Below are 72089 nucleotides of genomic sequence, written 5' to 3'. Positions count from 1 at the left end.
CATCTGGAGGTACGCCACCCCCTTAATAAAGCCCGGTTTTGAATGCAGAGGTTCCACCATTTCCCACCAGTGCCTGTGTCTCCAAATCCATCTGGTAAAAATTATCAATTCTGCGGTCTACAAACAAAGTGAACTGGCCCCTCACTTTGCTACATCACCACAAGAAATTGCCAGGTGTGGATCCATCCATCCAATTTTCCAAACGGATTACAAATTACCAAATCCAACAATTGGATCGGACTATCGTGACTGACCGAAGGGTGAATATAATTATCAGTGTCACTTTTTATCTTTATTTTATTGTCTTATTATATGTGAGAATTTTTAATAAATTGTACAACCCTTTTTTCATCATACACCTGACCTCTGTTCATCCATTGTGTATAGTTAAAATTCATGCTCACTTAGCGCAGTCGACCACCTTCTTTTTTGCCCACTAGTGTTCGTTCCCCTGCAGGGGAGCGCGAGGACCAGAATAAGGTCCAATGTATGTACTTGGTGATACAGTCTGGGACGGTGACCCGGCATTGGTACATACACAATTGTTGATGCCGGAGTGGAAGAGGACGATGGTGGGGGGAGCGCAGGCCATGCAGCATGTCCGTGGTTAACGAGGTTATGGGGGAGGGGGTCATTATGGATGTGCGGGAGCTGTACACACACTGGACGCGATGGTGATAAGGGACCTCCCTCTTACTTTCTCGTCTAGTGTGCATCTCTCACATGTGTGATGCATTGGGGTGGTGTGGTGGGGTGTCCCACGCCCTGGACCTAATGATTAGAATATTAGGGACCTACCAGATGAGGTTAGCTGGATGTGGTGGGTGGGCCTATAATTTCACCCAAAATTACACAAAGAACCTCACTTTTACTTAATGTTAAATTGCTAAATAATAACATATCTAATTAGTAACGTGCTTCCGTGTGTGGCACTACAAGTCTCAGCATGAGAGCACCTTTCATTACTTCTAGTTAGGTTTTTCAGTCTAGGCCCGGGCGTAGTTAATACCCTGGCTAAATCGCTGACTGGTCAGCTGGCAAAGGCTACAAGAACAGATACAGCATGGGAAGTTTTCAGGAACACCTGGAGGAAGAACAGGGATGAAAGCATGAGACTACAGGAGTAGCGGAGGGCAGGAGCTGGGAGAACGGAGGCAGAGTTACAGCCGGTGCCATCCCAGTATAGCAGTACCTGCTTCTGTGCCAGGCTATAGAACAGAACCTCCTTCTGTATCCCAAATCCTGTGTACACCACCGTGCCCGGCTGCCACGGGCAGAACGCTGCCAGGGTGGGAATGGGGGTCTCCGCTTCCTGTGTGACAAAACAAACTTTAGGCAACTGCATCAGATGTAAGGACGCAGGACTACAAACAACGGTAACATGTATCAGATAATGAGACGTACAGGCGACTCGCGTGACATCAGCACGTAACGCTACAGGCCATGTGTATAATACAGCAGCCTGATCGTACATGTGTAACTGCACCAGGTGTATATATACCATGCAATGCGGTCTCCAGCCGCAGTCTCACCACTCACCTTTTCACTGTCTGGAGCTGGGAAACTCAACCAATCCAAGAGTTCGCACTTGTCTTTTAGCCAATCAGAGGCCCAGATACTTACACGCCTGTCCAAACTGGCCGCCAACCAGATCTCTCCTCCCTGCAGGCCTAGTTCCTCAGGCTTTAAAAGACAGAAACATAAGTAACTGTCATATTCCATCGCCCCCTAGCTGTAACATCTGAGATGTGCACCAGGTAATACAAGGGTGCAAACATAGTACAGGCTGCAGTCTGACAGCCCATTTGGTACCTTTCTAGGTGAGCACTGGATGGTGGTGATGGGGGAACCCTTGTGGTCACTCAGTATCCGGATAGTCATTCCTGTACGCGGGCTGCTGATGGCCATCAGTCCATCCTTCCCGCCGGACAGCAGTACGTCACCTGTATAAAAGTATAGCCGTCACTGACACAAGAACCATAGCCAGAGACACGTGGATGGGCCCAGCAGTTACTAACCAGTCCGGGAGAAGGCAATGGCGGTCACGGCACAAGGGTGAGGATGAATCTTCATCTCCATCTCCGTCTTAGACACACTGAAGATACGGATTGTCCCATCGCTGTAACCGGCGGCGATCCTCTGCCCGGTGCTGGCATGGCGGCTCCAGTCCAGACACAAGCAGCTCTGTGGCATAAGGAGTATACCATGCTGTAATAGCAGTAAGCTTACACCGGGCACGGCAGATCCCCGAGCAGGAGATGTACAATGAGGCTGGTGGTACCTGGTTGAGGACTTGGAACTGAAGAAGCAGCTCGCAGCTATGGAGGGACCAGACCCGGACGCTGCCATCTTCCCCGCATGTCGCACAGTGCGTCTCCCCCGGACCCACCACCAAATCCGTCACCTACAGAGACAGACAATTCTCTGTTCTAAGAAGGGACCAAGTAGTTACCAAACTATGGGGCCATTTATCAACGAGTGATAAATCCCGCTGTGTACAGAACACCGTGCGTATGATAAATGGGGCTCCAGCCAATCAGCTCACAAATGTCATTTTTCAACCACATAACAGTTAGGAGCTGATTGGCTGGAACACAATGAGTCTGATCACTGGTTGATAAATGAGCCCCTATGGATGAATTTGCTCTCCCAGAATAATGTGTCTGTACCTTGTTCCTATGACCACTGATGAGTCGGATGCTGCTATTCTCCACCCAGTTGATGTACCATAACGTGCTAGCTGTGGTACCCACGATACCCATCTCCAGGGCATCATCAAAGGTCGCGCTGACAACGGTGCCATCTAGTGTCATCTCTTGTTCCATTAGGACAGACGAGGAGCTACAGAGGACAAGCAATAAATCACAGTCCAACCAGAAATAATGGAAAACATTTCCTCGCACAAAGCAACCAGGCGTATAGCACGGCAGATTGTACCATTCACGTGGGGGGGATCACTGGTGTGCAAAGTGCACCCATCACCATTACAGAGTGGCAGCAGTTACTCTCCTAAGAGTCACAGTAAATTCCTACAGAGAGATCCAGTTCATTGCCCTGTCCTGCATGCTCCAAGCCTTCCATCGCTGCGGTTGGTGGCGTGTCGGAGTCACACAATAAACCTAACTCCCGTACCTGGCCTCGGACCCTTTCTCTCTCAGCTCCTGCACGGCAGCCACAGACCACAGCCTTATCCTGCGAGTGTTACTACCAGTCACCAGCCTGTTGCCTCTGCACAGCAGAACACCTTGGGGCGGATAGAAATAAAATAATTATCCTCTAGTAAAATGAACGCAGTTCTTGCCGGACAGCTGAAGGAGCTGGCACTCACCGATCTCCCCCTGGTCCGCTTCCCACGTCATAAAGCATCGGTGAGTCTGGGCATCCCACACGCACACCTGCCCTGTGCTGCAGCCCGTATACAGCAGAGAGGTGGGGTTATAGGTGAGGGACGTCAGCTCTGCCGAGCCAACCTCATCCGGTACCGCGGCTCTGTATAACTGGGATAAGACAGGGAGGGGGACATGGATGCATCAATGGGTCTGTGGCTACACTTGGGACCGACACGATCTCCCAGTTCCACAGTGAGCAGACACAAGTAAGAGAGTTCATTACAGAGGCCCTTACTAGAGTAGACAGCAGGACTTCACCAATCACATATTCTGTAGCTTTTGCTGTCCAATGGGAAAGCTCGCTTACCTTCAGCTGAGATGATGTCCCATTTTCCTCTAGGCGACAGAAATTTACAGCAGCGGTGCCCACACAAGCCAAAGTGTTGGCATGTGTCGGGTTAAAGGCGACGGCGTGCACAGGCTGGATCATCTTACTACTGGCCAACAGCTCGTAGGTCCTGGTGCTCCACAGTGCAAGCTTCCCATCCCGGAAATCTCCTGCCAGACATAAACACTGATTTACGGGAGAACTCCACCGAGTGCCAACAAATGCTGCCCAGACCGCCACCGCCATTGATGGACCGGCCAGAAACAAAGGAGGGAAAGTCATTTTATTTTATTGTATTTATGTTTATTTGAAGGGACTTCAAATAAAAGGCGAAAGAGCAACCACTAAAGGCCTAATTCAAATCTGATCGCTAGGCTGGGTTAACTCACAGCCTAGTGACCAGGTCAGCGCCACCTGATCGGAAGATTCCTCCCCCCCTTCGGTAATAAAACTCAGTCAGAACTACGAGTGTGTTTGGCGTATATATCTAGTACGCTGAACAAAAACATCCATGTGGCGGTAATCGCTGGCCTGTCACATTTATATGGAACCCAGAGGTCAATAGTAGATTTCAGGAAATGCTGCGGATCCAGATCACAGAGAATAAACGCCATCTTCCCTTCCGCAGTTTTAGTGCTGACAATGGTGGGAGTCTAAACAATATATAGTACTTATGGTTCAGTAAGAACGTAATGCCTCATACAGATGGTTCCATGTAGTCTATTTTTCGATTTTATTCTGCTTATATAATCAAAACCGAATCGTAATCGAACGGAAATCAAAACACATGAGATTCCGATGTGTGGCCCCGCGACATCGATATCAAATAGAAAAATAACCTGTGCAGGCAAACCTATATAGTACAGATCTGTCCGATATAGTCCAAATCCAATGTGATTGCCTTGCTGTGCGAGTCGATCCAGATCGGATCGGGATCGAATAGCAAGGCAATCGCACCTTGTGTGAACCCATTAAGAAACATGTGACAGCTGGATGACCAATGACTAATCTCCAATGAGCTGCATACTGACCGACAGTGACGAGAAGCCGGTCATCCCGGGAGAAGCTCATGGCCTGCACCTCCGTCTGGTGATACTGCAGGATTTTCTTACAGACGCCTTCTTGTGTGTCCCAGATTCTAATCTGGCACAGAGAACACCCATCTCCCGAGCCCGATGAGGACGCCAGAATCTAGGCAGAAATAATACACAAGGCTACAGTGCTCGGAACATAATAATAATGTTATTTATACAGAGCTCTTTCTCAAATGGGGCTCAAGGCACTTAACAGATCGAATGAATGTAGTACAGTACAGGAACAATGAAGTACAGAAAAGCTTTTCATAAACTCCAGAGAGCATGGAGATTCGGTACTTATGTAGTATCTGGGCTGCCGATTTCTAAATCGGGTCGGATCGGGAGATCGCATCGCATCGCATGCGACCATGCGATTCGATGCGATGCGATGCGATGCGATGACCCGATTTTTCCATAGGAATCAATGTTAAAATGGACTGAGTCCATTTTAACATGGAATTCAATGGGAAAAATGGGTCCTTTTCATACCCCTACTATCCAAGTGGGCATGGAGTTGGATATAAACCTGTGGCGAGCGTAGCGAGCCACCGAGCCCGAAGCGTGGCGAGCGAAGCGAGCCCTGCGAGGGGCCGAATACCGTCCCCTCGCGGGGCTCGCTTCGCTCGCCACGCTTCGGGCTCGGTGGCTCGCTACGCTCGCCACAGGTTTATATCCAACTCCATGCCCACTTGGATAGTAGGGGTATGAAAAGGACCCATTTTTCCATAGGAATCATTTTAAATCTTGTGAGATTTACTGATGCACATAAATGAGAAGAAGGGAACAGTTGGGCCATACTCACCATGGCATCATGAGTCAGTGCCAGGGTAGAGATCTCCTCGGGGTGTCCCAACCAGTGTCGCTGCATCCCAGAATGCAGATCCTCCACCACAATCACACAGCCGCACGTGTACGCAAAGAACCCTGCACAGTACACGGCAATCACTGACAATCCCATTCACGTCCTATCACCGCCATTAACAATGATCACACCCTCGCACCCCTACGGACAGTCGGACCCCTCCATATTCTTAGGACAGCATCACAATGGAAATGTTATTCTTGCATCATATCCTTTTCTCTGAATGGGACACGGAGGGGTAGTAAATTTACTAAGATGGGAGTTCTATTGAAGATGGAATGTTGCCCGTAGCAACCAATCAGATTCTATCTCTGTGAGAGATGTGCAAAATATCCGCTAATAATGCCAGCGTCGCTCTCATTTGTTATATAAATGCAATAAGGTAACATTACCGGTCATTATGATGGATACAAATGTGCGCTTGGCAAATTTCCCACGATGTTGACAAATTCACTCAAAGGGGTTAAAATGTTAGTGTACTTTTAACTAGAGCAAAACCGGATAGGCACTCGGTGTTCCCGAATGGGTTCGGAGAAGGATACAATATAAGGATCCCATTTTCTCTCTCATGGGGGACATAGGACCATGGCAATATTCCCAAAGCTGCCTCTACATATGAAGTGTCAACGCTCAGCATGCCACGGTGGAAAGAAAGCAGAAATTTCAATTTAAAAAAGAGGAGACTGCAGTCATTTGAGCTACTGTGACATCACTATGCTTAAACTAGTGAGTGTCTTTGCAAAGCCTCGGGACACACTAGCAGTGCATGTTGGCCAGGTCTCACAGAATCGCAAGTAAAATAATCAGCACCACCTGTGGATCTTATAAAATGTGTCAGTCAGCAATGAATACACCTGTGCCTCGACATGGAGATATGGAAAACATGTACTGTCAGTTTTTCCTGAGGACTGGATTGGAGAAGCACAGCCCAGGTGTATGGAGCAACCATGGAGCATTTCTGCAGTGCAAGTCCAGCAAGCTGTCAGTCAGTGAGTGTGGCGCACGTCTCTCTGCCAGGGGGCAGTAACAGGAAGCATGCATATTATATATCCCAGTAACGCAGCCTTTCATATACACTGTCACACAGTGGCTGCAGCGTACAGTATAAGACATGTAGAGCCGAGGCTATGTATATATCATGTACCTGTATCTGGGTTCCACGCCATGTTCCCTCTGCCGTTACCATTGTACCCAATGACAGCTTTCAGCTGCAACATTTCCTGGCCGGGCGGAGGTGGGCACATTCCCTGTACAATACACAAGGTGCAATGACATCAATTCACCAGCCAATCAACGCCTGTCATTTTTCAAACGTAGCTGATTGGCTGGTGCATTACCACCTCCTACTCTGTCTTCACTTTATCCCTGCACCAGGCGTAATACATCTGCCCCATTGTGAGCTTCTTACCTTTGCCAAGCAGGGGGCTTTGAAACGAGGGTTGAAATGAGTGTAAGCATCAGGACGGGGCGTCTCCTGCCTCACATCTAATGAAGGAACACAGGAGATAAGATTATATAGAATGTGCGCACAAACTGGGGGTATGGAGGACAAGGACGCCCATAGTCCGCTCAGCAATCAGCCGTCTCTGACAGGTGCTTAGCGCGCACTCATCTCCGCATACAGGGAACATGCATTGCTCTGCACATCAGCACCGTTGGGTTACGGTGATTCTGTCTGACAATGTTGGGTTCATCATTACCTTCTCCCTGACTGCTGCTGATAGTCCTGGAACCCCAGGGCAGCTTGGACCTATTGGGCTGGCTCTCTATAATGATCAGAGATGACTGCCCATCACTTTTCAGTGGATCTCGCAATTCCACCTCTTCCACCACAGATTCTGCCTGCGCAGCTCCGGCCGCCACCGCGTCCCCATCATCGGACTCTGAAAGGAGCCCTGCAAGCAGCGAGATGGGAGGACAGCAATGAAAGAGTGCAAAGATGATATCTCACATGGGTTTTCTATACCGCACCATACCATATTACAGCGATAGTTCCTCTCACCTGCATAACCTGTATGCTGCACTGGGCTGATATCCAGGCGCGGAGGGGAGGAGATACAAGGACGAGGAGCTGTGCCCCTTGGCACTCCGCTAGAGATGAATGTGGAATCTCTCCTCTGATCTACGGGACCTGTTACGGGAGAACCAGATTAGGTTCATGGGGTGCGGCCTAATCACCTGCAGCCAGTAATGACCACTCTACTGATCCACTTACCAGTGCTGGAATGGATGGCAGAGGGTAAAGGACCATTTACACTCAACTGGCGGGCAAACGTTGAACCTCCACCAGGGATGAAGCTAGTAAAATAAAATAAAAATAAAAATTGTCTTTTAGTATATAAGTAAAGAAAAACTAGCAGGCTAATAACAATTAAAAGTTACCAAAAACAGACATACAAAATAAAAGGAGCACATAAATAAAAAAAATAAAAAAATATTACCTTCTAACTGGAACATCAGGGGCCGCTTCAAAGTCCCAAATAAAAATGGCATCCCCAGCAGTGATCACACTCTGCTGATCTGGGGAGAAGTCCGCTTGCTGCACAGGTTCCGAGTGTCCGATGAACACCTGAAAGGGGGGAGGAGCCAAGATACAGGGACGTGAATGCACAGATGCATGATGGGAGGACGATAAACCATAGCAACCACAGAATGACGCCACAAAGAGGAGAAACCAGACAGCGTTATTTGGTCACGTTACCTGTGGGCGGGTGATTCCAGCCAGACTATAGTTCCAGACTTTGATAATTCGGTCCCCAGCAGTCAGCAGGAAGCGGTTGTCGTCACTCACTGCCAGGGTGTAGCAGTGCTGTTTATGTACTTGTGTCACCTGAGGAAGATCAAAAATGTCACCTACATGTGGGACATCACCACAACAACAATGGTTTTACCAAACACCTGTAAATCTGGTTCTTCATTTACCCAACACTGACATGCGGATAGACAGATGTACCACTTGAGTCTGCTGCTTCTGAGATTTCCAAAATGTAAATGTGTATTTATTACGGTCATTTACCGTTCGTCTCCTGGCGAAACGCGTAAACTGCTGCAGTGTTTATGTAGACCAAAGTGCTAAATCTGGTGTTTTATGGTCTAGAACCCTCACCTCTCTGGTGAGACGTCCGGTCTTAGGATCCAGCCACAAGATCTTGTTGCCGGAAGTGGAGACCAGCAAGTGATAGGGGCGAAGCGGGCTGAATGCGAGGCTCAGGGCACAGTCCAGCTTAGTGCTGCCTAGATCCAGGATGCTGACATCAATGCGCAGGAGCTGAATTAACAAGAACAACAAGTACAACAAGTGACGAGGAGGCAGAGAGAACCGGCTCTTCCAAGAGAGCTCCTGCTACAGAAGAGGAGGACGAGGTGTACCGGGGTCAGAGGGCAGACACTAAACTGGGCTTAAGGCCAATGTTCTAGAAGTACCTCATCTAATGACCGGCCGTGCATGACAGTCACGGTGTATTCGATAGGTCCGACGAACGCCAGGAGACATCCGTCCATGCTCATCGACAGAGACTGGGGCCCCTGCTCGGAGTTCTTGCACACCACGTTACCTGCGCATTAGACAGTGTTTAGACCTTTGCGGTCCGACAGAAGAGAAGGGAACAGAAGGATATAGGGTACGTGAAGGAGAGGGGTGAAGAGAAGCATTTGGATGATCAAGAAGGATTCCGGCTTCACAGCACTGGGGCAATGTGACGGGTCACATGTATTGCGCTGTGTAATATGTGAGCGTCCATCTAGCTATGATGTCATCACTTACCAAGCACCCGCAGAACATGCTGTTCCTGGTGTCCGATGCTGTAGAGAGCCAGAGATCCCGCAGTGCAGGCACTGTACATCAGCCCACCATCAGGAGAGAAGAGAAGGCCAGTAATGGCACCTCGGTGCTGCCTGGTGTACAAACAGATCAATAGAAAATACTGTCATGATGGGAGTGACTGACAGCCGCCCGTCAACTGCTACAGGATGTAATTAAGGGTCTCCCGCTGAGCACCAGTGACAATACGGGGTCTTTTCGGGAAAGTACATTTCTATTAAACATAGGACAAATATTGGGGATGATTCTGGTCTACTCCCAATTGTGCGAGTTCGGCCCCGTCCCGGTGCTCTGGGGACCGCGCTTGTGCACGGTCTATTATGCGCATGTGCCGCCCCCTTTGCGAATGGATTCGGTGACTTACATAGTCGCCGAGCTGTATGCAAGCTCGCAAGTTTGCAGCTTACCAAGCCAACCTGAATGGGGCCCATTGTACCAGGGGCCACACTTCTTCATACATGGGGTAGAAGCAGTATCAGTGCACATAATGGTGCGGGTACCGCGTCCCCTCCATAACGAGCCTTCTTACATCCACCCCGTTGTCTCTTCCATCCAGCACAGCTACACCCCGGCCAGAGAACCGGCTAGGAGTGAGAAAGCCGCACTTACTTGTGTTCCTGCTGCATAGTGGTAGCCGTCACATCAAAGTATCCCACCACCCCGCTGCTGAAGCCGCAGGCCAGGGCCTGCCGGGCAGGGTGAAAGGTCACAGCGCACGGAGTCTCCTCATTGGCTGTGAAGTCATACAGCTGCAAACACACACAAGAGCAGAGAATAAAGTGTACACTTTGCGGATACATAGGAGAGACCTTTTATCAGAGACAATGGACCAAGGGGTAGAACGCTTTCTCCAGGGCGTTGTCACTTTAACCAATAGGATTGTGCTATTTGGGTGGAGAACCTGCTTTCTTTCAGTGTAACAGCACATTTTACTAGCATAATATTAGGGCAACATACATTGGGTCCACCACTAAAGGTCATGGATGGAAGGTTGACACAAGCATAAGACCGACAGTGTCTAGGACCACATGGGCTTTTCACAAATACCATCTACAAAGTTGCCGGCATGTTCTGTGAGCGCAATGATACAAACCGTCACACAATCCATTTTAATTCCAGGTTGTGAAGCAACAAAAATATAAAAAAAAATTCCAGGGGTGTGAACACTTTTGCAAGGCACTGTAGCAACTGAATTGGTGTATTTGGCATTAGAAAGATACAGTCATGTGACCCACTGTACAATTACCTACAGTCAGTTATTACTAATACTATATTATATGAGAAAACAGGCGCTGCCCATAAGCACACGGGCGCGGTCCATAAGCACACGGGCGCGGTCCATAAGCACACAGGCGCGGTCCATAAGCACACAGGCGCTGTCCATAAGCACACAGGCGCTGTCCATAAGCACACAGGCGCTGTCCATAAGCACACATGTGTCCGCCAAACACCCAATACTCAGTCAGTGCACCTTCAGTTTCTGTTACTACAATGCCAGTGGAAATAGCCATTGAGTCGCTATTATCTCAGCGTTTCATCCACAGACATGAATGATCTGCTGCTATCTCATAATAAAAGGGAAAACAATTCTAAATAAATAGGAGGAGAAGGCTAGGTTCATTACTGACGCTTACCTCCCAAAATGACCCATTCCAGGAGGTACAAAATGCTCTGTATCTGGACTTCCTAGCCAGCGACAGTTGCAGCCACAGCACAGCCCAAAGTGCCAAGAGGGGTGGCACACCAACTGTCAGTGAGTCCCTGGCTGTAGTCAGTGTTTGGAGTGACAGTTGATCTTGCTCCCCTATAGAATTTTGGACCGTGCTGCAGCTGCACATCTGCAGCTGGAAAGGAAGTCCAGGAACAGAGCATTTTGTCCCTTCTGAAATGGGTCATGTTGGAAGGTATGCTGACGGGAAATAGTTTTTTTTATTTGGTGAATTTCAACTAATTATAATCTCAGATTATTCAAATGTCCAATCTAATTTTCTATCTTTTAAAAGGATTATCTTCCTTATAGGGCTCTAAATAGGGTGATAATACATTCTATATTGCACTAATTTTAATCACTGTTTGAAATTACCTAGATATCATCAGTGGCATAAATAACACATAACAATCAGCCTGTGATGTCACAATCAGCCTGTGATGTCACAATGCCCAGTGTAAGCAGAGAACACCTCTGGCTACAATCTGCTGGACTCATTTGCTGCCTTGGACTGAACCAGGAAGCATCATATACAACGTGCTGGAAACAGACCCTTATTATTGGAGTATATTCAGCAATCAGAGCCACCACAGACCACAATCAGTGCTATAAAGAACATTACACTGAATAAGAATGTGGAATTGCTTGACATTCCCATGCTGCCACAAGGCAAGCACCCCTGGTGAAGACACATCAAGTGGGGCCAAGCCCATGGCTATCGAGAACAGTGAGATAGGAAGATCTGCCAAGAGACAGTCGCTCTTCGGCCGAATGAGGCGATGTATGACTAAAAGAAGGCCGCGCATAAATGGCCAGGTTGATGTTACCCATCTTGTTAATGAGAGCCTAAAGAAATCCATCTCCTGTGTTGACTTATCAATCTACACACAGGACTCACAAGATACTATTGCCAAGAAGCCTGTCTGTGAGCCTGCAGAAGAAAAGCCAGAGTTATCACCACCAGAATGCAAGAAGCCTGACTGTGAGCCTGCTGAAGAAAAGCAAGAGTTATCACCACCAGAATGCAAGAAGCCTGACTGTGAGCCTGCTGAAGAAAAGCAAGAGTTATCACCACCAGAATGCATGAAGCCTGACTGTGAGCCTGCTGAAGAAAAGCAAGAGTTATCACCACCAGAATGCAAGAAGGTGCAAGCATCCACCGGCGAGCTGCTGGCCTGTCTTTCGGTGTTCCTCTGTCGCAGGTGCAAGCAGCGGGTGTCACCAATACGCATTGCTGAATGGATGGTGTCTGTAGACAAATCTCTCACTGGAACCTGGCAGCCCTTTGGCTTCCTCACACCGACCAATTTAATGTTTCTGTACATGCTCTGCCGTGAAGTGATTGCATCAGAGCTGGACACCAAGCGGGAACTAATGGAAACACTGTCAACCTGTCTGTACATCTCATATTCATACATGGGCAGTGAACTAAACTGCCCAATGAGCAATTTCATAATTGACAGCTCGAGGGAAGCCTTCTGGAACCGTGTCCTCTCTATTCTCAACCTAATGAGTGCAAAAATGCTCCGCTTCCATATGGATCCCAAATATTTCATCCAGATCTTGGAGGATCTTAAAGGTGAAGGTGGAGAGCTGCTCATACAATCAGTTTAAGACAGTACAGCTCTGGCTTGGGAACCAAAAAGAGACCCACATACAGGCTTGGGAACCGAAGACAAAGAGACCCACATACAGGCTTGGGAACCGAAGACAAAGAGACCCACGTACAGGCTTGGGAACCAAAGACAAAGAGACCCACATACAGGCTTGGGAACCAAAGACAAAGAGACCCACCTACAGGCTTGGGAACCAAAGACAAAGAGACCCACATACAGGCTTGGGAACCAAAAAGAGACCCACATACAGGCTTGGGAACCGAAGACAAAGAGACCCACCTACAGGCTTGGGAACCGAAGACAAAGAGACCCACATACAGGCTTGGCAACCAAAGACAAGGAGACCCACATAATGGCTTGGGAACCAAAAAGAGACCCACATACAGGCTTGGGAACCGAAGACAAAGAGACCCACATACAGGCTTGGGAACCGAAGACAAAGAGACCCACATACAGGCTTGGGAACCGAAGACAAAGAGACCCACATACAGGCTTGGGAACCGAAGACAAAGAGACCCACATACAGGCTTGGGAACCGAAGACAAAGAGACCCAAATACAGGCTTGGGAACCGAAGACAAAGAGACCCACATACAGGCTTGGGAACCGAAGACAAAGAGACCCACATACAGGCTTGGGAACCGAAGACAAAGAGACCCACATACAGGCTTGGGAACCGAAGACAAAGAGACCCACACACAGGCTTGGGAACCGAAGACAAAGAGACCCACATACAGGCTTGGGAACCAAAGACAAAGAGACCCACATACAGGCTTGGGAACCAAAAAGAGACCCAAATACAGGCTTGGGAACCGAAGACAAAGAGACCCACATACAGGCTTGGGAACCGAAGACAAAGAGACCCACATACAGGCTTGGGAACCTGAGACAAAGACACCCACACCCCTCCCCTTCCCCTTCCCCTTTCCCCCTCCCCACCCGTGGCTGTTATTGCATGGCTATCGGGCGTGGCCCCTTGGCGATGGGGTTACCAGTTCTGTAAGAATTGGTAGTGGCACAGCCACCATGGACCAACGCAATATTTTTTTAAGAAGTCTAATGCTGGGTACACACTAGACAATATTCCAGCGATAGTGTCGCTCATGATTCCCATGAACTCACTGACAAACGATATCTTGGAGAAACAAAAAATAAAATCTTCTAAGGTAACTTAAGTGGCCACATCCAGGAGTATACTGTAACTGACCATAGAGCAGGCATGTCCAAACTATGGCCATCCAGCTGTTGTGAAACTACAAGTCCCTCCATAGCTTTGCTATTAGGGACCGCTACAACTATGGCAAGGCATGCTGGGATGTGTAGTTTCACAACAGCTGGAGACCACAGTTTGGCCATTCCTGCCATAGAGCCAGGATTGAGCTGCATGGATAGAGGACATTGGGGTCACTAACAACCTGCGGGAGCGCGCACCATTAACAATATAGTGCGTACACACTAGACAATAGGCAGCATACACACCAAGTAATACACGCGGGTCGTTAACAACAACACCACAAACTGATGACCGCATACTTTACGAACTGGCTTCTACCTACATGTAATTGATGGGAGTCCCGGTATATAATACACAAACACAATTAGCGGGAAGAAGATCGCTTTATTGGGAAACTCTAAAATTAAAGGTAAGTGCACGACACTCAAAGAGCAACACGAAAAGCGTATTCTACTTTCCCCTGCATTGTGCAAGCTGATCTAATACGGCTTCTATAAGAAATGTACTGTAGCCCGCTGCATACTGCAACCTTCATGGCTGAGCAGTGGGGCAGGAGATCAGGCAAACGGAGATGCAGAAGGGAAGTCAGACAATGCAACAAGCCCAGTTACACACAGGAGAACAGGAATGGGATTGCAATTCTAGCTTTAGGAAAGTAAAATAGATGGAGGTAAAAGTTCTGCCTATTTATTAGGGCTGGATGATATAACCAATAGTGTGGCTGTGCCCTCTCATATAGGACCTAGATCAGCAGTGAGCGCAGATATGCAAACATTTTATTTTTAAATCGCTATTTTGGGGCTACTGGTGTTATGCGAGCGCTTCGCTACCTGGCACAGCACTCGCATTATAGCGATGTATTTGCTACATTTCTGCTATTGCATTGTGGGGAGGGCGTCCCAAAAGTACAAATGAAGCGGAATCAGGCCCATAATCCGCTCCTCTATTACAAGCACAAGGTCTCTACATACAACAAAACAATGACACATATCTCCACTAACATTGAACAATGCACTAAAACAGGATTTGACAACATCCAGACAGTGTTTCTGCAGGAAAAAAACATTCACGCCACCCCAGGTCTCGGTACCTATCCTGCCTGCCCCATACGTAGCCATTGCATGCCTGTGCTTGGTGTGTCACTTAGTGCAGTTGTACCCAATCTGTTCCTAGGCACCCTGGGGTGCCTCCAGGCACATGGCAATGACCAAAACAAATGATTTATGGTCACACTGATTGGCAGCCACTAACACCGGTTTTGCCTATTATTAAATGAGTGGATAGCTAGAACCACAACTATGGGGAAGGGTATGCAATAGTGTTCAATCTCGGCTGTGTTGGCAGGGTGAGGCTGTGTTGGCAGGGTGAGGCCGTGTTGGCAGGGTGAGGCCGTGTTGGCAGGGTGGGCAGGGTGAGGCGGTGTTGGCAGGGTGAGGCCGAGTTGGCAGGGTGAGGCGGTGTTGGCAGGGTGAGGCGGTGTTGGCAGGGTGAGGCTGTGTTGGTTGGGTAAGCGGTGTTGGCAGGGTGAGGCTGTGTTAGCAGGGTGAGGCTGTGTTGGCAGGGTGAGGCTGTGTTGGCAGGGTGAAGCTGTGTTGGCAAGGTGAGGCCGAGTTGGCAGGGTGAGGCGGTGTTAACAGGCTGAGGCGATGTTGGCAGGGTGAGGCCGTGTTGGCAGGGTGAGGCCGTGTTGGCAGGGTGAGGCCGTGTTGGTAGGGTGAGGCTGTGTTAGCAGGGTGAGGCTGTGTTGGCAGGGTGGGCAGGGTGAGGCGGTGTTGGTAGGGTGAGGCGGTGTTGGCAGGGTGAGGCTGTGTTGGCAGGGTAGTAGTAGTACGTTTATTTATAAGGCGCCGCAAAGTGTCCGCTGCGCCGTACATAGCAAACAAAAAAACAAATTACAAGGTAACGTAGAGAGTGTGTTGAAAAATACGGTATAAATAGGGGTATAGCTGGTAGAACTAAAATCAGCATCAGTTCAGAAGTAGGTGTCAAAGTTGTCGAGGAGACCGAAGATGAAGTAGAGGAAGGGAAGAACAGGACAGAAGCACAGGTGAGGTAAAGAGGTAGGGTGAGTACGTGAGGCAGGAGGACCCTACTCATAAGAGTTAACATACTAAAAATAGGTGGGTGGACAAACGAAATACAATAGGATAAGTAGGAACGGAGGGGAACGGAGGCAGGATAGGAGGATCAAAAGAGGTTAGGAGGATGGATAGGGTGAGGCGGTGTTAGCAGGGTGAGGATGTGTTGGCAGGGTTAGGCTGTGTTGGGGCTGTGTTAGCAGGGTGAGGCTGTGTTGGCAGGGTGAGGCCGTGTTGGGGCTGTGTTGGCAGGGTGAGGCTGTGTTGGCAGGGTGAGGCTGTGTTGGCAGGGTGAGGCTGTGTTGGCAGGGTGAGGCGGTGTTGGCAGGGTGAGGCCGTGTTGGCAGGGTGAGGCTGTGTTGGAGGGTGAGGCTGTGTTGGGGCTGTGTTAGCAGGGTGAGGCTGTGTTGGGGCTGTGTTAGCAGGGTGAGGCGGTGTTGGCAGGGTGAGGCGGTGTTGGCAGGGTGAGGCTGTGTTGGCAGGGTGAGGCTGTGTTGGCAGGGTGAGGCTGTGTTGGCAGCGTGAGGCTGTGTTAGCAGGGTGAGGCGGTGTTGGCAGGGTGAGGCGGTGTTGGCAGGGTGAGGCTGTGTTGGCAGGGTGAGGCTGTGTTGGGGCTGTGTTAGCAGGGTGAGGCTGTGTTGGCAGGGTGAGGCCGTGTTGGCAGTGTGAGGCTGTGTTGGCGAGGAATGCCCCAATAGAGAAGTTAGCAGGAGGGCCTGCCCACATTAGTGATGTCATTGGGCCCAGCCCGGGGCCCCCTATCCCCCAGCGCCGTGCCCTCCTGTAATCCTGCAGGGATCACTACAGACAGTGTCTAGATAGACAGAGAATAGGTCGACCTCAAAAGGTCGACATTCAATAGGTCAACATGAAAAAGGTAGACACGTAAAAAGATCGACATGAGTTGTTGTTTTTTTTAATTGTTGTGAATGTCGGCATGGACCCCACGTAGTGTAATGCGTATGCTCGCTGGGCTCGCTATAATATTCTCCTCCTATGCAGACAGGGATTTTTAATTCATGTCGACCTTTTATGGTAGACCTATTGACTGTCTATCTAGACACTGTAGATCTAGCAACCAGATATTACAGAAGCAGAGTCCCAAACAGATTTACTGTAAGCTCAGCCTTGAGGCCCAGCCACATCCCTGGCCCATTAACCAAGCTTCAGAAGTCACACCAGGGGTGTAACTCCCAGAGGGAATGGAGACTCCTGCCTCCGGGCTCCTAGAGGGGCACCTGCTGGTTCACAGTGGGATCCTGCTCTTCCAATGGAGCTTTGTAACGCACCCTCTGCTGCTGCACAGTTACTCAGCTCTGTCCCAGGAGCATAGGCGAATCTAGGGGGTGGTCCGGGGGTGCACAGGACCACCCATTTTGTAGCTGAGGGATTGGGCTTTCCAACGAGCCCAGCCCCATGTCTCTAGCCCCTTGGGAACCGGAGATACTGCCAGGCAAATCTGGAATGTTTTCCCTATAGGATAACATGGGACCCGCTAATTCCGACCCCCACCCAGTTCAACGGCTGCCAGTTCCCCCTTCGGCATCACTGAAGCTCGAGGTTGATCTTAGTCGAACCTAAATCGCTGGGCCTTCAATCTGATACCAGGCTGGATCCATATGAGTTAATTAATTCCAGGTATATTGAGGTTAAACCGTTTTTTTTTTTTCATTTCTTAAATGTAATTTCATGACTGTTTCTCTGGAACCAAACAGCCCAGTTTCACGGGACCAAAATCATTCGAAGCCAACTCAAAAGTTCTTCAATATGATACTGGTCTCATGTAAATGGGTCAGTTGGTTCCGAAGATATAGCTGGTTGGTTAAAGGGGGGTAGGGAGAGGGGAGTGGTTGTCTCTCCCCCTCACACCAGAAAATGCAGGGACTAGGCTGGTGTATAAGGGGTCAGCCTGGGAATGTCCCTAAATGATCCTGGGACCATATTCCCGGGTAAATCCCTGCATTTTCTGTTGTGAAAGGGGTATTATTTCAAATAGCCGTGACCTGCAGTCAAGGGCGTAACTACCATAGGTGCATGGGGTGCAGCTGCTATGGGGCCCAGAGCTGAGAGGGGCCCACTTTGCCTGTCAAAGTATCATGTGCTGTATACATTTTTCAGCATAAGGTAATAAATAGGGGCCCTTACAAACTTTTGCTATGGGGCCCACATGTATCTAGTTACGCCACTGCCTGCAGTGCTCTGAATACAGCCGGGCAGCCCCCTGTTCTCTGCCCAGCTGTCAATGACTGTCACCCCTGCAGCTTCTGCTCCAATTCTTCTCCCTGCTTTCACCTCAGCCCGCCCTCCCTTTAATCATGTGGTGCCGGCGCCCGGCGTGCTCCCCCGACGTCACGCACAACAACAGTATGCACAATATTTTATTTCAAATGTCCACTCGGCTAGAGGGGACACCAGGAGGGGAGTGGGAGCTGTGCTCTGTGCTGCGCTCTCCATCTCTCCCTGCAGCAGCAGCGAAGGCTCATATAAAAATCAGAGGCGTAGCACACGCTCCGGGCGCAGTTGGGGCGCAGGACGCTGCCCCCCCTCCGCAAATGAGGTGAAGTCCTGCTGCCCTGCAATAATTAATTTCACACACGCAGGGCAGTGTGCGCCAGTGGCTGCCCTGCCCGGCGCCTACCCCCGTCTGCCCTGCTCACCTGGTCCCGGCCTGCCAGCGCGAAAACAATGAGGTCACGTCACGTGACTCACTGCTCCAGTCCAGTCCAGTCCCTATCCAAGCTGCTGCTGCTGCTCGGGCCGGCTCCCGGGCAGCGCTGAGCAGCAGAAAAAAGGAAGACTCCTCCCCTGCCTCTACACAGAATGTCTGTGCTGTGCTCCTCAAGGTAGATTTATTTTATTTTTATTTTTTTTTAATAAAGAATTGAGGGAATAATCATGGGGTTTGGTGGGGTCCGGGGAGGGGGGGATCTCTCTGGTTTCTGCTGCCACCCTGCTCTTCTCAAGGTGGATTTTAGTTTTTTACTAAAGATAAATAATTATGGGGATAATCATGGGGTTTGGGGGATTTGTGGGGGGGGGGGGGGGGTGTGAATCTTTCTTATATGTGTCTTATATAACGCAGCAGATTCTGTTACAGTGTCTTATATAGCACAGCAGATTCCGTTACAGTCAGTGGCGTAACTATAAATTTTGCTCCCCCCTGCTAAAAAAATTGTGGCGCCCCCCTCCCACACACAAATATATATATATATATATATATATATATATTTTGCCAGGATGCATGTACTCACTAAGAGTGGAGAGAGACAAAAGGACAACAGAAACAGAAAAGACATGGGAGAGCGGGACAGCAGAAAGAGCGGAGAGAGAGAGAGAGAGAGATAAGGACAGCAGAGAGAGAGATAAGGACAGCAGAGAGAGAGAGAGAGATAAGGACAGCAGAGAGAGAGAGAGAGATAAGGACAGCAGAGAGAGAGATAAAGACAGCCGAGAGAGAGATAAAGACAGCCGAGAGAGATGGGGCACCAGGGGCACATTGACACACAAGGACACATTGCTTGGGCACTAGGGGCACACTGACACAGATATACATTGCAGGGGCACACTGACACACATATTGCATTGGCACCAGGGGCACATTGATACACAAGGACACATTGCTTGGGCACTAGGGGCACACTGACACACATATACATTGCAGGGGCACACTGACACACATATTGCATGGGCACACATAGTGTTGGGGCATGTGCATTCCCCCTCCCTTTCAAAACAGAATACCTCCGTGCTGGGCTGCCTGTCTGCTGACAAGCTGCTGGAGTGGACTGGTGAGAAGCATTCATAACTTGCACTGGCCCTGGAACAGCTGCTTATGAGCTATACCTGGCAGCGGTGCCTGGAGACGGCGCCTACTTCTGGTGCAATGCGGCTGCGGAGCTGGGGGACAGGAGAAGATCACCTCTGTGCGGCGACAGGGACAGATAGGGGAGCGGCGCCGGTGGGCCTTTCATTAGCAACTAGTAGTTGCTCCGTATTTATGCCCAACTCACTTTCGTAGTGTCCCGGCTGCATCTTCTCCTGCCTCCTGTACTCTGCCGGCTCGGGATGTGACGTGCTGGCGTCACACCGCGCTCTCCCCCGCCCTGCGCTGTACTGACTCAGGAGGAGTACAGCGCAGGGCGGGGGAGAGCATGGTGTGACGCCAGCACGTCACATCGTGAGCCGGCCAGAGCATTGATATGGGTGGGCTGAGCCAGCCACCAGCTGACTCGACGGGCGGTGGGTGCGCAAGATTTTCCGTGCTGGATGCCCTCGCCCACACAGACAGCGCTGCCACTCGCTCCCCCAAGCGGTGGCGGTGGCTGCCTTAGTGTAGTTACGCCCCTGGTTACAGTGTCTTATATAGCGCAGCAGATTCTGTTACAGTGTCTTATATAGCACAGCAGATTCCGTTACAGTGTCTTATATAACACAGCAGATTCCGTTACAGTGTCTTATATGGCGCAGCAGATTCCGTTACAGTGTCTTATATGGCGCAGCAGATTCTGTTACAGTGTCTTATATAGCGCAGCAGATTCCGTTACAGGGTCTTATATAGCGCAGCAGATTCCGTTACAGTGTCTTATATAGCGCAGCAGATTCCGTTACAGTGTCTTATATAGCGCAGCAGATTCCGTTACAGTGTCTTATATAGCGCAGCAGATTCCGTTACAGTGTCTTATATAGCGCAGCAGATTCCATTACAGTGTCTTATCTAGTGCAGCAGATTCCGTTACAGTGTCTTATATAGCGCGGCAGATTCCGTTACAGTGTCTTATATAGCGCGGCAGATTCCATTACAGGTTCTTATATAAGCAGCAGATTCCATTACAGCTACATATATAGCGCAGCAGATTCCGTTACAGTGTCTTATATAGCGCAGCAGATTCCGTTACAGGGCCTTATATAGCGCAGCAGATTCCGTTAGTGTCTTAAATAGCGCAGCAGATTCCGTTACAGCGTCTTATATAGCGCAGCAGATTCCGTTACAGCGTCTTATATAGCACAGCAGATTCCGTTACAGCGTCTTATATAGCGCAGCAGATTCCGTTACAGTGTCTCATATAGCGCAGCAGATTCCGTTACAGTGTCTCATATAGCGCAGCAGATTCCGTTACAGCGTCTTATATAGAGCAGCAGATTCCGTTACAGCGTCTTATATAGCAGCAGATTCTGTTACAGCGTCTTATATAGCGCAGGAGATTCCGTTACAGCGTCTTATATAGAGCAGCATATTCCGTTACAGCGTCTTATATAGCGCAGCAGATTCCGTTACAGCGTCTTATATAGCGCAGCAGATTCCGTTACAGCGTCTTATATAGCAGCAGATTCTGTTACAGCGTCTTATATAGCAGCAGATTCTGTTACAGCGTCTTATATAGCGCAGGAGATTCCGTTACAGCGTCTTATATAGAGCAGCATATTCCGTTACAGCGTCTTATATAGCGCAGCAGATTCCGTTACAGCATCTTATATAGCGCAGCAGATTCCGTTACAGCGTCTTATATAGCAGCAGATTCCGTTACAGTGTCTTATATAGCACAGCAGATTCCGTTACAGCGTCTTATATAGCGCAGCAGATTCCGTTACAGGGTCTTATATAGCGCAGCAGATTCCGTTACAGGGTCTTCTATAGCGCAGCAGATTCCATTACAGGGTCTTATATAGTGCAGCAGATTCCGTTACAGGGTCTTATATGGCGCAGCAGATTCCATTACAGGGTCTTATATAGCGCAGCAGATTCCGTTACAGGGTCTTATATAGCGCAGCAGATTCTATTACAGGGTCTTATATGGCGCAGCAAATTCCGTTACAGCGTCTTATATTGCACAGCAGATTCTGCCACAGTGTCATATATTTCAAAAGTAACATGCCAACGCATGTTAGCCACACCCCCAATTCATTACCCGGGGGGGGGCGCGAAATATGACCTTGCTCCGGGCACCATGGCACCTAGCTACACCGCTGATAAAAATGTACAGTAAGTGGCACTTTTGTGGGCATTGCTTAGGGGGGGCTACAAGTGGCGGTATATGGGGGCATTACGCATAATGTGCAGCTTAATGTGTAAGGGGCATTACGGTGTGCAGCATCATGTTTAAGGGGCATTATGTGTGCAGCATCATGTGTAAGGGGCATTATGTGTGCAGCATCATGTGTAAGGGGCATTATGTGTGCTGCATCATGTGTAATGGGTACTATGGTGCCACCAAGCAAGAACCCCCTAGCAATGAGCACGTAGGTAAGCAGCACTTATGTGGCAAATATGTAATGGGTATTACGGTTTGTTATATAGTATGTAATGGGCATCATGATGTGTGGCACAATGTGTACTGGGCATTATGGTGTGTGGCCTTATGTGTAATTGGCATTACGATGTGTGGCTTTATGTGTAATGGGTATTACAGAGTTTGCTAAAATGTGTAATGGGCATTACTGTGTATGGTCTAAACTGTAATACCACACCCCTTTTTGTGATGCCACGCCTCCTTCCCATGGGGCCACGCCTCCTTCCCATTATGCCACTACGCCGCGCAAAGGTCCACCTTCTCATAGGTCTAGATCTGGGACCACCCATTACCATATTTCTAGATTCGCCTATGCCCAGGAGCCCTGCTAACACCTGCAATAGGGAACAGGACAGCTCCTGCCTGGTACTGCTCAGCCTGCGCTGCTGAACGCAAGGGTGCACCCACCGCTGCTGCTGGACTGTGGGATGGGACCCACCAATGAGCACTGAATCATACTGCAGACGGTTGAATCTTGTGAGCCATTGTCACGCAGGTTACGGACACTAGATGCTGATTTATAGGGATGTCACATTATTACACATGGGAAGCTCAGCAATGAGAACCTCTGCTGGCTGTGAGATCACAGGGATCACGTTACACAGCAATGATGTCAGCTTCAGAAGTTACATATAACCTCACCACAAGGGTACAAGTTGGTGAGATTGGCATTACTGTTGCACAGGCCTGTTATGCGATCGGGTACACTTCTTGCTAAGAGTCAATGTTTATACAGAAGCCTGCGACACAACATAAGAGACCTGTGCGTGGTGCCACATTACCTGCTGCAGAGAACACAGGTCCCAAATTCGGATCGTGTTGTCCTTGGACACAGTGGCCAGCTGAGGCTGAGATGGGTGGGTGGAGAAGGCTAGAAGAGAGTCTGTATGTGAGCGCATTAGAGTCTGGTAACCCCGGGAGGGCACATCCAGAACCCTCAGCTCTCCGCTTCTAGTGCAGGATAGGACGCGCAGACCTTCTGGACTGATGCACACGTAGCTCACCGGACCCTCGTGTTCTGCAGTGGAAGAGCAAAGACTGTTACACACTTATCAGGTCTACCTTCCTCAGCCACCAGTAACACCCATTCTCCTACACATCTACCTTCCTCAGCCACCAGTAACACCCATTCTCCTACATATCTACCTTCCTCAGCCACCAGTAACACCCATTCTCCTACACGTCTACCTTCCTCAGGCACCGGTAACACCCATTCTCCTACACATCTACCTTCCTCAGGCACCGGTAACACCCATTCTCCTACACATCTACCTTCCTCAGGCACCGGTAACACCCATTCTTCTACATATCTACCTTCCTCAGCCACCAGTAACACCCATTCTCCTACACATCTACCTTCCTCAGGCACCGGTTACACCCATTCTCCTACACGTCTACCTTCCTCAGGCACCGGTAACACCCATTCTCCTACACATCTACCTTCCTCAGCCACCGGTAACACCCATTCTCCTACACATCTACTTTCCTCAGGCACCGGTAACACCCATTCTCCTACATATCTACCTTCCTCAGGCACCGGTAACATCCATTCTCCTACACATCTACCTTCCTCAGGCACCGGTTACACCCATTCTCCTACACGTCTACCTTCCTCAGGCACCGGTAACACCCATTCTCCTACACGTCTGCCTTCCCCAGGCACCGGTAACACCCATTCTCCTACACAACTACCTTCCTCAGGCACCGGTTACACCCATTCTCCTACACATCTACCTTCCTCAGGCACCGGTAACACCAATTCTCCTACACATCTACCTTCCTCAGGCATTGGTTACACCCATTCTCCTACACGTCTACCTTCCTCAGGCACCGGTAACACCCATTCTCCTACACATCTACCTTCCTCAGGCACCGGTTACACCCATTCTCCTACACGTCTACCTTCCTCAGGCACCGGTAACACCCATTCTCCTACACATCTACCTTCCTCAGGCACCGGTTACACCCATTCTCCTACACGTCTACCTTCCTCAGGCACCGGTAACACCCATTCTCCTACACATCTACCTTCCTCAGGCACCGGTTACACCCATTCTCCTACACGTCTACCTTCCTCAGGCACCAGTAACACCCATTCTCCTACACGTCTACCTTCCTCAGGCACCGGTAACACCCATTCTCCTACACGTCTACCTTCCTCAGGCACCGGTAACCCCCATTCTCCTAAACATCTACCTTCCTCAGGCACCGGTAACACCCATTCTCCTACACATCTACCTTCCTCAGGCACCGGTTACACCCATTCTCCTACACATCTACCTTCCTCAGGCACCTGTAACACCCATTCTCCTACGCATCTACCTTCCTCAGGCACCTGTAACACCCATTCTCCTACACATCTACCTTCCTCAGGCACCGGTAACACCCATTCTCCTACACATCTACCTTCCTCAGCCACCGGTAACACCCATTCTCCTACACGTCTACCTTCCTCAGGCACTGTGTCACCCATTCTCCTACACGTCTACCTTCCTCAGGCACCGGTAGCATCGATTCCCCTACACATCTACCTTCCTCAGGCACCGGTAACACCCATTCTCCTACACGTCTACCTTCCTTAGGCACCGGTAACACCCATTCTCCTATACGTCTACCTTCCTCAGGCACCGGTAACACCCATTATCCTTTACGTCTACCTTTCTCGGTAACCGGTAACACCCATTCTCCTACACGTCTACCTTCCTCAGGCACCAGTAACACCCATTCTCCTACACGACTACCTTCCATAGGCACCGGTAACACCCATTCTCCTAAACTTCTACCTTCCTCAGCCACCGGTAACACCCATTCTCCTACACATCTACCTTCCTCAGGCACCGGTAACACCCATTCTCCTACACGTCTACCTTCCTCGGCCACCGGTAACACCCAGTCTCCTACACGACTACCTTCCTCGGCCAATGGTAACAACCATTCTTCTACACGTCTACCTTCCTCAGGCACCGGTAACACCCATTCTCCTACACGTCTACCTTCCTCAGGCACCGGTAACACCCATTCTCCAACACGTCTACCTTCCTCAGGCACTGGTAACACCCATTCTCCGACATGTCTACCTTCCTCAGGCACCGTGTCACCCATTCTCCTACACGTCTACCTTCCTCAGTCACCGGTAACACCCATTCTCCTACACGTCTACCTTCCTCAGGCCCCGGTAACACCCATTCTCCTACACGTCTACCTTCCTCAGGCACCGGTAACACCCATTCTCCTACACGTCTACCTTCCTCAGGCACCGGTAACACCCATTCTCCTACACATCTACCTTCCTCAGGCACCGGTTACACCCATTCTCCTACACGTCTACCTTCCTCAGGCACCGGTAACACCCATTCTCCTACACATCTACCTTCCTCAGGCACCGGTTACACCCATTCTCCTACACGTCTACCTTCCTCAGGCACCAGTAACACCCATTCTCCTACACGTCTACCTTCCTCAGGCACCGGTAACCCCCATTCTCCTAAACATCTACCTTCCTCAGGCACCGGTAACACCCATTCTCCTACACATCTACCTTCCTCAGGCACCGGTTACACCCATTCTCCTACACATCTACCTTCCTCAGGCACCTGTAACACCCATTCTCCTACGCATCTACCTTCCTCAGGCACCTGTAACACCCATTCTCCTACACATCTACCTTCCTCAGGCACCGGTAACACCCATTCTCCTACACATCTACCTTCCTCAGCCACCGGTAACACCCATTCTCCTACACGTCTACCTTCCTCAGGCACTGTGTCACCCATTCTCCTACACGTCTACCTTCCTCAGGCACCGGTAGCATCGATTCCCCTACACATCTACCTTCCTCAGGCACCGGTAACACCCATTCTCCTACACGTCTACCTTCCTTAGGCACCGGTAACACCCATTCTCCTATACGTCTACCTTCCTCAGGCACCGGTAACACCCATTATCCTTTACGTCTACCTTTCTCGGTAACCGGTAACACCCATTCTCCTACACGTCTACCTTCCTCAGGCACCAGTAACACCCATTCTCCTACACGTCTACCTTCCATAGGCACCGGTAACACCCATTCTCCTAAACTTCTACCTTCCTCAGCCACCGGTAACACCCATTCTCCTACACATCTACCTTCCTCAGGCACCGGTAACACCCATTCTCCTACACGTCTACCTTCCTCGGCCACCGGTAACACCCAGTCTCCTACACGACTACCTTCCTCGGCCAATGGTAACAACCATTCTCCTACACGTCTACCTTCCTCAGGCACCGGTAACACCCATTCTCCTACACGTCTACCTTCCTCAGGCACCGGTAACACCCATTCTCCAACACGTCTACCTTCCTCAGGCACTGGTAACACCCATTCTCCGACATGTCTACCTTCCTCAGGCACCGTGTCACCCATTCTCCTACACGTCTACCTTCCTCAGTCACCGGTAACACCCATTCTCCTACACGTCTACCTTCCTCAGGCCCCGGTAACACCCATTCTCCTACACGTCTACCTTCCTCAGGCACCGGTAACACCCATTCTCCAACACGTCTACCTTCCTCAGGCACCAGTAACACCCATTCTCCTACAAGTCTACCATCCTCAGGCACCGGTAACACCCATTCTCCTACACGTCTACCTTCCTCAGGCACCGGTAACACCTATTCTCCTACACGTCTACCTTCCTCAGGCACCGGTAACACCCATTCTCCTACACCAACACAAACAGCTTAGATTTGTACTTAAGCCAAGGTGTGAAATACACAAACGCTAATGATCACCGAAGTAACAACTTACCTGCTTCCTGTCAAATCTGACAAAAAGAACGAAGTGGAAAAGGTTTGTGTTTGTTTGGGGCCAATGTCAAGTGAACATGCGGCCCCCCTTATTAGAGTAGTGTCCAGAACTCTTTACCTTTCCAAGTCCACGTAGTTGGAAACGTATGAAAAATTAGAAAACAATTGTCAAAGTTGACCGCGTGCACGTCCACCTTTTGTCAATTCGACCTATACATCATCGATTTATAATCCAGATCCCTTTGGCACAGGGCAACAGTTGTAATTGGATAGTGTGACAGTGCCGTATGGTCACCGTCCTCAGAAGACTGGGTGAGAGGACCATATATCCAGCTACAGAGAGAGCGCCACTGCAGAGGCTGGTGGACACTAATCACAGGGAGACTCTGAAACTCCTCCCACTATGACAACAGCAAGGGCTACGGTATAACAGATAGACAATGTCTAGGTCCACAGCCACAGGATTGACAAATTCCTCAGGTGCACTGTTCAGTGAAATCTCTTCCAGTTCCGAGTCTTGCCTTTTTGGTCACTTCATTGCAATTTGTGTGATCACAAGGGAGATGGCAGTGATAACAGCCCACTTGCTACTGCAAGGGATTTGAATCCTGACGTACAGTAACTAGACGATATTCTCCAATGGCAAACTCTCAGGCCAGTCTTCAGGAACATGTCAATCTGACAGTAACAATTTTACAGGGATACGGATGGCTCATCAACTGGCGTAAGTCCAGCATGATTCCCTCCCAGCATATGATTCTCCTGGGTACCCTTCTGGATACCTCGTCGCAACAGGTTTTCCTCTCCAGGACAACAGAGAGTCTGTTCAGGACTTAGTGCGGATGTTCCTATATCTAAGGACCATCTCCATTCACCTTGCATGTGCCTTCCCTCCATTCAGAGGTATTTCACCAGTTGGTGGTGCGGTGGGTTTGGCCTCAGATCGACCTGTTTGCCTCACAGCAAAACCACAAGGTTCTTTGTTACGGAGCATCCACAAGAGACCCGGTGCATTTCTAATAGGCGCACTGGCGGTTCCGTGGCCATTTCAAACAGTGTATCTCTTTCCTCCGATTGCCCTGCTTCAGTGGGTTCTTCAAAAGATTCAGGTGGAAAGGGTAATAGCCATTCTGGTTGCACCCAACTGGCCGAAGCGAGCGTGGTTCGCAGATCTCAAGGATCTCTCCAGTGCACCCCCGTGGCGTCTACCTCTACAGCCAGACTTACTCATGCAAGGCCTTTGTCTTCACCCAGACCTTTCCCGTCTGAATTTGATGGCATGGCGGTTGAGCGGTCGGTCATAAAGGGTAGAGGTTTTTCAGACCAAATTATTTATACTATGATTTCTGCTCGTGAACCGTCTACAGTTAGCGTTTACCACAGGGTGTGGTGGACTTATTTTGCGTGGTGTTTAACGCGTCATTTGCCTAGGCAATATTTTTTGTCAAGGTTATTGACTTTTTACAAGAGGGACTGAATACAGGATTGCGTCTGGCATCCTTAAAGGTCCAGGTATCCGCCTTGTCTGTTTTATTTCAAAAGAGGATTGCTCAGTCTTCTTAAGACTTTCCTGCAGGGTGTTTTACACTTGCAGCCTCCTTATGTTTCCTCCAGTTCACCCTTGGGATTTGATCAGGGGCTGGCTGGCAAATTTTAGCCTGGGGGGCAAGTCCAGAGCACTGGCCCATAAGCACTGGCCCATAATTAACAGCGCATCATCGATTCCGGGAGAAATATTGCCGCAAATGGGTGAATAATTCCGTAAGAGGGCGGAGCTACGATTGCGACCCACAATCAGACAAAAAAATAAAAAATTAAAACACTCCATTAGAGAGGGGGTGGGTTCCTGAGGGCTGGGAAACCCCCCTGCTCCACATGTATAATAATAGCAGGACACGACAGGCTGCTCCTCCTGTATAATCATAACAGGGCACAACAACAACAACATCAGGACTCCACAGGCTGCTCCCCCTGCACAACAACATCAGGACTCCACAGGCTGCTCCCCCTGCACAACAACATCAGGACTCCACAGGCTGCTCCCCCTGCACAACAACATCAGGACTCCACAGGCTGCTCCCCCTGCACAACAACATCAGGACTCCACAGGCTGCTCCCCCTGCACAACAACATCAGGACTCCACAGGCTGCTCCCCCTGCACAACAACATCAGGACTCCACAGGATGCTCCCCCTGCACAACAACATCAGGACTCCACAGGCTGCTCCCCCTGCACAACAACATCAGGACTCCACAGGCTGCTTCCCCTGCACAACAACATCAGGACTCCACAGGCTGCTCCCCCTGCAAAATAACAGGAGGACTCCACAGGCTGCTCCCCCTGCACAACAACATCAGGACTCCACAGGCTGCTCCCCCTGCACAACAACATCAGGACTCCACAGGATGCTCCCCCTGCACAACAACATCAGGACTCCACAGGCTGCTCCCCCTGCACAACAACATCAGGACTCCACAGGCTGCTTCCCCTGCACAACAACATCAGGACTTCACAGGCTGCTCCCCCTGCAAAATAACAGGAGGACAGCAGAAATACATATTTTTTAGTTAGATCAGGGCTGGGCAATTGCAGCCCTCCAGATGTTGAGGAACTACACATCCCAGCATGCCTTGCATCAGTTTCAGCATGGCCACATAGCAAAACTAATGCAAAGCATCCTGGGATGTGTAGTTCCACAACATCTGGAGGGCCGCAATTGCCCAGCCCTGAGTTAGATGCTCACCTGCTTAAGCTGCTTTTGCCTTTGAAGTTTCTCCCCCCGTTCCTGCTGTTGCTCCCCGATTCTCTTCCTTCCATGTGCCGCAGCCACAGGCTGAACACCTCAGCCTGTCCTCCATTCGCCAGATCCTCTACAGACGCCTGGGTGGGCGGCGTCAGCGTCCTGACGTCCCCACACAGCATCTGTCATGGGCAGTAATCAGGAGGAACAGGCCGCCGGGCCCTCCTCCACGTAGCCCTGGAGGCCGGCCGCCATGTTTCTGAAGCAGCGGCCATGTTTGCAGCTTCCCGATTCTGTTCCCTCCCTGTGCCGCAGCCACAGGCTGAACACCTCAGCCTGTCCTCCATCCGCCAGATCCTCTACAGATGCCTGGGTGGGCGGCGTCAGCGTCCTGACGTCCCCACACAGCATCTGTCATGGGCAGTAATCAGGAGGAACAGGCGGCCTGCAAGACTACTGGTAGAGCGACCTGGGGGGCATATGGCACCCTGCCCCCCGGCCCAGCCCGCCCCTGGATTTGATTATTGTTCTCGAGGCTTTACAGAAGGCTCCGTTTGAGCCTTTGGCGGAGGCCGCTTTTGCATTGGTTGACGTGGAAGACGGTTTTTCTCCTGGCCATGGCTTCGGCTCGGAGGGTTTCGGACATAGGTGCTTTATCAGTTAAGACACCTTTTCAGTTAAGACACCGGGCGGTACTCCGTACTCGTTTGGACTATCTTCCTAAAGTAGTATCCAGGAGATTGTTGTCTCGGCTTTTTTTCCTTCTGGTTCTTCTTCCGACGATTTGGATGTTGTTACTTTAGATGTTGTGTGTGCATTACGCCTTTATGTTCGGAGAACCAAGGCTCTCCGAAAAACGTATTCTTTGTTTATTCTTTATGATGGGCGTAAGAGAGGCTGGCCAGCCTCTAAACAGTCCATTCCACGATGGATCAGAACGCCCATTCGTCAAGCCTATCTTTTCTCGGGTAAGCCAGTTCCGGTCTCCGTTAGATCCCATTCTACTCGCTCAGTAGCAGCGTCCTGGGCGGCGGGCCAGGGTGCTTCTGCTGAGCAGATTTGCAGTGCAGCTACCTGGTCTTCTCTACATACGTTTATCCGTTTTTACAGGTTTGACTCCTTCGCCACTGCTGATGCAGCATTTGGTAGAGGAGTCCTCAGTGCAGTTAGGGAGCGTTCCCACCCTTGAGGGACTGCTTTAGTACGTCCCATGGTACCAGTGGTCCACCATAGGCTGAAGGAAAAAACAGGAATTTTGGTCTTACCTGTTAATTCTGTTTTTCTGAAGCCATGGTGGATAAATGGGCACCCACCCTTGGCTCTTATCTGCTGTGTTTGAGTGTATCTCTGTCTTGTTTCTTCAAGACTCTGGTATTGGGGTGTGTGTGTGGGTCGGCTTCGCCTTTTCCTGTTCCTTGGGCTTTGGTAGTAAGTAAACTGATTAGCCTGGGGGCAGGGCAGGGTATTAAGGAGACCATCCCAGCTGCACTCTCAGAAGTTTAACTCCTTGGTGCCCGGTCTGGAGGACCTACAATATCCCATGGTACCAGTGATTCACCATGGCTTCAGAAAAACAGAATTAACAGGTAAGACCAAAATTCCTGTTATCCACTACGCAAGGAGTTGATATTATATAGTGTGGCGAGCGCAGCAAGCCACCGAGCCCCGCGGATTACTGCGCTCGCCACACTATATAAAATCAACTCCATGCATAGTGGATAGTGGAGTTATGAACAGGCAAAAAAATTGCATCGGATCGCATCTGATATATCGGCCGCCGTGACACTAAACAAGTACCAAATTTTGCATTAATTACAGATTTATCTGTATTTATTCCCAGGACGCAGTGTTCATTTGTTGTTTTCTGTGTGTAGCCCAGGAGTTACTTGGTGACTGCGATAGAATCAGGCTGAACAGGGCCGGAGCTGATGTCACATGACTTCCCTTCCAATGCCTGGGAACGCCTGCGTTTTCCCTTCCAATGCCTGGGCACGCCTGCGTTTTCCCTTCCAATGCCTGGGCACGCCTGCGTTTTCCCTTCCAATGCCTGGGCACGCCTGCATTTTCCCTTCCAATGCCTGGGCACGCCTGCGTTTTCCCTTCCAATGCCTGGGCACGCCTGCATTTTCCCTTCCAATGCCTGGGCACGCCTGCGTTTTCCCTTCCAATGCCTGGGCACGCCTGCATTTTCCCTTCCAATGCCTGGGCACGCCTGCGTTTTCCCTTCCAATGCCTGGGCACGCCTGCGTTTTCCATAGACAGGACTGGTATAGCATTCTGAAACAAGGTGGAGACTGAAGGCTTCTTAAGTGCATTAAAAAGAATTAACAAAACTTCCAATGCAATGCTTGTGTCATGGACACGTACTGTATATCTAAAGGAGTGATCCACATCCAGCGAGGGGGCGTTCTACGGGCATGGGCATAGAAGTGGTGATGCGGAGGAAGCCAGATCCTTTCTTAGAGAGAGAATAGAATAGAGAGAGAATAGAATAGGTGGCGAGCATAGCCCGTGCCCGCTGTCTGAGACCGGCCAGTCGGGATCCCGGGATAATGACTGTCGGGATCCCAACTGTCGGTGAAACATACCACACCCTCTTTAACCAGGGTTTCCCAATCTTGATTCTTAAGGCTTGTACACAGATGGTATAATCAAACTGACTGGGGTACTAATGAAGTCACCTGTGCTTAAGCATGCATATCCTGAAAACATGGACTGATAAGGCGTCTAAAGGCTCATACACACTACAAGATTATGGGGTCGATCCTATTAGGTCCGAAGGGTGCGAGGTGCCGTTTAAACGCTGAAAACGGCACCCGAATTATGCCGATCTGGCACCCTTCGCTGGGCCAAATTTTCTTAAAATTGCATGCACCCCCATGGAGGTGCGAGCGCTTTTAAAAAAATTCAGGCCGCCGTAAAGTGCGCCCAATACAGTGATGATTCGCACTCACGAAGGTTTAGACGTGAACCTGGAGTGACAATTGCTATGCACCAGGTGCACCGTCCGCCAGGTATAGGACATGCGAGCGCGCACCTTTCGCGACCATTCAGCGGGCCATTTTCCAGCGCTCTGCACCAGCATCCTACACGAAGCCTGCTCCGGGGTACACCCCGCCACATAGCAATGGGATGAGCGAGCGAGAAACTACAATATGGTGGGCTGGCTGAGAGTGGCTCCATCTGTACAGAAATTATTATTAACCCCTTCCCGACATTTGACGTATATATACGTCATGGCCGGGATGTACTTCCCGACACATGACGTATATATACGTCATGACTTTAAACTGTCCCCGCGTCTATAGACGCGGGGACAGAGGGACGATGTCTGCTGTCCCTGACAGCAGACATGTCCCTGCATGCCCAGGGGGGGCTGCGATGCCGCCCCCCCGTCGGCGATCGCTGTGATTGGCTTTTCAGTGTGAACAGCCATTCACAGCGTTTTCCTGTGTTACCGGCGAATCAGACGCTCGGTAACACAGGTGTCATTCACCGCCGGGGGTCAGGGGGCATGAGGGGGTCATCGGTGACGACGACACCTCACCCCACCTGCCCCCAAGGCTGTGATTGGTCCGTGGGACCCACGGACCAATCACAGCCAAGGCGCGTGATTTAAACTAACGGTGACTGCACTGCAGACGCCATTCCGGTCTGGAATTGCGTGCAGAGCGGTCACCGTGCCAATCTGTCGTGATACATACCTGATCCTTGCCTGAAACTTACCTGATCACCGCTGGTAGCGTCCTGCCAGCAGCTGGATACTTCCTGGATCTTGTGACTTCTGTGTGTGCTGCTGCAGCAGTGTCATAGAGTCACAGATCGTGATAGATAGGGACAGATAGTGACAGAGAGTGATAGAGAGTGATAGAGAGTGCTATATTTTGTGTCTGCTGCACCCCCTTTTGTGCTGATCACTATATCTGAGGTGATCAGCAACTTTTTGGGGGTGCAGAGGTTTTTTTTATATATATATACCTGTCAGTTGCAGCAAAGGTTGTGCTGCCTGTGCAACTGACTGCTTCCCCCCCCCCCTGCTGCCCCCCTTTTGTGCTGATTGTGCTGATTAATTAACTGATCAGCAACTTTTTGGGGGTCCAGGGTTTTTTTTTTTTATATATATACCTGTCAGTTGCACCAAAGGTTGTGCTGCGTGTGCAACTGACTGCTGCCCCCCCTTTTGTGCTGGTCAGTTTAAATTAATTAATCAGCAACTTTTTGGGGGTCCAGGGTTTTTTTTTTTATATATATACCCTTTGTATATATATAAAAGGTTGTGTGTCTGCTGCCCCTCACTGCTAATCAGTGGTGCATCACTGCATCACTGATCTGCAGTTTTTTTTTTTTTGGAGAGTGCAGTGGGGTTTTGTTTTTACACCCACGTTGCTTGTGTGGGTGTCCTGTGGCCGCTGAGCGCTGATCAGTGACGTACAATCACTGAACAGCATTTTTGGCACAGGGTTGATATAATTTTTTGGTACTTATGAGTTATCCGGGCGCCCGATTTTTTGATTGTATGCCTTAAGTTAAGGCATACAATCAGATGCGATGCGATGCGATATCGCATCGCATCGCATGCGACCATCGGATGCGATGACCCGATTTTTCCATAGGAATCAATGTTAAAATGGACTGAGTCCATTTTAACATGGAATTCAATGGGAAAAAGGGGTCCTTTTCATACCCCTACTATCCAAGTGGGCATGGAGTTGGATATAAACCTGTGGCGAGCGTAGCGAGCCACCGAGCCCGAAGCGTGGCGAGCGAAGCGAGCCCCGCGAGGGGACGGTATTCTATGTCCCCTCGCGGGGCTCGCTACGCTCGCCACGCTTCGGGCTCGGTGGCTCGCTACGCTCGCCACAGGTTTATATCCAACTCCATGCCCACTTGGATAGTAGGGGTATGAAAAGGACCCCTTTTTCCCATTGAATTCCATGTTAAAAAGGTCTCAGTCCATTTTAACATTGATTCCTATGGAAAAATCGGGTCATCGCATCGCATCGCATCGCATCCGATGGTCGCATGCGATGCGATGCGATGTGCCCGATCCGACCCGATTTAGAAATCGGGCGCCCGGATAACTCATATGTACCAATTTTTTTTTCTGCAGTTTTTTTAAATTGTTTTTTTTTTTTGGAGAGTGCTGTGGAAATTTTTTTTAAATTGTTTTTACACCCACGTTGCTTTTGTGGGTGTCCTGTGGCCGCTGATCAGTGACGTACAATCACTGAACAGCATTTTTGGCACAGGTTGATATCATTTTTTTTCTGCATTTTTTTTTAAATTGTTTTTTTTTTTTGTTTTTACACCCACGTTGTTTTTGTGGGTGTCCTGTTGCCTTTGAGCGCTGTTCAGTGACGGACGTTACTGACCAACATCTGTGCTCAACTTTTGGCGCAGGACCTTTTTTTTTTTTTTTTAACCCCTTCAATTTTTTTTTTTTTTTATTGGGATCAAATTCCTGTATAAAGTATTTATTTTTTTTCTGCACTACATACACACTACACACTACATACCCCCCGTGTTGAAATAAAGTTTGTACCCCCCCTACACTATACACGTGTTGAAACATTACACTTACAGAAACACAAAAATAAAAATGGCATCCCAAATGTCATCCAGAAGAATGTATTCAGCGGAGGAGGCATATGCCATGCTTGCCTCTGACACAGCCAGTGATGCAAGCGGGGAATTTGAAGGATTCGCCTTAAGCTCCTTTTCCTCCTCTGCTGATGAGGGACCCCCTCAAAGACGCCCCCGTAGAGCAGCTGAGACCCCCCCCCCAAATGATTGATCCCGTATGGAGCCCACCGCCAGACAATTTTGAGCCCCAGGTTCCTGAGTTTTTGGCCATCCCAGGAATCCAATTTGATTCAGCAGGTCTCAGAGAAATTGACTTTTTCAAATTATTTTTCTCTGATGATTTTATAAATTTAATGGTGGACCAAAGTAATTTATATGCCCAGCAGTTTATTGCTCAAAACCCCACGTCATCATTTGCTAGGTGGACCCCTGTAGATGCAGTAGAGATGATGACGTTTTGGGGTCTGGTGTTACATATGGGCATAGTAAAAAAGCCCGAAATTAGGCAATATTGGAGTACAGATGTTCTGTACAGCACCCCATTTTACCGTATGGCCATGACTCGGGGTCGTTTTGAGATAATTAGAGACAGGATTATATGCAACAAAAAAAGCTTGAAATATGCATGCAAATATGCATGAAAAATACTTAAAATATGCATGAAAAGTGTTAAAATATGCTACATTAAATAATAAAAAAAGTAATATTTAACTTATTTATTTAAAAATCAGCATACAATTAGTTGCAAATAAACCTCAAAAATAGGCCACAGCATCTGCAGATGTCAGTATTCTGGCTGCTACAGCATACTGCAGCGTCCAAAGCTCTTCTTGCATCAACTGCACGGACCCTCATCTTCAGCGCCAATGGATCAAATGTCAGCATAGCATGTGAGGACGGCGCAGTGGAAGGCTTCCTCCCTGCGCCACATTCTCACTGTGACACAGCATTTTCTCCATGCCGCGCGATGTCACAACCATTCTGCCCGCCTCCTCTGCTGCAGAAGTCTGTCTCTTGGTGTAAAGTCCCAGGCCAGGGGCAGGCAAAAGTTCAGGAGCTTTGTAATGGCATCCTCCCACACTGACTTTTATCAACATGGATTGGCAGCCTAGAGCAGTGTCAGACTGTACGCTATGTACATCCAAGGTTCCCCACTCTGCGCACATATTGCCCCAGCCTGCACACTCTACCACTACCTGGCCAGCAGCAGCAGGGAAAAGCAGTGCTGTGACTCGCGGGTGGGAAGAGGACTGGGTCTAAAATATGCACCATCACTAGGTTTTAGGTAAAATATGCAATAACCAGTGAGAATGGGCAAAATATGCAAATGCATATGCAAATATGCAAATGCATATAATCCTGTCTCTAGAGATAATCCTTAAATTTTTACATTACACCGATAATACACTGTGCCCACCCAGAGATGATCCCACCTTTGACCGGCTATTCAAAGTCAGGCCGGTCATTGATCATTTCAGTGCCAAATTTGCAGAGATGTACATCCCTGAAAAATTTATTTGTATTGACGAGTCCCTTATACATTTTAAAGGAAGGGTTAAATTCCGCCAGTACCTTCCCAGTAAGAGGGCAAGGTATGGCATAAAAATGTATAAGCTGTGTGAAAGCACCTCAGGGTACACCCACAGGTTTAGGGTATATGAAGGGAAGGATTCAAGAATTGAACCGCCAGAATGCCCCCCCTCCCTCGTAGGTGTTAGTGGAAAAATTGTCTGGGATTTAGTGCACCCCTTCCTGGATAAAGGTTATCACCTCTATGTGGATAACTTTTACACTAGCATCCCCCTGTTTAAGGCCCTTGGTTCAAGAGGTACAGCAGCTTGCGGTACTGTGCGTAAGAACCAAAGAGGCCTCCCAAAAACGCACATTGCCCAAGTAATGAGAAGGGGTGAAAGCAGGGGAATATGCACCGAAAATATGTTGTTGGTCAAATATAAGGACAAGAGGGATGTCCTTATACTGACAACAATTCATGGAGACAGTACCACATCCATCCCTGTACGAGGTACCAGTACCCACACCTCAAAACCTAATTGTATCCTAGATTACAATAGGTACATGGGCGGAGTGGATCTTTCAGATCAGGTACTGAAGCCGTACAGTGCCCTGCGGAAATCAAAAATCTGGTACAAGAAGCTGGCCGTGTATATCATCCAGATGGCACTGTATAACGCTTACGTGCTATTCCGTTCTACCAGCCAGAGGGGGACATTTATGCACTTTCAAGAGGAAGTCATAAAGGGCCTAATATTTGGGAACCAGCAGGCAGAGGGCCCCAGTACTTCTAGTACTGGCCCCCGTATTGTACCAGGGCAGCATTTTCCTAACGAAATCCCCTCCACTGCAAGAAAGGGCAGGACACAAAAAAGGTGCAAAGTTTGCTATAAAAAGGGAATAAGAAAGGAAACTATTTTCCACTGTGAAACTTGCCCCAACAAACCCGGCCTATGTATAAAGGAGTGTTTTAAAATATACCACACATCTATGGATTATTAGGTTCATCATTTCACCGTGCTTCGGGGGTCTTGCTAATGCGACATAGCACCCACCAACATTCCACCAGAATCTGAGCTGCAAAATCCAAAAATCACTCCTTCCCTTCTGAGTCCTGCCATGCACCCAACTGGTATTTTTTGGTCACATATGAGGCGTTGCCATACTCGGGAGAAATTGGGGCACAGATTTTGGGGTGCTTTTTCTCCTTCATACCTTCTGAAAATGAAAAATTTTGAGCCAGAACTGCATTTTTGTGTAAAAAAATGTAATTTTTCATTTTCACTGCCCAGTTGTATCAAAATTGGTGAAACCCCTGGGGGTTTGAAATGTACACTATACCCCTAGATGAATTCCCTGAGGGGTGTAGTTTGCAAAATGGGGTCACTTGTGGGGGGTTCCACTGTATTGGTGCTTTGGGGGTCTTGCTAATGCGACATAGCACCCACCAACATTCCACCAGAATCTGTGCTGCAAAATCCAAATATCACTCCTTCCCTTCTGAGTCCTGCCACTTTTTGGTCACACATGAGGCATTGCCGTACTCGGGAGAAATTGGGGCACAGATTTTGGGGTGCTTTTTCTCCTTCATACCTTCTGAAAATGAAAAATTTTGAGCCAGAACTGCATTTTTGTGTAAAAAAATGTAATTTTTCATTTTCACTGCCCAGTTGTATCAAAATTGGTGAAACCCCTGGGGGTTTGAAATGTACACTATACCCCTAGATGAATTCCCTGAGGGGTGTAGTTTGCAAAATGGGGTCACTTGTGGGGGGGGGTTCCACTGTATTGGTGCTTGGGGGGTCTTGCTAATGTGACATATCACCCACCAACATTCCACCAGAATCTGAGCTGCAAAATCCAAAAATCACTCCTTCCCTTCTGAGTCCTGCCATGCACCCAAATGGTATTTTTTGGTCACATGTGAGGCATTGCCGTACTCGGGAGAAATTGGGGCACAGATTTTGGGGTGCTTTTTCTCCTTCATACCTTCTGAAAATGAAAAATGTTGAGCCAGAACTGCATTTTTGTGTAAAAAAATGTAATTTTTCATTTTCACTGCCCAGTTGTATCAAAATTGGTGAAACCCCTGGGGGTTTGAAATGTACACTATACCCCTAGATGAATTCCCTGAGGGGTGTAGTTTGCAAAATGGGGTCACTTGTGGGGGGGTTCCACTGTATTGGTGCTTGGGGGGTCTTGCTAATGTGACATAGCACCCACCAACATTCCACCAGAATCTGAGCTGCAAAATCCAAAAATCACTCCTTCCCTTCTGAGTCCTGCCATGCACCCAAATGGTATTTTTTGGTCACATGTGAGGCATTGCCGTACTCGGGAGAACTTGGGGCACAGATTTTGGGGTGCTTTTTCTCCTTCATACCTTCTGAAAATGAAAAATTGGTACTTATGTATTATCTGGGCTCCCATGTTAAATGCACCCCATTTTTTCATACCCCTACTATCCAACTACGCATGGAGTTGATTTTATATAGTGTGGCGAGCGCAGCGAGACACCGTGCCCGAAGCGTGGCGAGCGCAGCGAGCCCCGCGAGGGGACGCGGTCTCATAAGAAAAACGGGAGCCCAGATATTACATAAGTACCGAAAAATTGAGCCAGAACTGCATTTTTGTGTAAAAAAATGTAATTTTTCATTTTCACTGCCCAGTTGTATCAAAATTGGTGAAACCCCTGGGGGTTTGAAATGTACACTATACCCCTAGATGAATTCCCTGAGGGGTGTAGTTTGCAAAATGGGGTCACTTGTGGGGGGGTTCCTAAATTTTAGCATCTTATGGTGCCTAGAAACCTACATGGTGCCTAAAAAATAATCTCATAAAAAGGAGGCTCCAAAATCAAGTAGGTGCTCCTTCTATTATGAAGCCTGTGGTTTGGTCAACGTGCACACTAGGGCCACATATAGGATATTTATGAAAACAAAAGAATTGGGGGAATCAATTTTTAGTCACATTTCTCTAGTAAAATCTACTGTGTTCCTTAGAAAAATGTATTAAAATTGCAAATCTGCAAAAAAAATGAAATTTTGAAATTTCACCTACACTTTGTTTTAATTCCTGTGAAACACCTAAAGGGTTAACAAACTTCCAAAATGCTGTTTTGAATACTGTGAGGGGTGCAGTTTTTGAAATGGCATCATTTATGGGGGTGTCTCACATACAAGTCCCTCAAAGTCACATCAGAACTGAACTGGTCCCTAAAAAAATCAGTGTTTGAAATTTTCTTGAAAATTTGAGAATTTGCTATTCATATTGTAAGCCTCCTAGTGTCCAAAAAAATTAAAAGGAAGTTGAAATAATGATGGAAACATAAAGTAGACATATGGTCTATGTTAGTTATTAACTATTTTGAGTGGTATGATTATTTGTCTCACAAGCAGAAAATTTAACATTTTGCAAATTGCGAAATTTTCCATTTTTTAACGACATTTTGGTATTTTTCACAAAAAAACAGACTGTATCGACCCAAATTTACCACTAATTTGAAGTACAATGTGTCACGAGAAAACAATCTCAAAATCACTGGGATAAGTAAAAGCAAAAAAAGTTATCCCCACTTAAGTGATACATGTCAGATTTGAAAAAAAGGGCTCTGTCAGGAAGGCAAAAACTGGCTGTGTCAGGAAGGGGTTAATTATTATTAAGACACCTTTGGACTAGAAACATGGTTGATGAGGTTGAAAAAATACATTAGTCCATCAAATTCAACCTATTCATAAATTACTGCTGTGCACAGATTAGATTTAATGTTGAATAGAATTTTAAAATAGACCCAAATCAATTCACTATCTATCTACCGATACCCAAAATTGTATATTAGACCAGAAAGGAATAAGAACAGATAGAGCACCTCTCTTTTAGCTGGGGTCTGGCAATAGAATTGCCAACTGCCAGCCCCCGCAATCCACCGGAAAGGGGGAGGGGCGTGTGCACGAGACGAAACTCTCGTGCCCCATTCCGACGGAGCCCTCCGACGCCCACTTCAGCTGCCCCCAGCTCCCCCTAACCCTGCCTGTCTCTCTGAAGCGGAGACGGGCAGGGATTCTGCCGCCCACCACCAAATGCAGGGGATGCGCGTACGTGTGAGACGCCCAAGCGTCCCTGTCGGATTGAGCGTCTCTCCACCGGCGATTCCCAGAAAAACTGAGATGAGCTCCATCTGTACATTATAATTAATGGTTATATCCCTGGATACTTGTTCTTCTAAGCATTTGTCTAACCCCTTTATCACTATATGAACCTTCACACAAACCTGGAACCTTCACACAAACCTGGAACGCCAGTAGCGATCGGCGTCTTACACACAATAGTAACGCACAGCGCGCAAACGCCAAAACTTACTGAGAAGAAAAACGTGAAAAATCCATCTGTTCAAATATTTATCAAAAATGCAATAAAAACATCACTAAACAAATAATAAAAATAAAAAAATGTACAAAACATAAAAGCAGCTTCCAGTAGCTCCTGCGGGAATACAATCGCTAGGTCGACATACATTATGTCGACAACTAAAGGTCAACACAAGCATTAGGTAACAATGGGAAGGTCGGCAGTCAAAAGGTCAACATGAGGTTTTTCATGTTTATTTGAGCTATTTCATACCCTACATCCACTGGGGCGTAGAGGGAGAATATAATAGTGTGCCCAGAGAAACGAGTCACCGCGCCCGAAGCATGGCGAGGGCAGTGACTCATGCCAGGGGACGCGGTACATTGATACGATGTCATGTCGATATTCTTTGTCTACTTTCCCATTGTCGATTTAATGTATGTAGACCTTCACAATGTCGACCCATAACCCCCCTGCGTTATACCGTTTTAGTTTTTTTATTTAAATTAAAAAATTCTAATAAAACATTACATTATGGCAAAGGTAACAAATATTTACACGGTGTATATACAAAAGGCACTTTCTTATCTAGCTTCTAGTATTGGAGAGCAGTAATTGGGGCGACTGTCCGGACAGTGGTGGGATTAGCTACAGGACCCCCAGAGTTACACGGTGCATTATGAATTCTGTATGTCCCAGACAAGCACTTGGTTATAGGACGCGGTGAAGAGAAGGTTGCCTGAAGGAGATACTCGGCAGAGATGTACGCAGTCGTCGTGAGCTGAAAAGTCTTGTTGTGTGCCCGTGGACGAGTCAATGACGCGCAGGAGTCGCTCTGTGGAGAAGTAACGCAGGTTACCATGGCGGGGAAACCAAGGAGCATAAAAAGCGAAATATTGTGTAAATAAATTTAAGAAAACTTATTCCTATAGTACATTAATAAATAGTTTTAATTAGATGGATTCTTATCATTTTTTTTTTTTGCTAGAAATTAGGATTGACACAATACAACATTTAGGTTATATGCACATTTTAATCCAGTGGTTCCCAAAATTTTGTAATTGAGAAATTTAGAAACAAAATATTAAATGGAGTAAATTGTGTTTATAAGTCATCCTGAAGGTGCGCACACACGCTGGGTGATGTCATCCTGAAGGTGCGTACACACACTGGGTGATGTCATCCTGAAGGTGCGCACACACACTGGGTGATGTCATCCTGAAGGTGCGTACACACACTGGGTGATGTCATCCTGAAGGTGCGTACACACACTGGGTGATGTCATCCTGAAGGTGCGCACACACACTGGGTGATGTCATCCTGAAGGTGCGTACACACACTGGGTGATGTCATCCTGAAGGTGCGCACATACACTGGGTGATGTCATCCTGAAGGGTCGCACACACACTGGGTGATGTCATCCTGAAGGTGCGCACACACACTGGGTGATGTCATCCTGAAGGTGCGCACACACACTGGGTGATGTCATCCTGAAGGTGCGTTCACACACTGGGTGATGTCATCCTGAAGGTGCATACATACACTGGGTGATGTCATCCTGAAGGTGCGCACACACACTGGGTGATGTCATCCTGAAGGTGCATACACACACTGGGTGATGTCATCCTGAAGGTGCGTACACACACTGGGTGATGTCATCCTGAAGGTGCGTACATACACTGGGTGATGTCATCCTGAAGGTGCGCACACACACTGGGTGATGTCATCCTGAAGGTGCGCACACACACTGGGTGATGTCATCCTGAAGGTGCGTACATACACTGGGTGATGTCATCCTGAAGGTGCGTACATACACTGAGCGTTTTTGCCCATGAATGTTTTTGGCCAATAAATCACTTAGTGCATACAAACTGAGAAATTTTCACACTGGCCCAGAGATTTCCAGGGTGATTGTCAGCGATTATCAGTCTCACTGCTCATAGTCCGCCCATACACACTAGGGGATTTTGAGCACGAAGTAGCTTGAAACGGGAAAGGTGAGCCACTTTTTTGGAGCCACTTGATTAACCAATTGTAATTTGCAATTATTAGTAGATGGTGAATGTCCTGGATAATTTCCTTACTATAAATGAAGGTACCACTTTCCAAAGGTGTAGAATGGAAGTAATCCATTGAATGGCTTATGTGATAGCGCTGGCTGATGTTAGACGTATAAGGATAATCGTATATAATTATGGGCAGCATCAGACTGTATCGCCCATCACCCGTCCCAAATACACAGCAGCTTATAAACCCCTGAAGAACCTAATCAGTGACAGACTGCACATACGTACAGCCCGTAGTATGCATGCCCGCGGCCGCGCTGCAATCAAATCCTGCTCATTTATATATAGGCAAGCCGTTCATAAGGTGATTGACAGGAAATATGTGTCTGTGGGCGGTAACCGGCTAGGGGAGGGTGTGCGACACTAGTGCCAGGCCGAATATCCCTTTCACCATTGCAGCCGCTGAATAAGTCCCTGATTACTCTGAGCCTCGGTTCCCAGTGTAACAATCATTCCATGGTTAATTTGCATGTCGGGATTTCCCTCGAGAGGGGCAGCTGCGTAACTGAACGCTGGCCTCTGCAAATTCACTATTGTGCGATCAGGACTGAATTAGCCTCAATGTCCAGAGAACATCCTGCTACAACCTGTATTAAGTCTTAGGGGGGTCTTCAATCGCCCATGGGGGAGATGGTCGCCGGGCCCTATTCAATGCTGTCTTACCAGACAGCATTGAGCAGGGTTTCTCGGCAGAACGAGCCCGACTTCACAAGCGGTCGGCTGCAGCTCGTCACTTCCCGGCCACGCCCCCTTCTCCCTCCCCGGCAGGTGGGACATTGAATCCCGCCTGCATGTTCTCAGTCGAGCTGACCGAGAACGGTACAGGGTCATGACCTACACATGGAATACCCCCGTTATAATGACCTTACTATAATATATTGTGAGATTTCTAAAATAATTGCTCACTGACGACATTTGATCTGATTATAAACTAGTAAATAGTTATCGGCGCGCGTCAAAATGACCGAACGGAGCAGCACTGGACTTGTTCTGCTGGGCGCCATCTAGTGGCCACGGGTGCACACAACACTGAGAAGCAGTGTTAATTAATTATTTTAGACAAATAATTAATGGGGACAAAAACATATCTATTGTGCAATTACATTGTCATTAGAATCCATTAGAAGAGTCATTAACCCCTTGAGTGGTGGGTTATGCTGGGGCAGGACAAACCTACCAGGGCAAATTTGTCCTGCCCCAGCAAAACCTACCACAGAACGTAGGAGCCCCCGCCTCACCTTCGCTCCGGATGAGCTCCCCTGCCACCGCCGCCAGTCACAGCAGTGACCACAGGCGGCAGACTCGAGGTTGTTCGCGGCGGCTGGAGAGCCTGAACTCCTGAGCACTCCAGAGTCCCCCCGAACATCCCCGGGGTCTGGGGAGCTCCGGCGCATGATTGACAGAGCGGAGGTGATGGGGAGGCGGGCAGAAGCAACAGGGGGGGGGGGGGGGGGAGAAAGTGTAATTTTGGCTGCTTATTCCAACTTGAATATCTAATATCTGAGGACTTACCGCTGCTGCCCAGGGCTAGGAGTGAGGCTGCTGGTGACATGGAGAGAGATGTGGCGAAATGCGACAGTGGGATACTCAGCAGGACCTGTAGGAGAGAGATGTGAAGAGAGAGAGAGGCAATGTCAGGGTGGGGATGTCCACAGGCTGTTTTGTGTAGTGAATATTACAAACATATGTATAAATAGCAGGAAAGGAATCAGTGGCATAGAGAGTCCAGGCGGTAACTGTGCAGCAACCTGACATGTCCTCCGCTCCCAGTTGCAGCTCGGTTATTCCTCCATTTGTTTTTGTAATCTAACAGCAGAGAGACACCCTCGCTGTTCTACCCCACACTCAGCTACTCTGTGTACTGGTTAATCCCCCCCACCTGGCCAATGCGGAGAGATCAGCAGAGGCCATATACAGTAGGACACACAACACCACACAGACACAAGCACATGTTACATCTGCCCCACCTGCAGTGCAGCATGGTTTTCTCCATTTGCTGAAAAAGCAGCTTTGCAATCAGGTCTGAACTAGACCCATAGAAAGAAAAGTAGGTGCACTCGCCAAACATATCTAATGAGATTTGTAATGGTCAGAGCATCACAGTGTAACACACTTATTTTAGCACTTTATAGCCCCCTACCACAGTAACTGCTGCCACTGATCTAACCCTCCCTAACCTACCACAGTAACTGCTCCCACTTATCTAACACTCCATAACCTACCACAGTAACTGCTCCCACTTATCTAACACTCCCTAACCTACCACAGTAACTGCTCCCACTGATCTAACACTCCCTAACCTACCACAGTAACTGCTCCCACTTATCTAACACTCCCTAACCTACCACAGAAACTGCTCCAACTGATCTAACACTCCCTAACCTACCACAGTAACTGCTGCCACTGATCTAACCCTCCCTAACCTACCACAGTAACTGCTCCCACTTATCTAACACTCCCTAACCTACCACAGAAACTGCTCCCACTGATCTAACACTCCCTAACATACCACAGTAACTGCTGCCACTGATCTAACACTCCCTAACCTACCACAGTAACTGCTGCCACTGATCTAACCCTCCCTAACCTACCACAGTAACTGCTCCCACTTATCTAACACTCCCTAACCTACCACAGAAACTGCTCCCACTGATCTAACACTCCCTAACATACCACAGTAACTGCTGCCACTGATCTAACACTCCCTAACCTACCACAGTAACTGCTGCCACTGATCTAACACTCATTAACCTACCACAGTAACTGCTGCCACTGATCTAACACTCCCTAACCTACCACAGTAACTGCTGCCACTGATCTAACACTCCCTAACCTACCACAGTAACTGCTGCCACTGATCTAACCCTCCCTAACCTACCACAGTAACTGCTCCCACTGATCTAACACTCCCTAACCGACCACAGTAACTGCTGCCACTGATCTAACCCTCCCTAACCTACCACAGGAACTGCTGCCACTGATCTAACACTCCCTAACCTACCACAGTAACTGCTGCCACTGATCTAACCCTCCCTAGCGACCACAGTAACTGCTGCCACTTATCTAACCCTCCCTAGCCTACCACAGTAACTGCTGCCACTGATCTAACCCTCCCTAGCAACCACAGTAACTGCTGCCACTTATCTAACCCTCCCTAGCCTACCACAGTAACTGCTGCCACTGATCTAACACTCCCTAACCTACCACAGTAACTGCTGCCACTGATCTAACACTCCCTAACCTACCACAGTAACTGCTGCCACTAATCTAACACTCCCTAACCTACCACAGTAACTGATCACACTTTTCTAACACTCCCTAACCTACTACAGTAACTGCTGCCACTGATCTAACACTCCCTAAACTACCACAGTAACTGCTCCCACTGATCTAACATTCCCTAACCTACCACAGTAACTGCTCCCACTGATCTAACACTCCCTAACCTACCACAGTAACTGCTGCCACTGATCTAACACTCCTTACCTACCACAGTAGCTGCTGCCACTGACCTAACACAGTAACTGCTACCACTGATCTAACACTGCTGCCACTGATCTAACACTCCCTAACCTACCACAGTAACTGCTCCCACTGATCTAACACTCCCTAACCTACCACAGTAACTGCTGCCACTGATCTAACACTCCCTAACCTACCACAGTAGCTGCTGCCACTGATCTAACACAGTAACTGCTACCACTGATCTAACACAGTAACTGCTACCACTGATCTAACACTCCCTAACCTACCACAGTAACTGCTGCCACTGATCTAAAGGTGCCCACAGACGCTACAATTGTACTGTGCTATGCGTTTTTGACTGTACAATGGTTCTATACAATTTTTCTTCCAGCTTGCTATGAGATGTGCACTTGGATGCATGTGATGAACCCATTTTTGTAATGTTAAATTTCAGATGTAGTCTAAAAAGTACGTGCAGCACATACTTTTTTAGACATACAATATCGGGCTCCCGGGAACATCAACACCATCCAATAATTGTACATAAGATGCAATTTGTGCTTAAAAAGTACAAAACGCATTCGATAATTGATGCGTCTGTGGGCACCTTAACCCTCCCTAGCCTACCACAGTAACTGCTGCCACTGATCTAACCCTCCCTAGCGACCACAGTAACTGCTGCCACTTATCTAACCCTCCCTAGCCTACCACAGTAACTGCTGCCACTGATCTAACACTGCCTAACCTACCACAGTAACTGCTGCCACTGATCTAACCCTCCCTAGCAACCACAGTAACTGCTGCAACTTATCTAACCCTCCCTAGCCTACCACAGTAACTGCTGCCACTGATCTAACACTCCCTAACCTACCACAGTAACTGCTGCCACTGATCTAACACTCCCTAACCTACCACAGTAACTGCTGCCACTGATCTAACACTCCCTAACCTACCACAGTAACTGCTGCCACTGATCTAACACTCCCTAACCTACCACAGTAACTGCTGCCACTGATCTAACACTCCCTAACCTACCACAGTAACTGATCACACTTTTCTAACACTCCCTAACCTACTACAGTAACTGCTGCCACTGATCTAACACTCCCTAACCTACCACAGTAACTGCTCCCACTGATCTAACACTCCCTAACCTACCACAGTAACTGCTCCCACTGATCTAACACTCCCTAACCTACCACAGTAGCTGCTGCCACTGATCTAACACTCCCTAACCTACCACAGTAACTGCTCCCACTTATCTAACCCTCCCTAACCTACCACAGTAACTGCTCCCACTGATCTAACCCTCCCTAACCTACCACAGTAACTGCTGCCACTGATCTAACACTCCCTAACCTACCACAGTAGCTGCTGCCACTGATCTAACACAGTAACTGCTACCACTGATCTAACACTCCCTAACCTACCACAGTAACTGCTGCCACTGATCTAACACTCCCTAACCTACCACAGTAACTGCTCCCACTGATCTAACACTCTCTAACCTACCACAGTAACTGCTGCCACTGATCTAACACTCCCTAACCTACCACATTAACTGCTCCACTTATCTAACACTCCTTAACCTACCACAGTAACTGTTCCCATTGATCTAACACTCCCTAACCCACCACAGTAACTGCTCCCACTGATCTAAAACTCCTTAACCTACCACAGTAACTGTTCCCACTGATCTAACACTCCCTAACCTACCACAGAAACTGCTCCCACTGATCTAACACTCCCTAACCTACCACAGTAACTGCTGCCACTGATCTAACCCTCCCTAACCTACCACAGTAACTGCTCCCACTTATCTAACACTCCCTAACCTACCACAGAAACTGCTCCCACTGATCTAACACTCCCTAACATACCACAGTAACTGCTGCCACTGATCTAACACTCCCTAACCTACCACAGTAACTGCTGCCACTGATCTAACCCTCCCTAACCTACCACAGTAACTGCTCCCACTTATCTAACACTCCCTAACCTACCACAGAAACTGCTCCCACTGATCTAACACTCCCTAACATACCACAGTAACTGCTGCCACTGATCTAACACTCCCTAACCTACCACAGTAACTGCTGCCACTGATCTAACACTCATTAACCTACCACAGTAACTGCTGCCACTGATCTAACACTCCCTAACCTACCACAGTAACTGCTGCCACTGATCTAACACTCCCTAACCTACCACAGTAACTGCTGCCACTGATCTAACCCTCCCTAACCTACCACAGTAACTGCTCCCACTGATCTAACACTCCCTAACCGACCACAGTAACTGGTGCCACTGATCTAACCCTCCCTAACCTACCACAGGAACTGCTGCCACTGATCTAACACTCCCTAACCTACCACAGTAACTGCTGCCACTGATCTAACCCTCCCTAGCGACCACAGTAACTGCTGCCACTGATCTAACCCTCCCTAACCTACCACAGTAACTGCTGCCACTGATCTAACCCTCCCTAGCCTACCACAGTAACTGCTGCCACTGATCTAACCCTCCCTAGCGACCACAGTAACTGCTGCCACTTATCTAACCCTCCCTAGCCTACCACAGTAACTGCTGCCACTGATCTAACACTCCCTAACCTACCACAGTAACTGCTGCCACTGATCTAACCCTCCCTAGCAACCACAGTAACTGCTGCCACTTATCTAACCCTCCCTAGCCTACCACAGTAACTGCTGCCACTGATCTAACACTCCCTAACCTACCACAGTAACTGCTGCCACTGATCTAACACTCCCTAACCTACCACAGTAACTGCTGCCACTAATCTAACACTCCCTAACCTACCACAGTAACTGATCACACTTTTCTAACACTCCCTAACCTACTACAGTAACTGCTGCCACTGATCTAACACTCCCTAAACTACCACAGTAACTGCTCCCACTGATCTAACATTCCCTAACCTACCACAGTAACTGCTCCCACTGATCTAACACTCCCTAACCTACCACAGTAACTGCTGCCACTGATCTAACACTCCTTACCTACCACAGTAGCTGCTGCCACTGACCTAACACAGTAACTGCTACCACTGATCTAACACTGCTGCCACTGATCTAACACTCCCTAACCTACCACAGTAACTGCTCCCACTGATCTAACACTCCCTAACCTACCACAGTAACTGCTGCCACTGATCTAACACTCCCTAACCTACCACAGTAGCTGCTGCCACTGATCTAACACAGTAACTGCTACCACTGATCTAACACAGTAACTGCTACCACTGATCTAACACTCCCTAACCTACCACAGTAACTGCTGCCACTGATCTAAAGGTGCCCACAGACGCTACAATTGTACTGTGCTATGCGTTTTTGACTGTACAATGGTTCTATACAATTTTTCTTCCAGCTTGCTATGAGATGTGCACTTGGATGCATGTGATGAACCCATTTTTGTAATGTTAAATTTCAGATGTAGTCTAAAAAGTACGTGCAGCACATACTTTTTTAGACATACAATATCGGGCTCCCGGGAACATAAACACCATCCAATAATTGTACATAAGATGCAATTTGTGCTTAAAAAGTACAAAACGCATTCGATAATTGATGCGTCTGTGGGCACCTTAACCCTCCCTAGCCTACCACAGTAACTGCTGCCACTGATCTAACCCTCCCTAGCGACCACAGTAACTGCTGCCACTTATCTAACCCTCCCTAGCCTACCACAGTAACTGCTGCCACTGATCTAACACTGCCTAACCTACCACAGTAACTGCTGCCACTGATCTAACCCTCCCTAGCAACCACAGTAACTGCTGCCACTTATCTAACCCTCCCTAGCCTACCACAGTAACTGCTGCCACTGATCTAACACTCCCTAACCTACCACAGTAACTGCTGCCACTGATCTAACACTCCCTAACCTACCACAGTAACTGCTGCCACTGATCTAACACTCCCTAACCTACCACAGTAACTGCTGCCACTGATCTAACACTCCCTAACCTACCACAGTAACTGATCACACTTTTCTAACACTCCCTAACCTACTACAGTAACTGCTGCCACTGATCTAACACTCCCTAACCTACCACAGTAACTGCTCCCACTGATCTAACACTCCCTAACCTACCACAGTAACTGCTCCCACTGATCTAACACTCCCAAACCTACCACAGTAGCTGCTGCCACTGATCTAACACTCCCTAACCTACCACAGTAACTGCTCCCACTTATCTAACCCTCCCTAACCTACCACAGTAACTGCTCCCACTGATCTAACACTCCCTAACCTACCACAGTAACTGCTGCCACTGATCTAACACTCCCTAACCTACCACAGTAGCTGCTGCCACTGATCTAACACAGTAACTGCTACCACTGATCTAACACTCCCTAACCTACCACAGTAACTGCTGCCACTGATCTAACACTCCCTAACCTACCACAGTAACTGCTCCCACTGATCTAACACTCCCTAACCTACCACAGTAACTGCTGCCACTGATCTAACACTCCCTAACCTACCACATTAACTGCTCCACTTATCTAACACTCCTTAACCTACCACAGTAACTGTTCCCATTGATCTAACACTCCCTAACCCACCACAGTAACTGCTCCCACTGATCTAAAACTCCTTAACCTACCACAGTAACTGTTCCCACTGATCTAACACTCCCTAACCTACCACAGTAACTGCTGCCACTGATCTAACACTCCCTAACCTACCTAACACCCTGAACCTAATGATTAGAATATTAGGGACCTACCAGATGATGAGGTTAGCTGGATGTGGTGTGTCGGCCTATAATTTTAGCCAAAATGACACAAAGAACAATTTAAACATGCTTGGGATAGGCATATGAATATCCTTACAAAGAAATAAGGATTAAAAAGGGTTGAGTTTACCTGAAGGGTAAAAAAAGGGGCAGACTAGATGGGCCAAATGGTTCTTATCTGCCGTCAAATTCTATGTTTCTATGTAAAGAACCTCACTTTTACTTAATGTTAAATTGCTAAATGATTACATATCTAATTAGTAATGTGCTTCCGTGTGTGGCACTACAAGTCTCAGCATGAGAAAACCTTTCATTACTTCTAGTTAGGCTTTTCAGTCTAGGCCCGGGCATAGTTAGGACCCTGGCTAAAATCGCTGCCTGGTCAGCTGGCAAAGGCTACAAGAACAGCAACAGCATGGCAAGTTTTCAGGAACACCTGGAGGAAGAACAGGGATGAAAGCATGAGACTACAGGAGTAGCGGAGGGCAGGAGCTGGGAGAACGGAGGCAGAGTTACAGCCGGTGCCATCCCAGTATAGCAGTACCTGCTTCTGTGCCAGGCTATAGAACAGAACTTCCTTCTGTATCCCAAATCCTGTGTACACCACCGTGCCCGGCTGCCACGGGCAGAACGCTGCCAGGGTTGGAATGGGGGACTCCGCTTCCTGCATGACAAAACAAACTTTAGGCACCTGCATCAGATGTAAGGACGCAGGACTACAAACAACGGTAACATGTATCAGATAATGAGACATACAGGCGACTCGCGTGACATCAGCATGTAACGCTACAGGCCATGTGTATAATACAGCAGCCTGATAGTACATGTGTAACTGCACCAGGTGTATATATACCATGCAATGCGGTCTCCAGCCGCAGTCTCACCACTCACCTTTTCACTGTCTGGAGCTGGGAAACTCAACCAATCCAAGAGTTCGCACTTGTCTTTTAGCCAATCAGAGGCCCAGACACTTACACGCCTGTCCAAACTGGCCGCCAACCAGATCTCTCCTCCCTGCAGGCCTAGTTCCTCAGGCTTTAAAAGACAGAAACATAAGTAACTGTCATATTCCATCGCCCCCTAGCTGTAACATCTGAGATGTGCACCAGGTAATACAAGGGTGCAAACACAGTACAGGCTGCAGTCTGACAGCCCATTTGGTACCTTTCTAGGTGAGCACTGGATGGTGGTGATGGGGGAACCCTTGTGGTCACTCAGTATCCGGATAGTCATTCCTGTACGCGGGCTGCTGATGGCCATCAGTCCATCCTTCCCACCGGACAGCAGTACGTCACCTGTATAAAAGTATGGCCGTCACTGACACAAGAACCATAGCCAGAGACACATGGATGGGCCCAGCAGTCACTAACCAGTCCGGGAGAAGGCAATGGCGGTCACAGCACAAGGGTGAGGATGAATCTTCATCTCCATCTCCGTCTTAGACACACTGAAGATACGGATTGTCCCATCGCTGTAACCGGCGGCGATCCTCTGCCCGGTGCTGGCATGGCGGCTCCAGTCCAGACACAAGCAGCTCTGTGGCATAAGGAGTATACCATGCTGTAATAGCAGTAACCTTACACCGGGCACGGCAGATCCCCGAGCAGGAGATGTACAATGAGGCTGGTGGTACCTGGTTGAGGACTTGGAACTGAAGAAGCAGCTCGCAGCTATGGAGGGACCAGACCCGGACGCTGCCATCTTCCCCGCATGTCGCACAGTGCGTCTCCCCCGGACCCACCACCAAATCGGTCACCTACAGAGACAGACAATTCTCTGTTCTAAGAAGGGATCAAGTAGTTACCAAACTATAGGGCCATTTATCAACGAGTGATAAAACCCGTTGTGTACAGAACACCGTGCGTATGATAAATGGGGCTCCAGCCAATCAGCTCACAAATGTAATTTTTCAACCACATAACAGTTAGGAGCTGATTGGCTGGAACACAATGAGTCTGATCACTGGTTGATAAATGAGCCCTATGGATGAATTTGCTCTCCCAGAATAATGTGTCTGTACCTTGTTCCTATGACCACTGATGAGTCGGATGCTGCTATTCTCCACCCAGTTGATGTACCATAACGTGCTAGCTGTGGTACCCACGATACCCATCTCCAGGGCATCGTCAAAGGTCGCACTGACAACGGCGCCATCTAGTGTCATCTCTTGTTCCATAAGGACAGACGAGGAGCTACAGAGGAGAAGCAATAAATCACAGTCCAACCAGAAATAATGGATAACAACAACCAGGCGTATAGAACGGCAGATTGTACCATTCACATGGGGGGGGATCACTAATGTGCAAAGTGCACCCATCACCATTACATAGCGGCAGCAGTTACTCTCCTAAGAGTCACAGTAAATTCCTACAGAGAGATCCAGTTCATTGCCCTGTCCTGCATGCTCCAAGCCTTCCATCGCTGCGTTTGGTGGCGCGTCGCAGTCACACAATAACTCCCGTACCTGGCCTCGGACCCCTTCTCTCTCAGCTCCTGCACGGCAGCCACGGACCACAGCCTTATCCTGCGAGTGTTACTACCAGTCACCAGCCTGTTGCCTCTGCACAGCAGAACACCTTGGGGCGGATAGAAATAAAAGAATTATCCTCTAGTAAAATGAACGCAGTTCTTGCCGGACAGCTGAAGGAGCTGGCACTCACCGATCTCCCCCTGGTCCGCTTCCCACGTCATAAAGCATCGGTGAGTCTGGGCATCCCACACGCACACCTGCCCTGTGCTGCAGCCCGTATACAGCAGAGAGGTGGGGTTATAGGTGAGGGACGTCAGCTCTGCCGAGCCAACCTCATCCGGTACCGCGGCTCTGTATAACTGGGATAAGACAGGGAGGGGGACATGGATGCATCAATGGGTCTGTGGCTACACTTGGGACCGACACGATCTCCCAGTTCCACAGTGAGCAGACACAAGTAAGAGCGTTCATTACAGAGGCCCTTACTAGAGTAGACAGCAGGACTTCACCAATCACATATTCTGTAGCTTTTGCTGTCCAATGGGAAAGCTTGCTTACCTTCAGCTGAGATGATGTCCCATTTTCCTCTAGGCGACAGAAATTTACAGCAGCGGTGCCCACACAAGCCAAAGTATTGGCATGTGTCGGGTTAAAGGCGATGGCGTGCACAGGCTGGATCATCTTACTACTCGCCAACAGCTCGTAGGTCCTGGTGCTCCACAGTGCAAGCTTCCCATCCCGGAAATCTCCTGCCAGACATAAACACTGATTTACGGGAGAACTGCACCGAGTGCCAACAAGTGCTGCCCAGACCGCCACCGCCATTGATGGACCGGCCAGAAATAGGGGGGTGAAAGTCATTTTATTTTAACATTGCCGAAGGGACTTCAAATAAAAGGTGAAAGAGAAATAGATTTTGTTTAGCGAGACCAAGCATTAAAAGGCCTACTTCAGACCTGTACGCTAGGCTGGGTTCCCTCATAGCCTAGTGACCAGGTCAGCGCCGCCTGATCGGAAGATTCCTCCCCCCCTTCGGTAATAAAACTCAGTCAGAACTGCGAGTGTGTTTGGTGTATATATCTAGTACGCTGAACAAAAACATCCATGTGGCGGTAATCGCCGGCCTGTCACATTTATATGGAACCCAGAGGTTAATAGTAGATTTCAGGAAACGCTGCGGATCCAGATCACAGAGAATAAACGCCACCTTCCCTTCCGCAGTTTTAGTGCTGACAATGGTGGGAGTCTAAACAATATATAGTACTTATGGTTCAGTAAGTACGTAATGCCTCATACACAGGGTTCCATGTGGTCTATTTTTCGATTTTATTCTGCTTATATAATCAAAACCGAATCGAAATCGAACGGAAATCAAACAAATGCGATTCCGATGTGCGGCCCCGCGGCATCAATATCAAATAGAAAAATAACCTGTGCAGGCAAACCTATATAGTACAGATCTGTCCGATATAGTCCAAATCCAATGTGATTGCCTTGATGTGCGAGTCGATCCAGATCGGATCGGGATCGAATAGCAAGGCAATCGCACCTTGTGTGCACCCATTAAGAAACATGTGACAGCTGGATGACCAATGACTAATCTCCAATGAGCTGCATACTGACCGACAGTGACGAGAAGCCGGTCATCCCGGGAGAAGCTCATGGCCTGCACCTCCGCCTGGTGATACTGCAGGATTTTCTTACAGACGCCTTCTTGTGTGTCCCAGATTCTAATCTGGCACAGAGAACACCCATCTCCCGAGCCCGATGAGGACGCCAGAATCTAGGCAGAAATAATACACAAGGCTACAGTGCTCGGAACATAATAATAATGTTATTTATACAGAGCTCTTTCTCCAATGGGACTCAAGGCACTTAACAGATCGAATGAATGTAGTACAATACAGGAACAATGAAGTACAGAAAATATTTTCATAAACTCCAGAGAGCATGGAGATTCTTAAGGGAATTGAGTAAATGCTTGAGTAAACAGGAAAGTCTTGAATCTGTTTTGTGAAAGGATTCTTGAGTGGGGGCCTCTCGAACTGAGCGGGGAAGTGAGTTCCATAGAGTCAGAGCCACATGGCTAAAAGCAGGTGAATTATGGGAGATTCTAGATACTGCTAAAAGTCCTTCATCTACAGATCGCAGTAATCGGATGGGACAGTATGGGATCAGAAGCTGCTGCAGGTACCTCGGGCCTTGCTCATGTTGGGCTTTAAAACTCAGTAGGTTTATCTTGAAGAGGATTCGTCCAGGTAAAGTCAGTGGAGGGAGTAGAGAATGGGAGTTATGTGGCTAGAACGGGGCTGGTTGGGGCAATAGAAGTAAGAGTGAGGCAATATAATGGTGTGAAAGAAAGGTAGATTTATTGATGCACATAAATGACAATAAGGGAACAGTTGGGCCATACTCACCATGGCATCATGAGTCAGTGCCAGGGTAGAGATCTCCTCGGGGTGTCCCAACCATTGTCGCTGCATCCCAGAATGCAGATCCTCCACCACAATCACACAGCCGCACGTGTACGCAAAGAACCCTGCACAGTACACGGCAATCACTAACAATCCCATTCACGTCCTATCACCGCCATTAACAATGATCACACCCTCGCACCCCTACGGACAGTCGGACCCCTCCATATTCTTAGGACAGCATCACAATGGAAATGTTATTCTTGCATCATATCCTTTTCTCTGAATGGGACACGGAGGGGTAGTAAATTTACTAAGACGGGAGTTCTATTGAAGATGGAATGTTGCCCGTAGCAACCAATCAGATTCTATCTCTGTGAGAGATGTGCAAAATATCCGCTAATAATGCCAGCGTCGCTCTCATTTGTTATATAAATGCAAATAAAAATGTGGTGTAAAAAAAGATTATATTTCCTGTATAAGGTAACATTACCGGTCATTATGATGGATACAAATGTGTGCTTGGCAAATTTCCCACGATGTTGACAAATTCACTCAAAGGGGTTAAAATGTTAGTGTACTTTTAACTAGAGCAAAACCGGATGGGCACTCGGTGTTCCCCAATGGGTTCGGAGAAGGATACAATATAAGGATCCCATTTTCTCTCTCATGGGGGACATAGGACCATGGCAATATTCCCAAAGCTGCCTCTACATATGAAATGTCAAAGCTCAGCATGCCACGGTGGAAAGAAAGCAGAAATTTCAATTTCAAAAAGAGGAGACTGCAGTCATTTGAGCTACTGTGACATCACTGTGCTTAAACTAGTGAGTGTCTTTGCAAAGCCTCGGGACACACTAGCAGTGCATGTTGGCCAGGTCTCACAGAATCGCAAGTAAAATAATCAGCACCACCTGTGGATCTTATCAAATGTGTCAGTCAGCAATGAATACACCTGTGCCCCAACATGGAGATATGGAAAACATGTACTGTCAGTTTGTCCTGAGGACTGGATTGGAGAAGCACAGCCCAGGTGTATGGAGCAACCATGGAGCATTTCTGCAGTGCAAGTCCAGCAAGCTGTCAGTCAGTGAGTGTTGCGCACGTCTCTCTGCCAGGGGGCAGTAACAGAAGGCATGCATATTATATATCACAGTAACGCAGCCTTTCATATACACTGTCACACAGTGGCTGCAGCGTACAGTATAAGACATGTGGAGCCGAGGCTATATATATATCATGTACCTGTATCTGGGTTCCACGCCATGTTCCCTCTGCCGTTACCATTGTACCCAATGACTGCTTTCAGCTGCAACATTTCCTGGCCGGGCGGAGGTGGGCACATTCCCTGTACAATACACAAGGTGCAATGACATCAATTCACCAGCCAATCAACGCCTGTCATTTTTCAAACGTAGCTGATTGGCTGGTGCATTACCACCTCCTACTCTGTCTCCACTTTATCCCTGCACCAGGCGTAATACATCTGCCCCACTGTGAGCTTCTTACCTTTGCCAAGCAGGGGGCTTTGAAACGAGGGTTGAAATGAGTGTAAGCATCAGGACGGGGCGTCTCCTGCCTCACATCTAATGAAGGAACACAGGAGATAAGATTATATAGAATGTGCGCACAAACTGGGGAGTATGGAGGACAAGGACGTCCATAGTCCGCTCAGCAATCAGCCGTCTCTGACAGGTGCTTAGCGCGCACTCATCTCCGCATACAGGGAACATGCATTGCTCTGCACAACAGCACCGTTGGGTTACGGTGATTCTGTCTGACAATGTTGGGTTCATCATTACCTTCTCCCTGACTGCTGCTGATGGTCCTGGAACCCCAGGGCAGCTTGGACCTATTGGGCTGGCTCTCTATAATGATCAGAGATGACTGCCCATCACTTTCCAGTGGATCTCGCAATTCCACCTCTTCCACCACAGATTCTGCATGCGCAGCTCCGGCCTCCACCGCGTTCCCATCATCGGACTCTGAAAGGAGCCCTGCAAGCAGCGAGATGGGAGGACAGCAATGAAAGAGTGCAAAGATGATATCTCACAGGGGTGTTCTATACCGCACCATACCATATTACAGCGATAGTTCCTCTCACCTGCATAACCTGTATGCTGCACTGGGCTGATATCCAGGCGCGGAGGCGAGGAGATACAAGGACGAGGAGCTGTGCCCCTTGGCACTCCACAAGAGATGAATGTGGAATCTCTCCTCTGATCTACGGGACCTGTTACGGGAGAACCAGATTAGGTTCATGGGGTGCGGCCAAATCACCTGCAGCCAGTAATGACCACTCTACTGATCCACTTACCAGTGCTGGAATGGATGGCAGAGGGTAAAGGACCATTTACACTCAACTGGCGGCCAAACGTTGAACCTCCACCAGGGCTGAAGCTAGTAAAATAAAAATTGTCTTTTAGTATATAAGTAAAGAAAAACTAGCAGGCTAATAACAATTAAAAGTTACCAAAAACACATACAAAATAAAAGGAGCACATAAATAAAAAAAAATTACCTTCTAACTGGAACATCGGGGGCCGCTTCGAAGTCCCAAATAAAAATGGCGTCTCCAGCAGTGATCACACTCTGCTGATCTGGGGAGAAGTCCGCTTGCTGCACAGGTTCCGAGTGTCCGATGAACACCTGAAAGGGGGGAGAAGCCAAGATACAGGGACGTGAATGCACAGATGCATCATGGGAGGACGATAAACCATAGCAACCACAGAATGACACCACAAAGAGGAGAAACCAGACAGCGTTATTTGGTCACGTTACCTGTGGGCGGGTGATTCCAGCCAGACTATAGTTCCAGACTTTGATAATTCGGTCCCCAGCAGTCAGCAGGAAGCGGTTGTCGTCACTCACTGCCAGGGTGTAGCAGTGCTGTTTATGTACTTGTGTCACCTGAGGAAGATCAGAGGTGTCACCTACATGTGGGACATCACCACAACAACAACGGTTTTACCAAACACCTGTAAATCTGGTTCTTCATTTACCCAACACTGACATGCGGATAGACAGATGTACCACCTGAGTCTGCTGCTTCTGAGATATCCAAAATGTAAATGTGTATTTATTACGATCATTTACCGTTGGTCTCCTGGCGAAACGCGTAACCTGCTGCAGTGTTTATGTAGACCAAAGTGCTGAATTTGGTGTTTTATGGTCTAGAACCCTCACCTCTCTGGTGAGACGTCCGGTCTTAGGATCCAGCCACAAGATCTTGTTGCCGGAAGTGGAGACCAGCAAGTGATAGGGGCGAAGCGGGCTAAATGCGAGGCTCAGGGCACAGTCCAGCTTAGTGCTGCCTAGATCCAGGATGCTGACATCAATGCGCAGGAGCTGAAGGAACAAGAACAACAAGTGACGAGGAGGCAGAGAGAACCGGCTCTTCCAAGAGAGCTCCTGCTACAGAAGATGAGGACGAGGTGTACCGGGGTCAGAGGGCAGACACTAAACTGGGCTTAAGGCCAATGTTCTAGAAGTACCTCATCTAATGACCGGCCGTGCATGACAGTCACGGTGTACTCGATAGGTCCAACGAACGCCAGGAGACATCCGTCCATGCTCAGCGACAGAGACTGGGGCCCCTGCTCAGAGTTCTTGCACACCACGTTACCTGCGCATTAGACAGCGTTTAGACCTTTGCGGCCTGACAGAAGAGAAGGGAACAGAAGGAATAGGGTACGTGAAGGAGAGGGGTGAAGAGAAGCATTTGGATGATCAATAAGGATTCCGGCTTCACAGCACTGGGGCAATGTGACGGGTCACATGTATTGCGCTGTGTAATATGTGAGCGTCCATCTAGCTATGATGTCATCACTCACCAAGCACCCGCAGAACATGCTGTTCCTGGTGTCCAATGCTGTAGAGAGCCAGAGATCCCGCAGTGCAGGCACTGTACATCAGCCCGCCATCAGGAGAGAAGAGAAGGCCAGTAATGGCACCTCGGTGCTGCCTGGTGTACAAACAGATCAATAGAAAATACTGTCATGATGGGAGTGACTGACAGCCGCCCGTCATCTGCTCTGCTACAGGATGTAATGAAGGGTCTCCCGCTGAGCACCAGTGACAATACGGGGTCTTTTCGGGAAAGTACATTTCTATTAAACATAGGACAAATATTGGGGATGATTCTGGTCTACTCCCAATTGTGCGAGTTCGGCCCCGTCCCGGTGCTCTGGGGACCGCGCTTGTGCATGGTCTATTATGCGCATGTGCCGCCCCCTTTGCGAATGGATTCGGTGACTTACATAGTCGCCGAGCTGTATGCAAGCTCGCAAGTTTGCAGCTTACCAAGCCAACCTGAATGGGGCCCATTGTACCAGGGGCCACACTTCTTCATACATGGGGTAGAAGCAGTATCAGTGCACATAATGGTGCGGATACCGCGTCCCCCCCATAACGAGCCTTCTTACATCCACCCCGTTGTCTCTTCCATCCAGCACAGCTACACCCCGGCCAGGAGTGAGAAAGCCGCACTTACTTGTGTTCCTGCTGCATAGTGGTAGCCGTCACATCAAAGTATCTCACCACCCCGCTGCTGAAGCCGCAGGCCAGGGCCTGCCGGGCAGGGTGAAAGGTCACAGTGCACGGAGTCTCCTCATTGGCTGTGAAGTCATACAGCTGCAAACACACACAAGAGCATAAATTGTACACTTTGCGGATACATAAGAGAGACCTTTTATCAGAGACAATGGACCAAGGGGTAGAACGCTTTCTCCAGGGCATTGTCACTTTAACCAATAGGATTGTGCTATTTGGGTGGAGAACCTGATTTCTTTCAGTGTAACAGCACATTTTACTAGCATAATATTAGGGCAACATACATTGGGTCCACCACTAAAGGTCATGGATGGAAGGTTGACACAAGCATAAGACCGACAGTGTCTAGGACCACATGGGCTTTTCACAAATACCATCTACAAAGTTGCCGGCATGTTCTGTGAGCGCAATGATACAAACCGTCACACAATCCATTTTAATTCCAGGTTGTGAAGCAACAAAAATATTTAAAAAAATTCCAGGGGCGTGAACACTTTTGCAAGGCACTGTAGCAACCGAATTGGTGTTTTTGGCATTAGAAAGATACAGTCATGTGACCCACTGTACAATTACCTACAGTCAGTTATTACTAATACTATATTATATGAGAAAACAGGCGCTGCCCATAAGCACACGGGCGCGGCCCATAAGCACACAGGCGCGGCCCATAAGCACACGGGCGCTGCCCATAAGCACACGGGCGCTGCCCATAAGCACACGGGCGCAGCCCATAAGCACACGGGCGCGGCCCATAAGCACACGGGGGCTGCCCATAAGCACACAGGCGCTGCCCATAAGCACACAGGCGCGGCCCATAAGCACACGGGCGCGGCCCATAAGCACACAGGCGCGGCCCATAAGCACACGGGCGCTGCCCATAAGCACACGGGCGCTGCCCATAAGCACACGGGCGCGGTCCATAAGCACACAGGCGCTGCCCATAAGCACACAGGCGCTGTCCATAAGCACACAGGCGCGGCCCATAAGCACACATGTGTCCGCCAAACACCCAATACTCAGTCAGTGCACCTTCAGTTTCTGTTACTACAATGCCAGTGGAAATAGCCATTGAGTCGCTATTATCTCAGCGTTTCATCCACAGACATGAATGATCTGCTGCTATCTCATAATAAAAGGGGAAACAATTCTAAATAAATAGGAGGAGAAGGCTGGGTCCATTACTGACGCATACCTCCCAAAATGACCCATTCCAGGAGGTACAAAATGCTCTGTATCTGGACTTCCTAGCCAGCGACAGTTGCAGCCACAGCACAGCCCAAAGTGCCAAGAGGGGTGGCACACCAACTGTCAGTGAGTCCCTGGCTGTAGTCAGTGTTTGGAGTGACAGTTGATCTAGCTCCCCTATAGAATTTTGGACCGTGCTGCAGCTGCACATCTGCAGCTGGAAAGGAAGTCCAGGAACAGAGCATTTTGTCCCTCCTGAAATGGGTCATGTTGGAAGGTATGCTGACGGGAAATAGTTTTTTTTATTTGGTGAATTTCAACTAATTATATCTCAGATTATTCAAATGTCCAATCTAATTTTCTATCTTTTAAAAGGATTATCTTCCTTATAGGGCTCTAAATAGGGTGATAATACATTCTATATTGCACTAATTTTAATCACTGTTTGAAATTACCTAGATATCATCAGTGGCATAAATAACATATAACAATCAGCCTGTGATGTCACAATCAGCCTGTGATGTCACAATGCCCAGTGTAAGCAGAGAACACCTCTGGCTACAATCTGCTGGACTCATTTGCTGCCTTGGACTGAACCAGGAAGCATCATATACAACGTGCTGGAAACAGACCCTTATTATTGGAGTATATTCAGCAATCAGAGCCACCACAGACCACAATCAGTGCTATAAAGAACATTACACTGAATAAGAATGTGGAATTGCTTGACATTCCCATGCTGCCACAAGGCAAGCACCCCTGGTGAAGACACATCAAGTGGGGCCAAGCCCACGGCTATCGAGAACAGTGAGATAGGAAGATCTGCCAAGAGACAGTCGCTCTTCGGCCGAATGAGGCGATGTATGACTAAAAGAAGGCCGCGCATAAATGGCCAGGTTGATGTTACCCATCTTGTCAATGAGAGCCTAAATAAATCCATCTCCTGTGTTGACTTATCAATCTACACACAGGACTCACAAGATACTATTGCCAAGAAGCCTGTCTGTGAGCCTGCAGAAGAAAAGCAAGAGTTATCACCACCAGAATGCAAGAAGCCTGACTGTGAGCCTGCTGAAGAAAAGCAAGAGTTATCACCACCAGAATGCAAGAAGCCTGACTGTGAGCCTGCTGAAGAAAAGCAAGAGTTATCACCACCAGAATGCAAGAAGCCTGACTGTGAGCCTGCTGAAGAAAAGCAAGAGTTATCACCACCAGAATGCAAGAAGGTGCAAGCATCCACCGGCGAGCTGCTGGCCTGTCTTTCGGTGTTCCTCTGTCGCAGGTGCAAGCAGCGGGTGTCACCAATACGCATTGCTGAATGGATGGTGTCTGTAGACAAATCTCTCACTGGAACCTGGCAGCCCTTTGGCTTCCTCACACCGACCAATTTAATGTTTCTGTACATGCTCTGCCGTGAAGTGATTGCATCAGAGCTGGACACCAAGCGGGAACTAATGGAAACACTGTCAACCTGTCTGTACATCTCATATTCATACATGGGCAGTGAACTAAACTGCCCAATGAGCAATTTCATAATTGACAGCTCGAGGGAAGCCTTCTGGAACCGTGTCCTCTCTATTCTCAACCTAATGAGTGCAAAAATGCTCCGCTTCCATATGGATCCCAAATATTTCATCCAGATCTTGGAGGATCTTAAAGGTGAAGGTGGAGAGCTGCTCATACAATCAGTTTAAGACAGTACAGCTCTGGCTTGGGAACCAAAAAGAGACCCACATACAGGCTTGGGAACCGAAGACAAAGAGACCCACATACAGGCTTGGGAACCGAAGACAAAGAGACCCACGTACAGGCTTGGGAACCAAAGACAAAGAGACCCACATACAGGCTTGGGAACCAAAGACAAAGAGACCCACCTACAGGCTTGGGAACCGAAGACAAAGAGACCCACATACAGGCTTGGGAACCAAAAAGAGACCCACATACAGGCTTGGGAACCGAAGACAAAGAGACCCACCTACAGGCTTGGGAACCGAAGACAAAGAGACCCACATACAGGCTTGGCAACCAAAGACAAGGAGACCCACATAATGGCTTGGGAACCAAAAAGAGACCCACATACAGGCTTAGGAACCGAAGACAAAGAGACCCACATACAGGCTTGGGAACCGAAGACAAAGAGACCCACATACAGGCTTGGGAACCGAAGACAAAGAGACCCAAATACAGGCTTGGGAACCGAAGACAAAGAGACCCACATACAGGCTTGGGAACCAAAGACAAAGAGACCCACATACAGGCTTGGGAACCGAAGACAAAGAGACCCACATACAGGCTTGGGAACCGAAGACAAAGAGACCCACATACAGGCTTGGGAACCGAAGACAAAGAGACCCACACACAGGCTTGGGAACCGAAGACAAAGAGACCCACATACAGGCTTGGGAACCAAAGACAAAGAGACCCACATACAGGCTTGGGAACCAAAAAGAGACCCAAATACAGGCTTGGGAACCGAAGACAAAGAGACCCACATACAGGCTTGGGAACCGAAGACAAAGAGACCCACATACAGGCTTGGGAACCTGAGACAAAGACACCCACACCCCTCCCCTCCCCTTCCCCTTTCCCCCTCCCCACCCGTGGCTGTTATTGCATGGCTATCGGGCGTGGCCCCTTGGCGATGGGGTTACCAGTTCTGTAAGAATTGGTAGTGGCACAGCCACCATGGACCAACGCAATATTTTTTTAAGAAGTCTAATGCTGGGTACACACTAGACAATATTCCAGCGATAGTGTCGCTCATGATTCCCATGAACTCACTGACAAACGATATCTTGGAGAAACAAAAAATAAAATCTTCTAAGGTAACTTAAGTGGCCACATCCAGGAGTATACTGTAACTGACCATAGAGCAGGCATGTCCAAACTATGGCCCTCCAGCTGTTGTGAAACTACAAGTCCCTCCATAGCTTTGCTATTAGGGACCGCTACAACTATGGCAAGGCATGCTGGGATGTGTAGTTTCACAACAGCTGGAGGCCACAGTTTGGCCATGCCTGCCATAAAGCAGGATTGAGCTGCATGGATAGAGGACATTGGGGTCACTAACAACCTGTGGGAGCGCGCACCATTAACAATATAGTGCGTACACACTAGACAATAGGCAGCATACACACCAAGTAATACACGCGGGTCGTTAACAACAACACCACAAACTGATGACCGCATACTTTACGAACTGGCTTCTACCTACATGTAATTGATGGGAGTCCCAGAATATAATACACAAACACAATTAGCGGGAAGAAGATCGCTTTATTGGGTAACTCTAAAATTAAAGGTAAGTGCACGACACTCAAAGAGCAACACGAAAAGCGTATTCCACTATCCACTGCATTGTGCAAGCTGATCTAATACGGCTTCTATAAGAAATGTACTGTAGCCCGCTGCATACTGCAACCTTCATGGCTGAGCAGTGGGGCAGGAGATCAGGCAAACGGAGATGCAGAAGGGAAGTCAGACAATGCAACAAGCCCAGTTACACACAGGAGAACAGGAATGGGATTGCAATTCTAGCTTTAGGAAAGTAAAATAGATGGAGGTAAAAGTTTGGCCTATTTATTAGGGCTGGATGATATAACCAATAGTGTGGCTGTGCCCTCTCATATAGGACCTAGATCAGCAGTGAGCGCAGATATGCAAACATTTTATTTTTAAATCGCTATTTTGGGGCTACTGGTATTATGCAAGCGCTTTGCTACCTATCACAGCACTCGCATTATAGCGATGTATTTGCTACATTTCTGGGTACTTATGTATTATCTGGGCTCCCATGTTAAATGCACCCCATTTTTTCATACCCTTACTATCCAACTACGCATGGAGTTGATTTTATATAGTGTGGCGAGCGCAGCGAGCCACCGTGCCCGAAGCGTGGTGAGCGCAGCGAACCCCGCGAGGGGACGCGGTCTCATAAGAAAAACGGGAGCCCAGATATTACATAAGTACCCATTTCTGCTATTGCATTGTGGGGAGGGCGTCCAAAAGTACAAATGAAGCTGAATCAGGCCCATAATCCGCTCCACTATTACAAGCACAAGGTCTCTACATACAGCAACATTAAAAACAATGACACATATCTCCACTAACATTGAACAATGCACTAAAACAGGATTTGACAACATCCAGCCAGTGTTTCTGCAGGAAAATACATTCACGCCACCCCAGGTCTCTGTACCTATCCTGCCTGCCCCATACGTAGCCATTGCATGCCTGTGCTTGGTGTGTCACTTAGTGCAGTTGTACCCAATCTGTTCCTAGGCACCCTGGGGTGCCTCCAGACACATTGCAGGACCAAAACAAATGATTTATGGTCACACTGATTGGCAGCCACTAGCACTGGTTTTGCCTATTATTAAATGAGTGGATAGCTAGAACCACAACTATGGGGAAGGGTATGCAATAGTGTTCAATCTAGGCTGTGTTAGCAGGGTGAGGCAGTGTTGGAAGTGTGAGGCTGTGTTAGCAGGGTGAGGCTGTGTTGGGGCTGTGTTAGCAGGGTGAGGCGGTGTTGGCAGGGTGAGGCTGTGTTGGCCAGGAATGCCCCCAATACAGAAGTTAGCAGGAGGCCCTGCCCACATTAGTGATGTCATTGGGCCCAGCCCAGGGCCCCCTATCCCCCAGCGCCGTGCCCTCCTGTAATCCTGCAGTTATACTGTATAAAATAGTAACATACTTTAAAAACATTCCAATTTGTACAAAAAACGTATTTGAAACAATTGATATATATATATATATATATATATATATTATTGATATGTTTGTTTTAAATACGTTTCTTTGTACAACTTGGAATGTTTTTAAAGTATGTTACTATTTTATACATGAATTATGTTTTACCCTAAATGCACAGCTAAAATGCCTGGTTACATGATAATTAAAGGTCCATCACGCCCACACACCATGTGGGAGGGGAGGAGAGTATCTAAGGTATTTAAACCAAACAGAGGGCTACAGGCAACACCACCTTGAAAAAGACCTGTTGCTCGAAACGAGTCGGTGCGGTGTTGCCATTTACATTTTTATATCCAGACTATGCCTCTTACTAGTGACCATCAGAACTAATAAGCATCCCCGGGTTTTTTAACATCTAAAGTCTCCCAGGGACGGGTCTAGAGTAATACATAGGAACTGGCATATACAGTCTTTATCATTGGAAAAACAGGGATTTTGTACTTACCATAAATCCTTTTCTCCTAGTCCACAGGTGTCACTGGAGTTACACTGGGGGAATTGAAGGCGACCACAGGGAGCATGGGCACTTTAAAATAATTAATCAGTGTGACCAACTCCTCCCCTTCTACTTCCCCTCCCAGGCAGTCATAAAGATCGTGCCCGAAAGGGAGCAGAAAGATATAACACACATCCGAGAGGAGGTTCATCACAACATAACATCATTCAATACGTATAGTAGAAAAAGAATATATATATATATGAAAAAACAAACACACACACAGAGTCAAACCAGATGAGACAGGTGTGTAATAACCATGTTTAAATAACCCTGACAAGGGAAAACTCCAGAGGTTACCCAATAGGAACCTAACACTGAACGTAACAGGTGGAGAACAGCGCTGAGGTGGGCGTCCAGTGACACCTGTGGACTCGGAGAAAAGGATTTACGGTAAGTACAAAATCACTGTTTCTCCTTCATCCACTAGGTGTCACTGGAGTTACACTGGGGACGTCCCAGAGCTTTCAACCCGGGTGGGTGAGCGCTGAGATCCCCTTAAAACAGAAGGGCCAAACTGAGAAGCTGGTGCCGCAAAGCTATTAAACCTATAAAAGCGCACAAAGGTGTGCCGACCTGACCATGTCGCAGCACGACAGAGCTGTTGCAAGGAGACCCCACGGGCAGCCGCCCATGAAGGACCCACCGATCTGGTGGAGTGCGCACCTATGTTAGTAGGAGGCGTCTGAGCCTCAGCAAGGTATGCCTGACGAATTGTCAGACGGATCCATCTGGCCAGCGTTTGCTTTGAAGCTGGCCATCCACGACGCACTGGGTCGTAGGTAACAAACAAGACATCCGTCTTGCGAAGAGAGGCCGTGCGAGAGACATAAATCCGCAGGGCCCTCACCACATCCAAAGACCTATCCTCAGGTGAAGCCTCTGTGAATGCTGGAACCACTATGGGTTGGTTCACGTGGAACGCTGAGACCACCTTTGGAAGGAAAGAGAGAGACTGGTACGGAGCTCTGCTCTGTCCGGGTGAAACTGGAGGAACGGTAAGCGACAAGAAAGCGCCCCCAGTTCCGAAACGCGCCTGGCCGAGGCCAGAGCCAAAAGAAGAACCACCTTCCAAGTGAGATATCGAAGATCCACCTCTTCTAACGGCTCAAAAATCGATGACCTCAAATACCTGAGGACCAACTCTAGGTCCCAGGGAGCCATAGGCGGACGAATAGGGGGCTGAAGCCTCAGCACCCCCTGGAAAAACGTGTGGACTTCCGGAATGAGAGCTATACGTTTCTGGAAAAAAACTGAAAGTGCTGAAACCTGCACCTTAAGTGTATTCAGTCTAAGTCCAGAGTTTAACCCCTCCTGTAAAAACAGGAGCAACCGAGCCTTCTTGAACAGAGTAGAGGACACTCTGCGTCTTTCGCACCACGCCACATAGGATCTCCAAATACGGTAATAGTGTCTGGAGGTGACTTCCTTCCTGGCCCTCATCATTGTAGGTATCACCGCCCTAGGGATACCTGCATGTCTCAAGATGGACCTCTCAGCAGCCACGCCGTCAAATGTAGACGTCCTAAATCTGGGTAGATGAAGGGACCCTGACTGAGGAGGTCCTCTTGAAGAGGTAGCGGACACGGCTCGTCGATTAGAAGATCCGTCAGGTTGGTGTAACACGAGCGCCGGGGCCAATCCGGCGCTATCAGAAGCGCTGTTACCCCCTCCCTGCGAATGCGCTGTAATACCCGAGGTATCAGCGGAAAGGGAGGAAAGAGGTAAATGAACTGGAATGGCCAAGGGGCGACCAGAGCGTCCACCCCTGCGGCCTGAGGATCTCGAGTCCGCGCAAAGTATGTTGGGAGCTGGAAGTTGTGGCGGGACGCCATCAGATCCGCCTGCGGACACCCCCAACGATGTACTAGGGACTGAAATACCTGAGGGTTGAGGCACCACTCCCCCTGGTGGGCATGTTGCCGACTTAGAAAGTCGGCCTCCCAATTGTCCACTCCGGGGATGAACACCGCTGACAAGGCCTGAGCATGATTCTGAGCCCAGAGGATGATCCTGCTTACTTCCTTCATCGCCGCCTTGCTCCGAGTGCCGCCCTGTTTGTTTATGTAGGCGACGGCTGTGGCGTTGTCGGACTGAACTCTGATTGCTCTGCTCCGCAGCAGGTGTCCCGCCTGCAGAAGAGCATAGTAGACTGCTCTGAGTTCCAGCACATTGATGGAGAGTAAGCTCTCCTGCCTCGTCCATAAACCCTGGAACTGGTGTTCCAGCGTTACCGCCCCCCAGCCTCGAAGGCTGGCGTCTGTGGTGAGGAGAGTCCACTCCCCTATGCCGAACCTCCTGCCCCTTTGCAGGTTTTCGGAGTTGAGCCACCACAGCAGAGACAGACGGGCTCGAGGAGACAGGGTCACCCGCTGCTGAAGATGCAGGTGGGACCCTGACCACTGGTGAAGGAGAGACAACTGGAATTGGCGCGAGTGGAAGCGGCCATATTGTACCGCCTCGAAGGAGGACACCATCTTCCCCAAGAGTCTGGTGCAAAGGTGCACCATTACCTGTGGCCGTCGCAAGACCGACCTGACCAGGACCTGCAGGGACTGAACTTTGTCGGGCGGTAGAAAAACCTTCATCTGCTGGGTGTCCAGAATCATCCCCAAAAAGAGAAGACGTTGGGACGGTTGTAGCTGAGACTTTGCAAAGTTCAGAATCTACCCATGACTGATGAGAGTCTCCTGGGTGAGTCGTATGTTGGACAACAGGGCCTCCCTCGAACGATTCTTCAGAAGAAGATCGTCCAAATAGGGGATGATGGTAATCCCCTGTGCCCTGAGGACCTCCATCATCACCGCCATCACCTTGGTGAAGACCCTGGGGGCCGATGAGAGACCGAACGGCAGGGCCTGGAACTGCCAGTGTTGTTCCTGTATGGCGAACCGGAGGAAGGCCTGGTGAGGAGGCCAGATGGGGATGTGCAGGTATGCGTCCCTGATATCCAAGGATACCAGGAACTCTCCCTGTTCCAGTCCCTGAATCACCGACTGCAGGGACTCCATCTTGAATTTGACCGCTTGTAGAAACGGATTCAAATCCTTTAGATTTAGTATAGGCCTTACCGAGCCATCCGGCTTCGGCACAAGGAACAGACTGGAGTAGTACCCCTGAGTACGCTGATCCTCGGGTACTGGTATCACAACTCCCGTTGTCCGCAGCTTGTTGATTGCTGACAACAGAAGTTGCGCCTTGTGTCCTGAGACTGGGAGACCGGTCTTGAAAAACCTGTTTGGAGGGACTAACCTGAAATGGATTTTGTAACCCTGGGTCACGAGATCCCTTACCCACGAGTCCTGACAAGACTGCAGCCAGATGTGACAGAAGGACAGCAGTCGGGCCCCGACTCTGGGATCCCCCAGATGGGACCGTGGACAGTCATGCGGCTGGCTTTGAGGACTTGAGCTCCTGTACAGCTGCCGAGGCGCCTCTGCCTCGTCCTCTGGAGCCTCTAGATGGAGCTCCGCCTCTGGAACGACCTCTGAATCTGGTCGTAGGCCGAAAGGAGGGCCTTTGAGGGGTCCTGCGTGTAGCTGGAGGAGCCGCTGAGGGAAGGAAGTGGGACTTACCCCCCGTTGCTTGGGAGATCCACTTGTCGAGCTCTGGCCCGAAAAGAACCTCCCCATTGAACGCCAGGGCCTCCACAGCACGCTTGGACTCTGCGTCAGCCTGCCATTGGCGTAACCAGAGAGCTCTGCGAGCTGATATAGATAAGGCCGAAACCCTGGCTGCAACCATGCAGACGTCAGAAGAGGCGTCTATTAGATAATTGGATGCCTCCTGGATCTGTTCAGCCAGCTGAACAATAGAAGCAGGGTCAGAGCCCTCACGGACCTCTGTTAGGATCTGAGAAGCCCATACCCCCATGGCTTTATTTACCCAGCACCCGACCTGGGCCGGACGCTGAATAATTCCAGCTGCTGAAAAAATGTTCTTAAGGGTTACCTCCAACTTACGGTCAGAAGTATCCTTAAGAGTGGTTGCACCCGGCACCGGGAGAACCGTCTTTTTGGACAGTCGTGAGACTGAAGAGTCCACTACTGGAGGAATCTCGACCCTCTTTCTACCCTCTGGTGGAAGAGGATAAGCAGCCAGAAACCTCTGAGGTATCTGGAATTTTTTTATCAGGATGATTCCAAGCCTGCAATATATGTTCATCAAACTCCTCCGCTGGGGGGAAGGTGGGTGACTGCCTTTGTCTCTTTCCAAAGAAAGAAGGACGAGCAGGAATGTCTGTGTCATCTGACACCTTGCAGGCAACCTTTACCATATGTATAAGGTCCTCCAGACCTGGAGTGGCTGGGGCCGGCTCTTGCGTAACTAACGCCTGAGCCTCAGGTTCCACATCATCATCATCATCATCATCATAATTATCTGGAAGGGCAAATTCGCCCTCCTCCAGATCAGGCATATTCCAGAATCCCCAGAGGGCTGTAATACCCTTTTCCTGAGTAAGGTAGGGGGATTTTGCCTAGAAGATGAAGCAATGGCGCCCTCTGCTGGTGTCAAGGCCTTTGTTAAGCTCTGCACAGCAGAAGTCAAGGAAGCCTG

At 48.8% G+C, this 72089-nt stretch overlaps 3 protein-coding genes and 1 long non-coding RNA gene across 4 annotated transcripts; 2 read left to right on the top strand and 2 right to left on the bottom strand.

The window, feature by feature from the left end:
* The first annotated feature begins 11894 nt into the window (after positions 1-11894).
* LOC146021135 (cyclin-dependent kinase 5 activator 1-like) lies at positions 11895-12948 on the top strand. The gene has a single exon (XM_083154935.1). The coding sequence runs from the start codon at positions 11895-11897 to the stop codon at positions 12795-12797; it is 903 nt and encodes a 300-aa protein (XP_083011061.1). The 3' UTR covers positions 12798-12948.
* A 17173-nt stretch (positions 12949-30121) lies between these two features.
* LOC146021134 (WD repeat-containing protein 90-like) lies at positions 30122-61957 on the bottom strand. The gene is made up of 22 exons (XM_083154933.1): positions 61038-61957; positions 60379-60509; positions 60023-60170; positions 59937-59959; positions 58650-58778; positions 58348-58542; positions 58055-58131; positions 57791-57893; positions 56549-56670; positions 55755-55914; positions 54690-54880; positions 54322-54490; positions 54126-54237; positions 53682-53853; positions 53295-53417; positions 53032-53197; positions 52826-52956; positions 52553-52696; positions 52206-52325; positions 44917-45028; positions 42073-42200; positions 30122-30334 (listed from the first exon to the last, which is right to left on the bottom strand). Exons 1-22 carry the CDS (start codon positions 61349-61351, stop codon positions 30122-30124), a joined length of 3183 nt encoding a protein of 1060 aa, XP_083011059.1. The 5' UTR covers positions 61352-61957.
* On the bottom strand, positions 58867-59889 carry LOC146020001 (uncharacterized). Its single transcript, XR_014450707.1, has 3 exons — positions 59732-59889; positions 59067-59455; positions 58867-58945 (listed from the first exon to the last, which is right to left on the bottom strand). It is a non-coding gene; the product is annotated as an uncharacterized LOC146020001 (long non-coding RNA).
* A 1037-nt stretch (positions 61958-62994) lies between the features above and the next one.
* Positions 62995-63975, top strand: LOC146021133 (cyclin-dependent kinase 5 activator 1-like). Its single transcript, XM_083154932.1, has one exon. The coding sequence runs from the start codon at positions 62995-62997 to the stop codon at positions 63973-63975; it is 981 nt and encodes a 326-aa protein (XP_083011058.1).
* Positions 63976-72089: the final 8114 nt, after the last annotated feature.

Source organism: Crinia signifera, chromosome 7 (assembly GCF_055691185.1).
Source record: "Crinia signifera chromosome 7, ASM5569118v1, whole genome shotgun sequence".
NCBI classification, from domain to species: Eukaryota; Metazoa; Chordata; class Amphibia; order Anura; family Myobatrachidae; genus Crinia; species Crinia signifera.
Note: the sequence above shows the minus strand (reverse complement) of the source record. Positions and strands in the feature narration are given on the sequence as shown.

Excerpts from the sequence above, each read along its gene's own strand:
- LOC146021135 (XM_083154935.1), top strand. The coding sequence starts at position 11,895 with ATGGCTATCGAGAACAGTGAGATAGGAAGATCTGCCAAGAGACAGTCG.
- LOC146021134 (XM_083154933.1), bottom strand. The coding sequence starts at position 61,351 with ATGTGCTGTTACACTGAAAGAAATCAGGTTCTCCACCCAAATAGCACA. Across the intron at positions 60,510-61,037 it reads ACTATGCAGCAGGAACACAA|GCAGCACCGAGGTGCCATTA; the intron begins GTAAGTGCGGCT and ends TTTGTACACCAG. Across the intron at positions 52,697-52,825 it reads TCCAGTGCTCACCTAGAAAG|CCTGAGGAACTAGGCCTGCA; the intron begins GTACCAAATGGG and ends TGTCTTTTAAAG.
- LOC146021133 (XM_083154932.1), top strand. The coding sequence starts at position 62,995 with ATGTGGAATTGCTTGACATTCCCATGCTGCCACAAGGCAAGCACCCCT.